Raw genomic sequence first — 68073 nt, forward strand, 5'->3', positions numbered from 1 at the left:
TACTTCTTCACCAAAATAGAAATAGAGAAGGGTTGAAGTGAAGGGGTGGTTGCTTCGGTCACGCGAGGTTGGTCACGTGTAAAGTAAAGCTGCCAGTTCCTCCCTCCTTCCCCTTCGATTCCCCGCTTATCTCGTATCGTAGTTTTTTGGACTGCCTGTATTTTCCTCCTCTGCATGGCGGGAAAAAAAGGTGGCTATTCCCGGCGTCGATTGAGATCTTCTCTCGTCACGCGAGAGAGAGGTGTCTACACAGTGGAAATCATGGAACCGAGCAACAAGCATGTTGATTTCGTAGTAAGAAAGTCCACGTGTGTTTTGTTCCTATTTGAAGTGAACCGATGAACCGAATACTGTGCCTAGAGCAAATATTAATTATAAAACTAATTTCTTACCAACTCTTGCACAGAGTTCCTTTGTACTGCCCTCCGCCAAGTTTCTAGAAATGCACGACTTTGTTTTGTTTTGTGGCGTATTTGAGACTGACCCACAAGGGCCGTTACTCTTGTAATGTTACCCCCATAACTCTTTTATCTTCAGTATTCGTCACACGGGATTTTTATCATTCCCTTTAGAATCCCTTAAAGAACTCAATCAATCGCTAATAGACGTATCATTAGCCGACATTTAGTTATACATCTTAGGTTAGACCCCTATGGCTGCCAAGAAATTTCCTGAAAATTATTCTGCATCATTGCATCAGCTGACCGGCCGCTTCTTCTCTAAGACCAAACGGTTTAGGTCAGGTTATACGTATTCTCCATGATAGCGCCAGTCCCGGCGCACTGATACAAAAGTGGTGCATGTTCTGTTACTTTGTAGACGTCAACGTATCAGAAACGGCGAAACCACTCTGCTGAATTCTGATGTGTGTGCATTCAAAAGTTTGATGGCCTCTTCATGAGTGACAAGTTCTTTTCCCACATCAAAACCCTACATAGTATATGCAACAATCTTCCTTCTTATAACTGGCTTGTTTGAACAACAAAAGACTTCCTGCGCTCCACCAAACCGTATGGCCACACATGTGTTAAAGTGCGCAGTTACATTAAAATAGTCTACAAACATACTATGAACAGTAATAGGGAAAACGTTACATTGAGTACACCCAGACTATATGAGGCTAATAGAAATCAATATCTTCTTACTGAAGTGGAGTGTCTATACTGTACACATGGTCTACCAGGCGCTAAACTGACTGATCATATTTTGCATACCGCGGATAAACAAAGCCTGTCTCCGCGGCTGTTTGCCTAGCAACGTCTTTGTAACGCGTCTTGATAGAGATAGATGCACAGTAAACGCGACAGCCGTGAGGCGACGGCCACGCGAGGAGTTGAGAATGAAGGGTGAGCGAGGCTGTATAGCCTGATGCAGGGGACGTCGAAAGAGAGTAGCAGGCAAGGAGTATCGGAAACCGCGTGCAAATATGCTGGGGGCCGTCGCGTCGGCGCCGGCATGTGCAACCATCGCGAGAACGGGCCCGGAGTTTCAGCTGTATACGCCACTGCCGCAAACTCGTCCTTCTTCGTGCCACATTTTACGGAGTATAGACCGCAGACTAAGGATCGCCTTCGAAAGCCAGGGTTTCAGGATGCCAGAAGCCTTCGAAGACAAAGGTCAGGAAAGAACTGCGGAAATATTCAGCTAGTTTGTAGAGATTCATTTTGGAGGGAGGTAAGACTGTACCAACTAGGTACGCTCTTTCTCTCCCTGTATGTACCGAATGGCCCGCCAACAATCTGTGTTGCAGAGACTTAGAAGAATAGAACCAGAAAAAAAAATGCTGTTTTTAATATCGCTTAGTCGTAGGTGTTTGATCAAGCTGGCTTTCAGGCCTTCGCTCCCAGTCTTCTGCTACAAGGTATTTCATTTCTTCTTCTTTATCTATTTCTCTACTCTTCTTAAAATATCCCTAGCACATTTCCCCAGGGCAGTGTAGCGTACCGGTTATACCAAGCTGGTTAGCATGCCTGGCTTTTCTTTCTCAGAAGTTTTTCTTATTTCACATAAAGCTTTATCCCCTTTTTGTACGCTCCTATCTATCTATCTATCTATCTATCTATCTATCTATCTATCTATCTATCTATCTATCTATCTATCTATCTATCTATCTATCTATCTATCTTCATGTACATCTTTTTAACGAAGGAAACATTTCACAATACATGCATTTGAACGAAGCAAGTGTTAGCGTTCAGCGTCTTATAAGAGACGTTCGTGACAAATAGTTGTTTCTTTTTATAAGTTACTAGCCACTCGAAATGTTATAACCACCATGTAGTTCTCCAGAGTCCTTAATTCCTACGGCCTATTTTACACACTCGATTTTTTGAAACAAAACGGTTCCTTCAACACAATACTTTCACGTGGCAGAGCAGTCCACTGGTATTGGTTATCCTCTTCACCTTCCTTATAGTATTCTTCTATTCCCTCCATTCTGAGCAGAAATGTAAGGCAATCTCGTCGAAGCAAATTTAGCTCAATAACCAGGCGGCCTAAACAGCAGGGAGCGGAGGGGCGGCTATAGAATGGAAACTGCGGTACATTAACCACCGCAGAAGCGTGGGAAGACCCGCATCTGTCGGGGCTCGAAAAACGCGTGCCCCGTGACGCAACCGATGCCACTTTTCCCTCCCCACACTTTTTCATATGCGCCAGTGCCCTCCACTTCTTTTTTCAACTCCCCCCTCCCCCTTTCTGCCTTGTTCATTCGAGACTCGCGCCGTGATACGCAGGGGGAGGCGTTTGAAAGAAGGAACGTAACTTTGTACCAAGCATACAGACAAAGCGCCCCTACACTTAGAAAAAACGAGAACCAAAAAAAATTGTTCGGAAGATTAATGAAGAACACGCGGGAGTGTTCTTAACCATGCTAGGAACATTTAACAGCGGCTGTACACAGTACAGCGGCTGTACACAAAACGAAGCAAGGCCAAGGCACTTCAGCACCCTTGAGCAACTTAAAGCTGCACTAAACCAGGACAATTAACGCGCTACAAACATGCCATCACAAGTGGAGATGCTAGAGGAAGTGCGTTTCCAAAAAACGTATCATTTAAGGTTGAACAATCGAACCAAAATGCCATAAAACTTCAATAATCTGCGCACGTCGGAAGGTTCTCAAGAGATCCTGTTGGTCTGGGTATTGGCGAAAGATTTAGTGGTTCTTTAATTTACATAGAACTTAAGTATAGATCAATTTACTTTTCAAGGAATTTCGGTGCACAATAAAATGCACATAAAAAAGCTTTTACTCGAATAGTAAAAACATATAAGCGTCATTTAAAACACCGATTTATCTATCCATTTGTTCGTTGATCAACTTATATGTTTATTTATATTACTAAATTTTATTTTATTTTTTAAAAACATCTCGCAAGCTCCAAGTTGTAGTATACTATGTGAGGTAGATAAAACCCCATCTTTAACAAGGACGCCAAAGCAATTAAAAAATGATGTAATATAGAATGTTGAAATATAGAGGATGTGGCATGACCTTGTTAAAAACATTTCAATAACAATGTAGATATTTATATACCCAGAAAGAAGTTACGGGTTCAGCTAGTTAGCCGACTGGTTTCACTTACATAATGACACACACAGCCAAGAAAACATTTGCATCGGAGAACCCAGAAATGGGGACGGCAAAAAACAAAATGGCTGGCATCAATGAATCCATCATCGAATATTCTCGTCTTCTTTCAAGAGCTCAGTGTATACCGCTTCTTTTCTCACAGCAGAGAGCGTCTTGCTATACTTTCGAAAACCGGTCAGTAAGAGCATTTCACTCTTACTCAATTCAAGCTCAACGTGACGCAATGTAGGTCTGAAAAGGCTGCGACACATGGTGACCACAGCCACGTCAAGGGGCTACCAGACCAGCGTATTTCGAAATGCAGCGCTGACCTAAGCATGACTAAGAAAAGACTTGTAAAGGTCCGGCGATCAAGTTATCAGCCTCCTCCCCTATATCTCTGTTCTTACCGGTCTAGGGAGCTCAAGAACTCTAAATAACGAGACGCTTTTGCGCAAACCAGTTCATATGCATTAACGTGAACGTGAGTCTACGCTGGACTCCTTCCATTCATATGTTCCTCATCCCGGATCAGCAGCTAGGAACATACGACCAGTACAGTACCACTGGTATATCCAGTCTCATACCCACCTCTTTCGTCATTGTAATATTTTCTCTTAAATAAAGGAATAAAAAATACATTTCCCAATGTTTTTCTGGCATTCCCACAAGAGCCCGAAAATGAAACACTTGGCTCCGTACTCAGTTCTATCCCGCTGTCATGCTTCCTCATTTCTTCTCCTGAGCGATGCTGTTTCTTTATGTTTTTTTTTTCGTGCATATGCGGCCCTACGTTTTCTTCGCACCGCGGCCCGTGGTAATGAACGGGCGGCAGTGGGATCCCTGTCCAACAAAGGGGTTTAGATGTCGTTTCTCTATACGGGGAACACGGGGAAAGGATGGGCCGCCCGCATTATATTGAGCCAAGATTGCTCCCGCCCATTCGAGCGCGGCTTCGGCTTATGGCAAGAGGGCTTCGAACAAAGCGTGCTGGCGCAAAATGGACGGGAGACCGGTTTTTCGCACCTCCGTTGTTCAATTTTTTTCTCTAGAAGCCAATTCGTCTCGACTGTCTCCCGACTGAGGTGCTGACGTATTGTCACTGTGTCTCACACTCCACTTCTCCTTTCTTTCTTTCTTTCTTTCTTTCTTTCTTTCTTTCTTTCTTTCTTAATTCCTTTCTTTCTTCATTCCTTCATTTCCTTCTTTCTTTTTTTCTTTTTCTTTCTTTCTTTTTTCTTTCCTTTCTTCGTGAAGACGCTGTTTTCGAGGTCATCATGTACTTACATCAACAACTATTCCTGACCAAATTCATCTGCTATAATTGCTCGCATACACCCAGTACTGGCACATTTTGGCTGTCGTTGCCTCGTGTTGGTTACACCATGGCTAATAGAGTCATCTAAAAAGTTACGGAACTATACGGTACGCAAATACGGTGCGGTAGTGTGGCACCACACCTCATTTCTCGCTTGTTGTGCATACTTCAGCCGCTTTCAGTTCCAGTGACACTGCGTCCCCCAAATACCAGGCTGCTCGTTAACGATGCAATATGCTGACAGGCTACAATGGGGCGTGACGACCCCACAGTATTTTTTGAAAAGGGCATTGCGCTGTTAAGGAGCCTTCGTTGGAATTCAATGTGGCAGAAGTACAACGAGCAAGAAAGGGGGAGTGTATCTAATACCGTAATGTATTTGAGTACCGTGTTCCCGTAACTTTCCAATATACTCTAACAGCTAGAGTATTCTACCGAGTTACATATATACAGCATGGTCGGTCAATGTCACGCATCCCTGTGCTATAACAGCAACGTCGTCGTCATCATCTTCATCATTGTCATTCGCGATCTAGCAAATGAACCCACAAAACCCGCACAGAACACACCAAACTCGCAACACACATGCATGGTTGAACCGATGAGACCTGTCTTGTAGATTTCTGCTCTTGTCTAGACTCTTTTGAATCGAGGCAACAGGGTTTTACCGACTTAGGCTTGGTGTCGCTCTCGTCAAATCTTTTAGCTTCCGAATCATTATGAAATACAAGGCTGCTTGCCACCCCTGCAGCAGGGAATGAATTATACAAGACGTTATTTCTCGGTGTTCTTGTTACAGCGCGCACAGACTGCAGCTAGCGGCCGTGTTGGCCCGCCTTGATGGCGGGCCCCTGCCTCATAGACTGTACCCGAGTGCCAACTCGAACTCTCGCCTCACCGGTGAGCTATAAGGGCCATATTGAACTTCTCGTGTGACATTGGCACTCGAACCGGCTATAATATTGTCATGCGGCGAGAGCAACCGAGAGAAAGAAAGACACACATTTAGAAAATGTGCGCGGAGTACGCAGAATCATTCAGACAGGACGGCATGCAGAGCAGCAATAACAACGTGAGTGCTATTTTCAGCCGTCATCTTCATCGCCTTGATAGATCGTTCCTTGTTGTTCACCTTGGCATGTGGTATGTACTCCCTGCTCCTCATCTTTGTTTTATTTTTCTTTATCTCCGTCCGGGCAATGCGTGACCACTAATTCAGAGGTGGCTGCTGCGGTAGTTGTATCAAGGAAGCACCTGTCTTGAAACAACTTGAAGGCATCTGTAATACTCTCTGAAAGCATGATCACCCGTTATAGATTCAACGCCTGTAAACCATTAGACGTGTCACGGTCATTATTTTATGCCAGATATATATTTTACGTTTCGACATTTCACGTGATTTTAGCACCTCCTTGGAGCCGTACTATACATCCCGACGATCTCATCACGAAAAGCATTCGCCAACGCTAACACCACATATAACACATGGCGATCTTTGGCCAACCCTGGCCCTTGCGTCACAAAAAAACCCACTAATGATTATCATCATTTTCTTTATTTCTTTGCTTGTTTATGCATATTTTGTCTTCTCTCCGCTTCTTTTCCATCTCTCCTTCTATTCTCCCTAATAAATGGTAGCAAATCACATGTGTCATGAAGCGTGGAAGTTTGGGCACTGTAGGACATAACTGAATATACGAAGAGCGCAATCTAAACGTAGTTACAGCGTAACTACGGAAGCAATAAACAAGAACAGAAAATAACGCTTTTTATGTCCTTGTTTATTGCTTCCGTAGTTACGCTGTAACTAACTTTTGGTTGCGCTGTTCGTATATTCACATATAGCATGCATGCGCAGTTCGCAAACCGTAATTAGCGCCGACGGCGTACGGCAAAGACGCTGATGGGTGTTGAAATTGCACGTGCTTGCAAGTACCGAAGAGTTCCGCGTTACGCTGTCTCACATGCCGCGATTGCAGCGAAAAAAAAAATCTTTCCGTTCGCTCCAATCGCTGTGTTCGCCACCATCGCTAATGGTGGTTTCGTTTCACATAGACCGCGAGTGGCCCGCGATTGTCGCTCTGGGACTGGAGCGGTGAGTTCTTACCACCGCTCATTGTGACAGACACGAATGTAATGTAACATGTGCATTATGATATCATGAAGTTACCGTGAACGGTAACGAAGGGCCCGCTTGTTTCGTCATTTAGGAACACTTTCCCGTCTGCATTCATTTTAATATACACAACGTCAGCCATTACCAAAACGAACACGTCGAATCTATTTCGACGGCTTGGCCGGACCAGCCCTATTACGACGGGTCCCGACCAAAAATCGCTCGCGCCGCTGCGATGAGAGCGAAAATTTCCAACTTGTTGGAAGCTCGCCGCAGACCGCTGCTGCGGGAGCGAACTGCCCTTTTTTTCGCTGCGAGCGAATTCGCAGCCTGATAATCGTTACTTTTTGTGTCACGTGAAACGGCCTTTACTCCATAGGCAAAGCATTACTTATGATGACGTCACCTAGTTAGTACGTGTGGACGTCGGTGGTCTTGCATTGTCGTTTTAGAGCAAGCGTTTCACGACCCCTTTAACGTTCACCTTTAGAACGCAACATAAGGATGTCTAGCGAAACTAAATGCAAAAATGAAGGAACATAGCTCGTCTGGAAGAAACATAGCGAAAAAAAAAAAAGAGATATAACCTACTCGTGAGACCGAAAGAAAAAAAAACTGAACAAGAAAAGTAAAACTATTCCGGGAAAGGCATATGTTCTGCTCGCATAGACCTCAGGCGTGGATGCGTCTCCCTGGAAGAAATCCAGGCGCTCCCGAAACACTAGCATTTCCTAGGGAAGAAATGAAAGACGCGCTATGGGAAAAGATTGCGCAAGCAACCGGAACGCAGGATAGAGGTAAAGGAATAAACGCACCGAACAAAAAAAAAGAAGAAAAAGAAAAGAATGGGAACAAGAAGTAGATGTATCAAGAAGCAGAGTTACGGGCGGCTGTCCTCTTGGAATGTTAACCCGACAAAATACATATTGTCGTGATGTCGCCTCACCTTGTGCGTAGGATGATGTGCGAAAGCACGGAATAGCGCGCGCGGGCTTCAGTGCCATAGCAAGGCGCGTTCAATGTCGTGAAAGGGCGCATACAAAATCAACTGCTTTTTATAATGCAGTAGCGCTGTTTGCCGTTCACTGCTATGGTGTACGCAAGTGTGATATCTATGACGCGCTCGGAAAGAGTACAGTGAACAAAAAAAAGCGTGCAAAGAATAATGAAGAGACCAGAAACACCCTTATAGAACAGCAGCTCGGCAAGACGGAGATGTCGTAAAAGAATTTGAAAAAAAATATTGTTAAGAAAACCCAACGCTCCACTCCGTCCGCGTTGAGTATGACACGAACAATATTCGAGAACAAGCCTCGGATTCCGATTCTCCTGGTTTTATCCTTTTCTTTTATCTGTTTCATTCCGCCTTTTTTTTCTCTTTTTCTTTTCTTTTTCTTTCTATATGAACATCTTGTTGCAGCATTGAAGGCTATTTCGTTTCGCCCCCCCCCCCTCTCTCTAAGGGTAGAAGAGCAAACTCGTTTGCACCCCTGAAAGGCGTAACACGAGGTTTGTTTTTACTTTTTCTTTTCTCTTTCTTTCTTTCTTTCTTTCTTTCTTTTTTTCTTTCTTTCTTTCTGTTCCAACACTCTTCACGAAGACAAGCCGTCTCTCCACTCACACTAAGCAAAGAGGAAACCTTTCCATCCTCTCGAAACCATTCTGCGCATGCTGTTCTTTCCCATCCCAGAGTTTTCCCGGACCCGGTTTCTTTCTTTTGCTTTATCGCTCTCAGAAGCAAGGTAACTTATCAAACTAAATCTGTAGCCATTCTCTCTCTCTCTCGACCAATCCTGGCGCTCCTGTGCAATCCGACGAGAGCCCCGAATGCGCTACACACCATCGCGACTCGCTCTTTTGTTCACCCTCCGTGCCGCGAAAAGCGCCACGGATTCTGTTCCGAATTTGCTTCGACGAAGCCTCCGTCGACGTGAGTGAGTGTGTGAGAATCCCGAGGACGGCGAATGACGACGTAGCGAGCGCCACCTTCGAACGTGTTTATCTGGCGTAGCAACCTGGGGACAGAGACGAACACGTCAGAAATTTCTATGCGTACCTGCCACGTTGCCACCTTTTTCTTTTCCTTTTTCTCTCTCTCTCTCTCTCACGCATCATCAAATGGCTCAAAAGAAGGGGAACAGAAAAGGACTAGTTTGTGGTCTACGAGGCAAAATCGACGTCAGCTTTCTTTTTTTTTTTTTCTCGCCTCAGCCTTTCTTTCGTGTTCGCTCAGTGTGCTTTTATCTCATATGCTATGTTGGCTGTAAAAGAGGGGAAATAACTAAAAAAAAAGACGCCAATCGGGCACGGATGAAGCTTGGTAAAATCGTACGCTGTAAACGCTTCAAGCTTGAATCAGTGAAGCAAGGAGGATGTACGGACGTAGCTGGACTTTTTAGCATAATTAGTATATTGCAACTATACTCAATATCTATCACAGTGCAATCATTGCGTCCTATAATAGTCGATTTGTTCCGGATGCAATTTCGACTGGGCGCTGAAGTTACTATCACATCATCATCATTGTAATCAATCATCAATCCGTCAATCAATCATTTATCTAATTAACGTGTCCTGGAACAACCATGGGGTCTTAGAGGAGGCGCACTCAAAATAAAATACAATACAGATGCTCAGAAAAAATAAAATAAGATAAGCAAAAACGCATATAAAGAAAAAGAAATCAGCGTAAAATGGGAAGAATAAAATACTAGACAAGAATCGTGGAGTGCGAGTGAAAAACAAAGGGTAATATACTCAACTATGAAGCGACCTCCCTGAAAGACGAAAAAGGGAAGAATATGTACATTGTGGACGACTATGTTAAAACAGTGCATACCTGAGACAAAAACAATGAAAGTGAACTGTCAAAAACATCGAGATTGTGAAAGTTAACAATATAGAAAATATGTTTTCTGTGAATGGTATACTGTCGAAAGAAGTAGGCAGGTACATAAATTGTCGATTCTTTCTGGTTAACTTACGCGGAATTTACACAACTGGGAAGCAAAGGGCAGGATATCATACCATGTTCATACCATGTGGGTTATCATACCATGTGGATATCATACCAGTTTGTAAAGAAAGAACAGGTCAGAGCGATTTCGTCGGCAGTCAAGTGATGGAAATGATAGTAATCTCGCAGTATTAGAGCGACATCTAGAGTCATTTTTATCAAAACGATGATTGTAAATGCTTATGATTTTTTTCTGAAATCACTCAATAGCGTCACTGTCAGATTTAGCGATGTCATTTCAGATCACAGATGCATATGCAATTTTAGGAAGACATATTGCGGTGTACAATGTGTGAAAGGCTGCAGGAGAACTGAATTATCGATAGATTCTACGATTACAGCGATAAGAACGAATACCACGCATGGCAGCACGTTTAGTGTGAGCAGAAAACTTTAGCATGCTATCTTAAAGAACGCTAAGATAACTGAATTCATATACCTTACATAAAGACATGTTATCGACAGAGTATGTAAATGGCACGATTGATGTTTTGTGAGATATACTCATGAATTTGGTCTTTGAGGTATTCAGACTAAGGTTGTTGTTATCACACCATTCGGAGAAAGAACACAAGTCTGACTGCAACAAGCGACAGTTGTTAGCTGAATGATATTCTCTAAATATTTTAACGTAATCAGCATACAAGAAAAATGAAGAATAACGATTAGCAAAAGAAACGTCGTTAACGTACATTAAAGGTAAGAGTGAATAATAATAATAATAATGATAATAATAATAATAATAATAATAATAATAATAATAATAACTTGGTGAATGATTCCGGAAAATGTAACGTGTGTGAATACCTAACAGTTCAGAGCAAATACGGATAACAGCAGTAGGGTAGAGAGGCGCACTTCACGTTAAAAAAAAAAAAAGACCAAGTGTGAATCTTTCGCTGACGTACAGTCTGGCTCAGTACACCACAAGCTCTCCGAGTTCTTTTTTCCCTTCTTTCTTTTTTTCTTTATCTCTCTTTCCACGTGCAGATCAATTTCATTGCGCTAACATACCAAGCGGAATGCGGCTCGCGGCAGTCGACGGTGGTTCTCATAATTTACGCGACACTCCTCCGCTTTTTCCGTCGTATATTTACGCCTGACGCGAGGTTGACGAAAGCGCCACGCTGTCTCGTTCACAGCAGTGCCAGTACGCATACTATGCCGTGGCCAGTGAAGCCAACTGAGCCGTGTACAAAAAAGGGCGGACGTAGTTACGAGCACTTAGCTGACGAAAGGGTTCGGAGGAGGAGGGGAGAGGGGTGGGAGCGTAGCGCCATGCAGTGGCGCCAGAGATTATGCGGAGCAGGCATCATTAGCGGCAGATTCCGGTCGGATGTTGCATGCCCACGCTTTCGGTATCCTTGCTTATTTAGCTTCGTTTCTTTTGCGTCCGACTCCGTGCCTTCTCTCTGTCGAAAGCCTTTACTTTCTTCGTTTATTATTTTTTTGCCATCTAAGAATCTCTGGTTCATTCTGCATGCACACACGTTCTCTCTCAGTCCCGCATTCTGACAGCGGCTGTAATTAAGCATTTATTCACTTTTTGCGTCGCGTTTTCATATCTTATTGTTCTTTTTATATTTCGCCGTCGTAACGTGATATCCGCGTCGCTCCACACGAAAGCGTGTTCAGCATTCCTCTCGCTTCCCCTCCACCTTACGGATCGATGACGTAATTTGCTCGCGCCCGCAGATACTCGAAGCTGAACTTGAAGCCAATAAAAACCTCCGCGGCTTGCTGCCCTTCTGCTCTGATCGAAATGTTCGCTGCTCCGTGCGAATTCGTCCCATATTTTAGGAGTAAGTGGGCGTTCAGACATGACGAACACTTTGTTAAGGTGAAATCTTTGATTGCCTCATCAATCAAGAGATCTCGCAATGTTTGGCGGGACGTGACGGTACTTCGCGATACAGGTGAAGGGCACCGCGTCACCACCAACGGTACAAATATCATTATTAAACTTCTCAGCGCAAAAACTTCTGACAACTAACACAAGAGACGATGACAAGTGTTAGTTGTCGGAAGTTTTTGCGCTGAGAAGTTTGATAATGAATTACCAACTAGCCCAATCCCACACTTTACTTCGGTACAAGTATCGCGTGATGAAGACAAATTTACCTGCTGTTTTTCTTTTTTTTTTTGAGACATGAACTGTCTTAAACATGAACCCATTCACCTAAGCAGCAGTTTTAGCTGAGATTATCGTGTGATCACAGCCCCGCCGCGGTGGTTTAGTGGCTAGGGTACTCGGCTGCTGACCCGCAGGTCGCGGGTTCGAATCCCGGCTGCGGCGGCTGCATTTCCGATGGAGGCGGAAATGTTGTAGGCCCGTGTGCTCAGATTTGGGTGCACGTTAAAACACCCCAGGTGGTCTAAATTTCCGGAGCCCGCCACTAGGGCGTCTTTCATAATCACAGCGTGGTTTTGGGACGTTAAACCCCACAAATCAATCAATCAAATCAATCGTGTGATCAGAGACTGCGTGATGATGACGTCATCCGCAATTCTCACGTGTAATTATGTCCCAGTCCACCAGAAGTTGTTACGTCGTATTACGACGTCATCATTTGATTGATTGATATGTGGGGTTTAACGTCCCAAAACCACCATTTGATTATGAGAGACGCCGTAGTGGAGGGCTCCGGAAATTTCGACCACCTGGGGTTCTTTAACGTGCACCCAAATCTGAGCACACGGGCCTACAACATCTCCGCCTCCATCGGAAATGCAGCCGCCGCAGCCGGGATTTGAACCCGCGACCTGCCGGTCAGCAGCCGAGTACCTTAGCCACTAGACCACCGCGGCGGGGCAACGTCATCATTTGACATCGTGGTTTTATCACACGTGGGCTGATTTCACAGGTGCTGCGACAACAGATAAAGTGTTGTATGCCTTTGGGTAAAGGAATAACTGAATGAGCGGTTCATGAGAGCTTTATCTTTCGCATCTTCTCGCCTCCGTGTTATAACTGAACCAACTGCCACCTTTTATTTTCTTTCATGCTAGTCATAGTGTAGTTACCTTGTACAGTCGTTGGCTTGATGATTAACGAAACTATACCAACAAAAGACGTGTGTGTTTACTCGCATGTGTATACACCACTTCAGAAATCCGTGCCATATAGCTGGAGCCAGCGGAACCACTGCGCACCGAGAAGTCGAGACAAGACGCACATAAATAACTGATTGAATGCTGATTGGATATATCGCACTCCTGTAACTGAGCAGTACATTACTAGATGCCGTATCAAGTTATTTTCCGTAAAACTAAAGCCACTGAGGATTACAACAACACCTAAGTCGCGGAAGTATTGCATACGTAAACCGACACATATTAAATGGTTCAAGTTGTTGCATTCAACAGAGGCCAGTGAGAAAATGAAGACCACGAGAGGCTATTCTTTAATGGTCAGAAAACATTGTGCGATGTAAGAAACACAGAGAGGTCGACCACAAAAGTGTCCGGTTGGCTACGCAACGCTGGAGGATTCAGAGAAGGTAATAAACACAAAAAAACATCTAGACCATGAAAATAAAAGAAACGTTTTGAAGTTTGCTCTATATTCGACCAATATTATAGTATCTCTGTCTTATCTTATTTGTTTTTAATTAAACACCTAATAATTAAGTTTTGCCCGATTATATTCAGTTTAGCCCTGTTGTATTAAGATCAGCATGAGATTAAAAAGCAAAACACTCGCAATGATGACAATGAAATATCTCAAATAGACCAAGCCATGCTTCTTACATCCGGAATCTAAGATCTGATACAGCTACGTACGTGGGAACCACTGTTTAGAGATAAAAAATATATACGTGTCTTCGTTTTAGGCTCAAATCGAAAATACCGAAGCCTGTCCATTAGCAGTGAGGTAACCCACAAAAAAGATGCCGCACTCTTGCCAGGAGTGTCGCAACCTGTCCCCGCGAAAGAATAACGATATCGGCCATCACCGTGCAGCTCCGGCCCGCCTACTCCGCTTTGATGAATGAAAGCGCTGACGGCGAGAGCAATTTGGGCACACCACGTGAGCAACGCCCCCGCGACAGTACGCAGAGCGTCCATGTTTCCCTCTCTTCTATGTGCGTTAGTGTAGTTTCCCTCTCTTGTACGTGCGTTAGTGTAGTGTACATTGGGCGACACGCTTTGTGCCGTCTTCCTCAATGCGTAGCTGCAACGACTCCGCTTCATCATGTCATGTAGCGTTCAACATCCTGTCACCTTGATTTGGTTCATTTGTAGGTGTTTCTTGTCTTTCGTGTCATAAATATGTCGTCAGGTTCGTGTGCGTGAGTGTGTGCGTGAATGTTTAAACAGTGCATGTTAGTTAACTTTGACTTTACAGAGGAGCTAGGTGAGTATAGCTGCTCATTATACGAGCAAGAAACGAAAACAAGAACAAGGGGGGGGGGGGGGGGGGCGTATGAGCCCGCCTTATAAAATCGCTTGAACTGATCATTTATTACGCACTATCTTCGCCAAGCAGTGTCATTCCGGTAGTGTCCCACCCGGTTGGTTAAAAGCACACGCAAACATTAACACCGCACTAACATAAATGTTTCATCGTTCTATTCATGTTATAATTTAATGCTATTTCTTTATGTATTTAGTTATTTACATATTTATTTATTGAGTTCGATTCCTGCGCATCTTCGAACTCAACGATTCACAAAGTTTCTGGATGTATGTATAAGGCGCTGAAGCGCCTCATGGGTTTCTGCAATGTGTATTGTTAATTATAGCCGATAGAAATTCGCTCCTTCAGTTTTATTTTTTTCCCTTAAAGTTAGCTTTTAATATACGTTCTCGCACCACAACCTTGATTTGTGACTGCTTCTGAATATTCATGTACAAAATTCAGTTTCAAAAATTATAGTTTGCAAATAGCGCAACACCGCACTATGTAGGCTCACTCTCTAAATAATATCGACAGCAGGGACTCGTCCATGCTATTCATCTATCGGGAAGTGTGAGAAAAGTACCCAAAATAATTATTCAAAATATAAATCAGGTATGTAAAGCAGAGACAAATTGCAAACTGCTTGGTTCAATGGTTTCTTTTTTTTTTCCTTGCAGCAAATACTTTTTATGACATTTTTATTACTTGTCAGTAAATAAAAATGATAACTTTATTGCCCTCTCCGAAGTCATGAAATGCACGTAAACTCCTTCGTAGCATCGCAACTGTCATGCACTTCTTCGAGCAACGAATAAACCAAATAAAGACTTATTTGCCAACTTGGCTCAATGGCACAAATGCTGATAACTTTGTCAGAAACACCGCACATGCGATCTACGTGGATTTTTTTTTAATTGATACCGGCATACATGTGAGTTTAGTATGTCGTGATAGTCATTCATGTAGCGTGTCTGAAGGTAAGAGCTGTCCATTCGTCATTTACGCAGAATGTCATTATATTGATTACCGAGTCATGACAGACTCAGAAAAATTTCTGAAACGGAATAAATTATAACTAATGAAGACAGGAGGAAGAAAAGATTTTTGGGACCAGTCCGTCTTCACGAGTCTTCATTTACATTCTGCATCGCAATTAGGCCAAAAACAATACGAAGCTCTCGATCTAGTGCATAAATTTTGGCTTCATTGAAGCAGGCCTTGCAAAAATAATCAAAAGAAAACAGAGCAAATGTCAGCGTCAAATGAAATGAATGAAATGAAAATTGTTTCTATATATAGTGGCTCCGCGTACGGTCTTATTGACTTAGTAACAAAACAAAGGTTGAAAGACATTTCTCTTTTTTCTGTTTTCCTCGCACGACTACTTGAATATTCTGGCTGAATTCAGAAGTAGTTGTTCGATCGATTCAATGCAATCCCATCGCAATTTTAAATGAACAAGCCGGAGCTTGAGTTGAATTTCTCGGCAAAGCTGTCGAACTTGCTCCCGCACTCAAGGTTTCCAGTTAGTCTTCGTGATACGCGCTGGGCGTCCATTACAAATGGGTTCCAGTGGGCGGACTTTGACAGCCGTGCAGTGTTGCAAAAAACTTGAGCAAATAAAGCAAAACAAGGAAGAGTACCACTCACCCAAAAGTAAAATCGCGTGAAGAAATGACCTTAGTGAGAGAGGCAGTTTTGTTTAAGTTCCAGGATCGGGCGTTGTACGAATGACTAAACCTGGTCGTACGGATAGTTCGCTGGGAATGTCATAACTTGCAGCAATATACGGATTCAGTACCATCATATCTCACAGTGGCGGTTTGTAGATATCAGCAATGTGACGGCAGTGACCCAATTCTGTGCTATCGGCATGGTGACGTTAGACGAGGACAGAAAACATGTTGTCGAGCTTCCGCTGTACTTAAAAAGTGTATACCTGCCTCGGCGTGTCATTGTTTACGAAGGAGTAAATGCTTCCAAGCTGGGGAAAAAAATAAGAGTCAAAGAAGTTCAAGACACCGCGGAAAGCATATAGCATTGCATAAACATTGTGTGTCTAATAATAAAATATGACCTTTCATGCGGCCTCGGATGTACAGAGTAGAGTCAGAATGGGCGTGAACTTGTTTCCTTTTACTTTCTCTGTTCTCTTTTCTTGCTTCACTAACATAGCCTGTTTTCGGTACTTAAATGTTGCCCCGTCTGGTTTAATAGCACACAAAAGTTCTTTTGGGGCACGGTTGAATCAAAGCTCTTATTACCAAAGCAAAAATCCTTACAGGCAGCGAGCGAGTTCACAAGAATAAATGCTATGCAATTAGAAAATACCTAAATCTATGCATGTATTGGAAAAACTTATGTTTGGTTGTTCGTAAGGGCATCTTCTAGCCAATCCTTATTACGTACGTTTCATTAAACGTAGCCAGCCAGTATATAGCGCGTTCTAATGACATATTCAGGGTATTTGACCATTAAGACTTACGAACAGGCTAGAACAACAGTATGGTAATGGAAATCACTAACTTGGGGGCTTCTTATCACTACCGACCACTATTGGCCAACTGGGATGAAGGATACATTAGCAAACTTGCTTAGCCAATGAGTAACAGATCTTATGGAAGAAAAACTTCACGAATTATTTCGCGATTCAGTTAGGACAAACGAATTGTTCTGTTAGGCCCATCTTTTTTTTTTTTCATTTCGTACCAAACACAACATTCACTAGCATCAAAATCAGCTTTTCAAATCACCATCCAGTCGAACTCTACATAGACTTTCTGAACGGAGTCAGTGAGCACCACCTTTATTGATTGCAGCACGGGAGCCGAAATGCTGATTCGTGGTGACATCACTGCTTCGGCAGCACATTTTGGGTGGTTCACGCATCTTTAACACAGTCCAGAGAGGGAAACAAGAAAAAAGGAAGGCAGAGAGGTTAACTAGGTGCTAAGATTCGGCATACCACAGCCTAGAGGGTGATGTGGCGGTGCATAAAGTACTATTGAAACGGTGTGTAAAGAAAAGCCGACCTGGAGTCGGGCACAAAAAGAGCTTCGAGAATTCGTTTTCAGTTTGTTATATGCTGTACGTGACCTTATTCAACTCAACTGAAAATCAAAGAGTGCATCGGCAGGCGTCAGAATCCAAATTCGCATTACCCCATCGTATACTGTACACTATAGTAAACTAGAACCACCATCTATATATACACCAAGCCATGGACCACGTATCGTGAGACGGGCATCCGATCGACCATCGTCAGCTGCGGTCCCGCTCGGCGTCCGCATCGACGAAGGGCCACAATGGCAGAGTCCACTGCAGAGGCCCGCGGCTGCGTCACACCAGCCGTAATCGATGATTACTGCGGCATCGGTGATTAATTGTTCTCTTTTCTTCGACTCCACAGCCTCCCGCCTTCTCTATTGTGTCGGTTCCTGTGCTACAAGGCTCGTTCGTTCACCAATCTGTTTCGCTCCGCCGCACGTGCTCGTCCTCCTTCGGCCGATTGTCGATCCGCTGTTGTGCGTTGTTGTCGCCCATTGCGTTTCATTCCTGCACGTATTTCAACTCGTACGGATGATAGGCCGGTAGCACACGTCCACGTTGCGGTACCGAAAAAAGTTGCACTTGCAAGGCAGAAGCCGATAGATCTAGTAAATAGAGTGGAAGCCCATTGTAGTGTCTATAACTCATTTTCTCATTCGCTTTGTGCATAAACGCGTAATAAAGTAATCTGTGCGTAGAAATGATGTTTTTATTGGGTTTTATGCGCTGAAATCACGATATGACTCTGATAGATGCCGTATTACACGAATCCGCAAATTTCGACCATCCAGTGTTCTTCAGCGTGAACCTAAATCTAAGTACACGGTGTTCTAGCACTTCGCCTCCATAGAAAGGTGGCCACAGCATTCCGGATACGAACCCGCAACCTTTGGTTGAGCAGTCGAGCCCCATAACCACTAGACAACCGAGCCGTGAGTCCGCGTAGCTAACGGTCACAAATTACTTTCTGTTGAGCCCTATGCACGTTTTGAATAAAGATAACTTCCTTACAGAATCCTATCTATCTATCTATCTATCTATCTAACTAACTATCTATCTATCTATCTATCTATCTATCTATCTATCTGTCTATCTATCTATCTATCTATCCATCTATCTATCTATCTAAAACACATTCCCATCAATTCAATGTGTGCTATTCGTATTTCTGACCACGCCTTGAGAACTTTTTTTTTTGTAAGCCCGAGAGAACAGCTTACCAAACCATATCTCTGAATGAATGTCAGGTTGGTCAAGATCACATTGGCGGCTCAATATCCGAGAACTAGTACACAAAACCGGTCCGATAAATTGTCCTGCTGCTGCTATAACGGACCCTAAATGAAAGTATGCGTTCGCTGCACAGTCACGCGGCTCCAAACTTACGCACGAACTTCAACCATAACAGCGCCGTTTCTATTGATTGATTGATATGTGGGGTTTAACGTCCCAAAACCACTATATGATTATGAGAGACGCCGTAGTGGAGGGCTCCGGAAATTTTGACCACCTGGGGTTCTTTAACGTGCACCCAAATCTGAGCACACGGGCCTACAACATTTCCGCCTCCATCGGAAATGCAGCCGCCGCAGCCGGGATTCGAACCCGCGCCCTGCGGGTCAGCAGCCGAGTACCTTAGCCACTAGACCACCGCGGCGGGGCGCCGTTTCTATTAGTCTGCAGGAAATCCTGTGCAGTGATTCTTGTCCTTGTCCCAGCCTTCCATTATGTGGGCCTAGGCAACGAGAAACCAATTACCTTTGTCTTTGTTGAAGCATGTGCCAGCTGTTATACAGCGCGTCCAACCCCATTACGCTTTCGCGCCTTTTATTCGAATAGTTTCAAAGTCGATCACGCGGCTTTGCTGCTCTCCCCTCTCCTCACACAGCCAGCCTATTCTTCCTTTCCACGTTTAACAAAGTGAACGGGTGAGGGGAATGAGATGAGGGCGCAAAGAAAAGCACAGCTCGTATTTCGTTTTCGTTGCATTGAATGGGCAGCCCAAAGCAGCGAAATAAAACGAGACGCAGTCCACAGAGGAAGGGGGGGGGGGGGAGCAATAATGTAAAGCGCGTGCGACACATGTATGAGAGCGCGAGAGAGGACATAAAGCAGCAGACAAATAATAAATAACGAAGAAATAAATAATAAGTTAGGGGAGAGGTCTTATTTTTACTGTCACTGGTGCCACCTAGGGAGCACCAGAGGACATTCATTTCTCTACACAGCGCACACCCCCTCGCATTCCCGCCTCTCTCCTCTATCTTTTTGTCTCTCCCGATCGCTCTCTTCTCCACTGCCTCTACAACAACGCTCTCTCCTTTCCCCCGTCATCCTGTCTACGCTCCTCTCTATCGAGGGGGACTTGCATCAGAGTTAGAGCTCGCGTTACGAACATCGGCGCGTGTGCGTGCGTGGCCTGCGAGGGAACTTCCCGGGCTGCGTTTAGCGTACTACAGCATGCTCGTTTGTCTCGCCGCCAACGCGAAGACTCGAGAAAGAAGTGATGTTTCCTGCGCGGGTCTCCTCCCACCATCATCCCTTGTTTTCCCTGCTCTTTTTTTGCCTCTGTCATCAGCCCGCGACGCGGCTGCATCTCGCGGACGGATGGACGCTGAGCGATCCTGCGGGAATAACCTCGGAGGCGACCACGACTGACCGGGCGACGTTCGAGAGCCCTGAATGGACAACGAGGCGTCGTCTCATCTCCGTCGCCTTGGCCACGACGACGTCCGGCTAGACGCCACACTTGAGGTTCGTACGTCGTTGGGTTTCTACGTATTCACCCCTCGCGTAGGCACACCGCTATGGCTTCATACATAAACTTGCCAATGTTTCATTAGTTCAATCAGGGTCGGTAATCATTCATGTGCTTTTAGACGTTACAAAAATAGTTTTTTGGTCGTTTTTTTATTCCTCCCATTGGATTACCGCTGCAGGAGATCTATCGCTAGCGGTATGGCCATGATTATTCGTCCTCCCAGCGAAATAACGGCAATGTTTTAATGGGCACTTACTGACATGCCACCAAATGTTACCTACCACGTGCCTAAACTTTTTGCCAGTGGAGGAGTAATGCTAGTTGCCGCGGTCATTTGTGAGTGCCGCGGTCATTTGCACGACGAAGATGCCTCGTGAACGTGAGGTGATCATACAAAAGTGAATCTGTACACAACTTCAAGCTGGAAGTCAGTGAGCATTGCAACGCTGTCCACCTTACTTAGTTTCTCTTCTTTTTTTTTATCAGCTCATCTAACAATGGTCTGTGTAACCTTTCGAATTGGCAGGCACTTTAGTAATGCTTCCAAGGCAAGCACTGGATTTGGCCGTTCTCATTTTTCATTTGTTCATTGGAGAGTATGCAGTGAGCAAGAAATAATAATATACAGATTAGAGTATGCACGAAAGAACAAAAACAAACGCTGGTGTTATTTGTAATACTCATGTACTAAGTCATGTTGAAGAGTTTGAAATGTTGTGCTTGAAATGTTCACTTTCAAGGTACATGCGCAAAATGAAAACTGGTTGTATCGCGGAATTTTTAGAGCGTAGTAATGCTCCTACTAGCACGCTTTAGTCAAAACAGACTCCTTGTTCGCCTTGCCCGATGCATTATGTTTTACGCCTGGCTTCTTCTGTGACGGTGGTAATGCAGGCGCACACCAAGAGACATATTGACCTGTAAACTTACTTGCGGTGCTGAGCCAAGAACTTAAGAATATATAATTATTTACAGCTACTCCGATTGTGAACACTATCACAATTCGTTCTTGCCATGAAAAACAATGCGTTTTGTTTTACCAAAACTTTATTGTTTCACTCTGGAGCCACGCCTTTCTTTTGTTACCGCTAACAGTTATTAATCTAGAACACATCGAGGACAACGTAAAAAAAGCTATTCTATAAGACGACGTTGCAACTTTTCGCGAACGACAACTCCGCAGCACCTGGAAACTAAAACAGGTCAATTTGTCTCGCATCACTTCTCGCTGGAGAGTAAGCTGCAATTGCAACGTATTTCGAAACGAGCTTTCTGTGCAAACCGAGAATCAGTAATAATCGGTGTGTGTGTCTGTTTCCCTTTTACTCTGGCACCCTTCAAAATTTGCGAGCGCTGGCCCGTTACAACGTGATCTCTTTCACATCCTGTAGCCAATATCAGATGCCTCTATACCTACAGCTTTGTGCACATTTATGTTTCTTTAAGTTTTCTTAGGCTTTGTTTGATGTCTTATTTCAAGCTGTTAGTGTCAAATTAAAATCAGAAGCAACAAGTTGGTAATAGAGGAGGCGCTGGTCGCAGAATTGAATTCCGGCCGTGGCGGTCACATTTTTGATAGAAGCAGAAACGCTTGAGACACCCGTGTGGTTTGATTTAGGTGCGCATTAAAGAAACCAGGTGGTTGGAATTCCCGCAGCATTTACGATGTCTCTCATAATCGCATACCGGTTTCGGGACGTTAACACCCAACAATTATTATTATTAAATAAATGCTAATTGATTGATTGATTGATTGATTTGTGGGGTTTAACGTCCCAAAACCACCATATGATTATGAGAGACGCCGTAGTGGAGGGCTCCGGAAATTTTGACCACCTGGGGTTCTTTAACGTGCACCCAAATCTGAGCACACGGGCCTCGACATTTCCGCCTCCATCGGAAATGCAGCCGCCGCAGCCGGGATTTGAACCCGCGACCTGCGGGTCAGCAGCCGAGTACCTTAGCTACTAGACCACCGCGGCGGGGCTATTAAATAATAGCTATAAAACAGCACTGTCGTAAGGGCAACTTGCAAACAGCAAATGACCGACTAGTGATCAACAGTATTCAAGAGACAAATTCTCAAAACTTCTCATTCGTAAGTGTGTTTTTCTATTGGTCAGCCAGCTTCGCTGAATAAATGTTCCGCATCACGAATGGCCGAAATATACTCTTGCAAAAATGTTTAGCGTATCAGGTTTTTATGAATACGGGCCCAGGATAAGCTGTGACCCTGTTTCGCATCAACAGAACTAACACTCAGTAGATGGCAACAAATCTGGGACGACACCATAACGTGGCTTATCCCCGCGTGAAATCGGAGCCCCGGGCAGCTAAAGAGAAAATGCGAGAGCGAGTGGGTTGTACGGCGTAAAGCGCGGTACGCAAGGGGCACACATTGCGACCGGCGGATTTAGCCTCATTGCGTTCATTGAGAGCCGCTCGGCCTCCGGCCTTGGACTCGTTGCTGTCTGGCGAGCCAGCGCGTTCGCTGACTCGCCCCAGTCGCAGCAGCGCTGACACATGTGTGCGTGAGAGCGTGGGTGGGTCGTCTCATCTGCTGCTATCGCCGTACTTCCCACCACCCCGCCGCACTGGCTTGATTTCGACCCGACCAGTGCCTATAACAGTCGGGTTGCCGTTACTTTATCGCTCCATTTTCATTCGCCGTTTCCGATGTTGCTGTGACAGTGTTGTTCTCGAAAGAGTAATGCTCAGGGATCGGCGGTAAACCGCCATGCCGTTCGAGAATGCAGTGCAGAATGTCACGAGTGCCGTGGTCGATATTGGCATCCCCGTTTGATGAAAAGAAAATAAAAATTAAGAGGGAAGAACGCCGACAGTTCAAGCTGTTTACAGAATGAGTCGTGTTTACCTTCGTGTCAGCAGAAGCCAGGTGTCCTTAAGCTCAGTCGCCTGCAGACGATTCTCTCTGCATTGTGCGCTTCAATGTTTGGGCAGCATCAGATCAGCTATGCTGCTATGCGGCACATGGTACCATGCTACACTTTCAAAATAAATGCGCCCCGTAAGACCGCTTATGAGTTCGCTTGCAAAAGCGAGGTATTCAAAGGCACTATCGTAATTGAGGAAGGGGGGGGGGGGGGGGGTAGCAATAGAGATGCATACTGGACGTGCGTCCATAGGGAAAGCGATGATGTGTAGTGTGCTCAGAATAACAAGCCTTAACAGAACTAATTTATAGATACATTCTTTGGTTTAACATTAAAAAAGTAACCTGTGGGGTTCTCAGTCACGCCTTAAAAATAGTTCACTATTAGTTTTCAAACGCTGGTGTCGTTGTACTCGTGTCAAACCTCAGTGCACGTGCAGTTTTTTTTTTTTTTTTTTGCTCCAGCAGTATGTGGGAGCCACGACCAGGAATCGATAAATGCGAGGTTGTGGTCAGCAGGAGAATTCCTCAGCATCTAAGCCAGTGTGCCAAGTGATGACGATTATTGTGATGACTATGAGGGCAAATATTGTAATGGCTATGATTGTGATTTAAGGAAGTTCTATATTCTATGCAAGCAAACCAATCATCTAACCAATAGGAGACGATCGCACGCAGATGAGGCGTGATATGATGCTCTAAAGATTTGTAGATAGCTCAATCATTGAATCCAGACTGAATGAGGACAAGGTTACTCTTATATTTATGGATAGCCAGCATTATACCACACATTCCCACTATTGAGTCGGTGTTGGTTGCGTGCGAAGATATACGAAAGTTTAATTCAGTAGGAGACATTCATTATCAGTCACCATCATCATAGGCTTATACAGAAAGCTGGTGGAGAAGTCCCAGAAGGACTTCTTCCTCGATGAAATAATAGTTCAAAATAAGTCGGCCTCATACACCTGATTGTACGACGATGTGCTTGCGGACTGCGGTTATATTTTAGAATCTTTTTCACCTTGCACTCATCTCTGCTGCGCAAATCAACTTACCAGTTTGATAACCACGAATAAGCCATGCTGCGAGTTGGCGAGAGAAAGTGGTACCCCTCTCGACTTCGTGGTCGTCTCACCCAACGGGATTCCCAGAGAAGCCTCTTTGGGCGGCGCGCCTGCGGATGAGTGGCTGTCCGTTCTGGATCGCGTCTTTCCTCGCGAGTGTTATTAAGTACTCGCCTCCTTGATTCACTCTCGATCGAGTGCCTTCTTTCCACTGCGAGGCCTGTTTGCCCAACGGTGCTGATTCGCACCAGTCTTCTGACCCACAATGGCACAAGACTTCAGATTATCATTTCTCGCTTTCTTGGTACATGTGTTCTTGACCGCTTTCCTTACACCTCTCTCTCTCTCTCTCTCTTTGTTTTTTTTTTTATATTTGTCATCAGCTCTAAGCTGGGCATGTTCAGGCTTCTTGGTAATTCATGACACATTCTCTAACTCAAACGCTTCAGATTGAAGACCCAAAAGAATGCGACGCACACAATCGCAAATGTTCCGCTATCTTTTGGTCCTCGTTTCGGAAGTTTTTTTGCGTTATGGAAGAAATGCCTCAACGTTCACTGCTTTCAATGTTGCTTCGTTTTCTCTTTAATGAAAATAAGGGAAAAGAGAAAGTAACGAAATTACGAAGAGATTTCTTATCTGAGTTAATTCTTTTCTATCTATTCTTTCTCGCATTTTTTTTTACCCCTCCTGTATCGGACGCGCCGGCAGCGTTCATGCGTTGGCGCGGGACAGCGGCGAAGGCATTGCGCCAGCCAACCCAGCGCCGCCTAAAAGGGGTCGCGTTTCCTGAAGCCGCCCCCGGTCACAGGCGGCTCTGGGCGTAAAGTGATAGGCCATGGAGGCATCCTCCCCCCTCCCTCCCTGTTATCTTCTTGGAACACACTGCGCCCGTCCCGCCAATTCTCAGCTCCCTCCTCTCCACAGCATTCACATTCCCCCTTCTCTCTCTCTCTCGATTTCTTTACTTTCATTTCACGCTCTCATCCTCATCTTCGAACATTGGCTCTGTCTTTCTGTCCTCCTCTCAACATCCCTGCGCATTGGACCCATGGTGCCCTTTTGTTTCTTTTAATTAATTTTTTTATCTATAATGCCCGACGACATTAAATTTGTCTTTGTTTGTCACTTTCCGACTCTTTCTCAGACAAGCTCCCTTTCTTCAATGCCTTGTGCTCCTATGCTGTGTTTTTGTTTTTTCCCCTTTGATTTTATCCATACTTTAGCTTCATTAAAAATATTTTTTATTGAGTACGCGCCTTTTTTTGTGGTTTTCATTAGCGCTCTTTTGCACCGACTTTCGATACAACGCTCCGTCTCTCTTTCTCACACGTCTTCTTTCCTTCTCTCCCGTTTCGTTTATCACCCGAAGCAGCACGCACGGTAGTATCCGGCGGAAGCGGAAGTAGCCAAGAACCGCCGCAGACGAATGCCAATGCCTGCGTGCTAGCCGGAAGCGGACCTAAAGAGTTCATCGTACGGCTAACGAATAAGGATCATAGAAGTTCGCTTATAGGCTCTTTCACTTGTACATTTACGCTTTGTTAATTAGGCGCGTTATGTGCTATTCCTGGACGGGGTTCGCAGAGTTCAAGGACGAACGGGTGCGTTTGTCGCGTCGTATCGAAATTCTCGCTATTAGCTAATTTAGATCATTGCTCTGAGTGGCTGACATTTTTACATACACATGAACAAACGCAGTTCACATCAGACGACGATTCGAAGTGTCGCGAGATAGCTGATTTGAAAGCAGTGCTCAAAACGTTGTCTTATGAGGGATTGATACAAAAATTTCATTGACAATCACTACTACAGTAAGGGTGAGGGGTTCTGTGGAAACAGTATACAGTAAATCGACACTTTATATAGGCACGAAATGCAAATACACACGGTGTATCCCATATATATATATATATATATATATATATATATATATATATATATATATATATATATGTTCCTGATGAAGGCCAGACTCTAGGCCGAAACGTCGAAATAAACCACGTTGTGACCGCTCACGGAGGATCTACTAGACTATATATATATATAAGGGAAACAAGTGTTTACCTAAGGGCTCGTTTTTCGTGTTTTTTACACAATATTAATGATATCTAACAGACCATAATGCCAAGGAAGGTATAAGGGAAGTTATTAAGTCAATTGTAATGTAAATGGGAAGAAAGAAAAGTGGGTGAAAAGAAAACTTGCCGTGGGTGGCTGGGGGGATAGCTGTCATGGTAACTCAGCGGTAGAGCATCGAACGCGTTATTCGAAGGTCGCAGGTTCGGATCCTGCCCACGGCAAGTTATAATTTCACCCACTTTTCTTTCTTCTCATTTACATTACAATTGGCTTAATAACTTCACGTATACCTTTCTTGGCATTATTGTCTGTTAGATCTCATATATATTATATATATATGTATATATATATATATATATATATATATATATATATATATATATATATATATATATATATATATATATATATATATATATATATTGACACACCTCGATGGGCGCATGAAGAGGAAGAGGTAGAAGCGGTCTGGCTCACGAGCAGCTCGGTCGCCGGTTTCTGGCTCTGAGCTGTACCGATCTCAACCATTTTCCTGTAAATAAACGCGTTCCTTCGTCACAGTTGTGGTGGAGGTGCCGGGGTAAGCCAGCTACTGTCAAGCGAGACCGGAGAGCAGCCGTCTACTAACGACGGAACCGCAAGAGCACGAGCTTCGCCGCAGCCGTCGACTAGCGGGCTTGCCACCACTACCTCAAGATATGAACTTGGACGGAGACATCCAGCAGCCGGTCGCGAGGGCGCCGTCTTTCCACTACCGAGAGCCACGCACATTTACAGGAAAACCTGGCGATGACGTTGAAGAATGGCTCAGCCACTATCAACGGGTGAGCCGAGCCAATGGCTGGAATGCGGCCAGCCAGTTGTCCCACGTGGGTCTATTTCTCGATGGCAGTGCTTTAGTGTGGTTCGAGAATCACGAAGACACCTTGACAACATGGGACCAGTTTATGGAGGAGATCAAGAAGTGCTTTGGCGACCCTGCGACGAAGAAGAAACGTGCAGAGCAAATGTTGTCGCAGAGAGCTCAAGCTTGTGGTGAGACATGCAGAACCTACATTGAGGAGGTACTGAAACTGTGCAAATGTGTGGACACCAACATGACGGAAGAGGACAAGGTGGGCCACATTCTCAAAGGAATTGCGGAAGACGTCTACCACTTCCTTATCGGCAAGGAGAGTCTTGAGTCTGTGGCCGATGTGATTGGGCACTGCCGAACGTTTGAGGCCCTGAAGACTCGCCGCATCACTACGAAGTTCGGACGCCTTGCCAATGTTACGACCGTCGCCACTGTCGATGTGTGCCAAGACTCCGTGCCTACCGACCTTTCGTCAACGATTCGCCTCATTGTACGTGAGGAACTTCGTCGTCACCTTTACGCGCCCTTGAACGCCCGAGAACCACCGTGCGATACACCGTCCACAAGTATCAATGCTACGAGTTTCGAGGAGCGCAGCTATTCCAACCGCGGCCCTCAGCTAAGGGCTCCACCACCGGCGTCTTCTTATGTAGAGTCGCCTCATGCTCCCCACAGTCGTTACGGCTACAACAGCCATCCACCTCCTTTTGCGTCTCAGTGGGAACAGAGCGCCGCGTACCCTCAACATCCAGCGACGTTCCCTATGCCCCGTGAACGGCCCGTCTGCTACCAGTGCGGTGTTCGTGGACATATCGCCCGATTTTGCCCAATGCGACGTAATCCACGTTCGACATTCCCTCAGAGATCCGCGACGTTTGCACAACGAAGCCAACGGCCTGACTACACCTACTGGCCCCCCAACCCAACTGACGAGCGGCACGCCTACCAGCCGATCAACCGGAGTGATTCGCCCGGATCTGTGCGCAGCTTAACGCCGCCCACCACCCGTCCACCTCGGTCACCATCTCCACGGCGCCGGTCACGAATGTCGTCTCCGCCACCGGGAAACTAGCCAGCGCGGCCGACGGAGGTGAGGTCGCTGGACGTACCGATTTTCATCAAAGAATGCCTCCACCAGTTTCTATGCTTCAGAATAAGGTTCAGGTACTTGTTGACGACGTTCCCACGATGGCATTGATAGACACTGGCGCAAGTGTTTCCGTGATGAGTTTAGTTTTTAAGCAACGACTGGGCCGTAAGGTTATGTTTCACTGGGACAAACCTGCCACATTTCGGGCAGTGAGCGGCGCATTCTTGCGTCCTGTCGGCGTCTGCACTGCGTCCGTTAGTGTTGCCGGTAAAACGTTCAAGGCGGAATTCACAGTACTGGCTCAATCAACGCATGACGTTATACTTGGCATAGACTTTTTGCGAGAGTGTCGTGCGACCGTGGATTGTGGAGCAGGTGAGGTTCTGTTGTCTACTCTCGCCCAGCAGCCTGATTGTGAGAAAGGTAACCTCACTGTAGCTAAAGATGTACTTCTGCCAGCGTGGTCCACGGCCAGCGTACAAGTGACCACTTCGGAAACCAACTCGAGTTTGAATTCACGTGACATAGTGATTGAGCCATTGCCTGTAGCTTGTCTCAAGAAAAACATCTTTGTACCACGGTGCATTGTATCTCTCGCAGACGGGACGGCTCAATTATGGGTGATAAACAGCTCACCCGAGTCGGTTGTACTACCGGCTGGTATGCGCCTTGCCCTGTTCGAAAAGCAGAGCAGCACCTGCATTGGAGCTTTAAGCGATCTTGAAAGGGCGGGTCCGGAAACTTCTGGTATGGAAGCTGAATTTTCAAAAATGGTTAGCAAGTCCATTTCCTCACAGAAGCGCAAAGACCTGGTTGCACTGCTGGCGAGACATGCTAAAGTATTTGATTTTGCACGGACGGTGCCTAGGGCTCAGATACCGACCACGCGCGCTCGTCACAAGATCGATACTGGCTCTGCTCATCCTCTCCGACAAAAGCCCTATCGCGTGTCCGTGTCCGAACGCAAAGTTATTGCTGAACAAGTTGGCGAGATGCTAGCCACTGGTGTAATTCAAGAATCGTCAAGTCCGTGGGCTGCACCTGTTATTTTGGTAAAGAAAAAAGACGGGTCCTGGAGGTTCTGTGTTGATTATCGGCGTCTCAATTCTATAACCAAGAAGGACGTGTACCCCCTCCCCCGCATTGATGACGTAATTGACTGCCTTCATTCAGCTTCCTACTTTTCTTCGGTAGACTTGCGATCCGGGTATTGGCAGATTCCCATGGATCCAGTTGATAAAGAGAAGACGGCTTTTGTAACGCCAGACGGTCTATTTGAATTTAATGTTATGCCGTTCGGCTTGTGTAATGCTCCGGCAACATTTGAACGCTATATGGATACCGTCTTGAGAGGCCTTAAATGGGAAATTTGTTTATGTTACCTGGACGATGTGGTTATTTTTGGACGAACTTTTGAAGAACATAATCATCGCCTTGACGTTGTTCTAACATGTTTGGAGAAAGCCGCCTTGACACTGAACTCACAAAAATGTCGTTTCGGTGAACGGCAAACACTGGTTTTAGGACACCTTGTGAACAAAGCTGGTGTTAGGCCGGACCCGCAGAAAGTGGACGCCGTCAGCAAGTTTAAGCAGCCACAGTCTATCCGCGAGCTACGAAGCTTTCTGGGCCTATGCTCTTATTTTCGCCGCTTTGTACCTAATTTTGCTGCAAAGGCCCAGCCACTGACTGACTTGCTGCGCAAGGACGTCCCTTTCCACTGGACACCAAATTGTGAGTCAGCGTTTAAGCAACTAAAGTTCGCTCTCACTTCCGGGCCAATACTATGCCACTTCGATCCCTCTGCTTCCACGGAAATCCACACCGATGCCAGTGGAGTTGGTCTCGGCGCGGTGCTTATTCAACGACACAACAATGCTGAACACGTCGTCGCCTATGCAAGCCGGTCCCTGAGCAAGGCAGAGCGTAATTATACGGTTACCGAATTGGAGTGCCTCGCCGTCGTTTTCGCCGTACACAAGTTTCGCCCCTACATCTACGGTCGTCGTTTCTCAGTCATCACCGATCATCACTCTCTTTGCTGGTTGGTGAGCCTACGTGATCCATCTGGTCGACTTGCGCGATGGGCCATACGGTTACAAGAATTTGACTTCACGGTCCGCTACAAGAGCGGTAATCGCCACGCAGACGCTGACTGCCTGTCACGGCTTCCTCTACCAACGACCGAGTGTGAAGCTGATAATTTTGACGATTTTATCACAGCTATTGACTCTCATTTTCCTGACATCGCGGCTTTCCGGACAGCACAGCACGAGGATCATTGCTTAGATCACCTGTTTGCCTCCGCGAATGACCCGGCCAGTTCAAGCTTTTTTGTAGTCCATGACGCCGTCCTTTACAAGAAGAATTATTCTGGCCAAGGCGCCCGTCTGCTTCTGGTAGTTCCACGCGCTCTACGTCCCCAAATTTTTCGGTTCTGCCATGACAACGCAACCAGTGGGCACATGGGCTTCGCCAGAACGTTTCATCGCATCCAGCAAAGGTTTTACTGGCCCAAGATGCGACGCGACACAGAAAAATACGTAGCGGGTTGCGAACAATGTCAACGTCACAAGCGTCCCACGACTACATCACCCGGACCTCTCCATCCCGTACCACCTCCTAGCTCTCCCTTCGAGATTGTTGGTGTCGACCTTCTAGGTCCGTTTCCGCGGTCAGCCAGTGCCAATCGATGGGTCATCGTGTGCGTCGACCACCTGACGCGCTACGCAGAAACTGCGGCTATACCTACTGCAACAGCCTTTCACGTGTCGCAGTTTATGCTTCGGCATATCATTCTCCGTCATGGCCCTCCACGAGTCGTCATTAGCGACCGGGGACGTCAGTTCGTCGCTGACGTCGTTGAAGAGATCCTACGCCTGTCTGCCAGCCAATTCCGCCACGCAACCCCGTATCACCCCCAGACGAATGGCCTCGTAGAGCGGACCAACAGGACGCTAACGAACATGTTGTCAATTTATGTTGATGCCAAGCACAAAAACTGGGACGAAGTACTGCCCTATATCACATACGCCTACAACACCGCGAAACACGAGACAACAGGGTACGCGCCCTTTTTCCTGCTCTACGCCCGCTCCCCTCGCAGTTGCCTCGACACCATTCTGCCTTTTACGTTAGATGTGGAAACATCGGTTGCCGAGTCACTATGCCGCGCTGAAGAAGCCCGTCGCGTCGCACGCCTTCGAACCATTGCATCTCAACAGCGCTCCAAGACCCGGTACGACGCCCACCATCACTCCGTTGCCTACACAAAGGGTGACCTGGTGTGGTTGTGGACACCTGTCCGCAAACGTGGTTTATGCCAAAAGTTTCTGGCCCACTACTCCGGACCATTTGTAGTCATTGACCGTCTCAGTGACGTCACATACGTCATCTCCGGCGTCACAAGCAATGGTCGGCGCTCTAGCAAGACACAGCTGACACACGTCGCGCGCCTCAAGCCATATCACCACCAACCTTCCTATTGACTCGCCCAGTGGGCATCGTCTGCGAACGGGGGAAATGACACACCTCGATGGGCGCATGAAGAGGAAGAGGTAGAAGCGGTCTGGCTCACGAGCAGCTCGGTCGCCGGTTTCTGGCTCTGAGCTGTACCGATCTCAACCATTTTCCTGTAAATAAACGCGTTCCTTCGTCACAATATATATATATATTTCATAACATCACTCTCACTGGAAAGACTATATTAAGACGATAGGTGATATCCAATAATAAGTGTGTCTGTTGTAAGAAGTATATATTTTAAAGCATCCGAAAGCTCAACCACAATTAGGTTCTTGAAACGTCATGCCGTCTAATTAAGCATAGCTACCAGTGAGGTTCATCAAGAAACTTCCAGTTATTATCACGTACGTGAAAAACTCTTCCATGTAAGTTCCATGTAACGGCGTGTATTCACTAAAACATCGTCCCATTTGTTGCAATGTGAAATTTAAAGCGTCAGAATGTTCGAGAGGCCGCTCGTTACATTGTGTGATTTTACTGGGAGAACACCATTTCCAATAGAAGGAAAAAAATATCGGCAATAGATTTCCGCAGAACGCCAGAACTTAAATGGGCCGAGAAGTGCAGCCCCACATGCCTGACGCAATTGACAGCACAGTCATTAGTCACCCGTGAAATTGCAGCAGCTGTTATTTTGCGACAGCGGTGGTACGTGCCCGACAGACGTGCACGACTGCAGTGCAGCGTCCTATGCAGCGATGCTGCCGCCCGTTACGTTCAAGCCGAACCGACTACCCAGAATCACACTAACGTGAGAATCACGCGTCTACACAATTGGCTGAGAGGAACACTAAAGAGTTTTTCGTGTATCGTAAAGTACAATTTTCCAGACTGGAAAGCACCATGCTTACCGTTATACGGTGCATGGTAAGTGCGAAAAGAAAACGTGGGTCGAGACGCCACCTCGAGATTTCCGCACTAAACGCCGTGAAGTCGTAGATTTTGAAGCCATCTACTTGGTCCTACGTTGCTTCTAATGGATAAAAACAAAGCACATTGACATATATGGGTGCCATAAATATATATATATATATATATATATATATATATATATATATATATATATATATATATATATATATATATATATATATATATATATATATATATATATATATATAATAGTAAACGCATAAGCTCTATAGACACACGTTCCGGGAGAAACACTTTTGCCGACTCTCAGAGACATCGCAGCTTTTACAATGCTCCTGCGCTAACAACCGTATAGTACATATAATTTTCTACGATGCGTACGGACGGCAATCTATGCAGGTGCCCCGACTTTCGTGTGTAGAAACATGCTGTGGTAGCAGTGCTTGACCACGCTGACACAGACTACGTCAATATACTCGTTGTATACAGGTGGTCGACGTAAGAATACACGAGGAAAATGACAAAGACGTCAATGGGCCCAGGTACACGTACACATCGTTGAGTAGCACAAGTCGTAATACTTTTTTCTTGACTGTAACGAGGAAGTGCAGAGCACGTGAACGATATATATAGCCTGGTCGTATCACTTTGATAGACGTATGAGGCGGGCGATAAAATGACAAGCAGTGAAGTTATATCAGCGGTAAAAAGATGGCGGTCATTGCATACTTTAGCGCATCCACAACTGAACCATGTAGTTCTTATAGACTGCAGCTACCCCTGCAAGCGAACAGTCAGTGAGGTTGGGCTGCTTCATAAGACCTTTAATTTGCTGCTGCAATAGTATAAATTTTCAAATGCCAATTGGCACAATTGTGGTTTTGACAGAATTCGTTGTATCACGACTGGTCTTTATTTCGCTTTTCTTTTCCCATCTCCTACACGCGAAGTGTATAGAAAAGAAGAATGAAGATGGTGACACAGATACAGATGCAGGCTTCTTGGCATAAGAAAGGGTAGTCCTATACGGACCTTCCTTTAAGATCATGGCTAACACTACAGCAGATAAACTGTTGACACAGAGCGTGACGTCACGATTGAGCGTCAAGTGTAAGTCGTAGCTACGTAAATTGTGGGGGAAAATTGTTCGAGTATGCGTATATAGCGCACTGTGAGAAACACTGGTCTGACCTCTCCTCGTAATGACGTACACCAATGTTGCAACAGGGAATCTCTGACATGCAGAGAACCGATGTCAGAGTGACGTGAACCACGTTGTTGGCAGGTGGCGCGGCGAATCAACGTGTGACGTCGCCTTATCCCGACGTTCCCTCTATCCTCGCCACCATCACAGAGAAAATGTTACTGTGTCGCCTTTTTACATGCGGGCTCATTAAATGGCTCAATGTTAGCCCCGAAAACATCGCGGTTACAAAGTGCTTTGTGTCACGTAGTTGGACGATTCCAATCGCAAGGCTTTTAATTGTTGCCTCTTTTGCGGTAGCCGACATACAATCTTGCGCAATCTCGTAGTGCAATAGCTCGTATAAGGGGCTCCCATCAGGAGCGTGTCGACCGGAGGTTCTCCTCCTCTTCCTCTGTGTAACAAACGACAACACATCTGCCAAGTTTCGTAACGAGCCTGCTAAATGGCGCGTCTAACTCGCCGGCCGCCGCCACTGCTCCCTGTCGACGAGCGAACGATGCAAACGGCTCGCACACGAGAGCCCGGAGCGATCCCTACCGGAATCAGGAGAAAAGAAAAGAGAAAGAGAAAAAAACCACGGTGCCCTATTCGGCCGCACTCATTCAAGCCTCGTTACCAATGTGCCGATAGTCGTAGCGCTGGCCGCGAGAGGCCACGCGGGAGGTGCCAGCGACGCCATTAGGCCTAAGCAGCGGCGGGCCCTCGTTCGCCAGCCATTGGCCCCCCTACCGAGCAGGGCCTAATTCGATCATGGCCGTCTGTCTTGATAGCGGCCACTCGTAAACTGTTGGCGGCGCTGGCTTCCGAGGCAGGCCGAGTGAGTCGTTCACCTACGGGCTGTGCACCGCTGCTACTTCGACGGCGGCCCTTGGGCCTAACGTCGCCGGACGTCTGCTGCTGCCTCCTAAAGCAGCATTGTACTGAGCCGCCCTCGTTCGCCTTAAGGCGGTGTTGCCCTATCGGCCCGCTCGTCGTGGATAAGTGGCCCCCTCTCATTCGCTTTTCCTTCTATACATGTTTATTTTTTCTTCTTCCTTATTCTGGTCGACTGGGTATCGCCTTGAGATCGCACGTGCATCTGTCTGTTTCGGAGGGTTCTGGAGCGTTCCTGCGGTTAGAAAAAGAAAAGACATTCGTGTACGTGTTAGCAGATATGTGAAAGTTAACGGGCTACCAATGAGAATCCGGGACCGAATAGTCCTGCTGAACTCGAAAAGGGGGAAAAAAAGATTACTTGTATCTCATATTGGCGAGTGCTGACTTGCTACATGTATAACTCTTATTAAAAATACCTGTCGTCGTTTGGAAGAGTCGTGAGGGGCGCGATGAATGCTGAACCCCGCGACAACTTATCACCCCCCCACACACACACACACACACACACACACACACAAACACACACACGAAAAAGCTATCTCAACTTAATGTAATGGTTTTTTTTTTCGTTCCTTTATTTTTTTAATTCTCATAGACACTTTTAATTTTCCATAACTCGGGAGGTCCTCCTATGGGACCGAGCCTCGACTTCCACTAACCCCAGTACCAAATTTTGCCATTGCAGACGCCACTTTAAAACAACCGCATGCGTTGCATAATGTCTCTGTCACCGCTCCTCGCAACAAATCTGTGAAGGGACCCACGCGTATCGCCTCTAGCCCGACCATGGTACGTAAAGCTGCACTGTAGCTTTTCGGTTTTGTTTCTGCAGTACTATACTTGGAAAATACACGTCCTTCCTGGCAAAGATGGAAACCGAATTGAAGAGGAATTGTGGGTACGCCGTACTCGGGATAATGGCGTCCACGCTGGAAAAGGCAACGACAACGACGCTAGCAACCCGCCGTTCGCGCTGGCGGGCGTGGAATAAATTAATCGACGCTTTTCTCCCCAACGGCCACGCGCATGGGGAAGTTCGGGAAGCAACCGGAACAGAGGTTGACGCCGTGAAACGGCCGATTTCTGCTTAGTACTCTCATTAGAACTCGACCGCGGGGCACAGAAACGTCGTTTAGGTCACGTACAAGCCTCGTGGAGAGTTTTATTTCTGCTTCGTATGGATGAACGATTCGGGGAGAATTTTTTTTTTCCTTCGACTTGGCGATTGACCTCGCGGCTCGGACCGGACCCAGCGGTGAGCGCAGTTAGTGTACGTAGGCACTCGTGAGTGGCAGAGGTGGCGAGTGCCCGTCCGAGTGTGCGGCAAGGCAAGCAGGAAGGCAGGCCCTGCACGAAAATCCGCGAGCTCGAAGCGAAATAAAACATAGAGAATGTGATGACCCCGGCAACCCTGTTGGCGCGTAGTGATGGATGAGAGGAAATTGCAGACCATCCTGAAAGGGCGAAGAGGGTAAAAAAAGTAGGGAAGGACTAAAGAGATGAATAAAAGACGTACACACACACACACACACACACACACACACACACACACACACACACACACACACACACACACACACACACACACATATATATATATATATATATATATATATATATATATATATATATATATATATATATATATATATATATATAGAGAGAGAGAGAGAGAGAGAGAGAGAGAGAGATTGACTTTGGGCTGAACGTCGGTCGCCCCCCCCCCAACTCCCCCCTCTATTTTTTCAACAAGCCCGCAAGTAGGAGTGTTTCAGAGAGCACCCCCTCCTTTTTAACCCCTCCTTCCCCGCTGTCTTCCTCTCCCACCCATCAGGGCCTCGTGCCACTCCTGTCGTCACTTCCGCCACTTCTAACTTCCGGTGTGTCGGTACGCCGCCGGCTCGAGAGGGGCTTCTTTCGAAGGCCCGGGCAAGGATGTGTGCCTCGTGTCTGCCTTGAAAGGCGCTGTTTACTTTGCGTCCACGCCAGTGATGGTCAGAGAGTTTTCCTGCACCGTGCTTCCCTTAGCGCACTTTCCATCTTTACTTGCTTTAGGTTTTTTTTTTCTTTTTCTTGCTTGCCAACGCTTCACCGTTTTTGCTTGTTTGTTTGTTCGCTCATTCTCGGGCTCTTATTTTCATTTTGCCCGCTCTGACTCCAAGTGCATCTTCTTTATTAAAGGGCGGGAAGTATGCTGCGGAAGCTACAGCACAGTGTGCATGTGAGAAAGGCGACGAAACAGATGCAAGATGGGCACGAGGCGAAAAACTTGCGTTCACTATAAACCTCCACTTGTATTATTATGTAAATTTGTTTCTTTCGTCATCATCTACTAAGGGAAACTCTTTTTGTCGGGCCAATAGCGTCTTCCGTTTTCGTTTTTGCTTTTCATACCCTCTTTGCAACTTTTTTTTCGCTACTTTTGCTTTCTTATTGAAGTATTCAACGCCTGTACTTTGGTTTATGAACGAACTACTAAGCATACAAATGCTTTCGGAAGTTAGTCGAGAGCGTTCGCTCATAAGTAGAATAGCCGTGGGCGTTAACGTAACTATGATGCCTTCGATATGCTACGTGAATGATAGTATTTCACGACAATGTAAGACCAATGCCCGTGTGTTGCTCCGAGCTACATCGTTGTCAAGTTTGCCTGCCAACTGCTGACAAGTGCCTCTAGTCCTCACGAGGTCTTAAGCTTTGGATTTAACTGTGGTCGTAAAAACTGTTTGCGCTACAGAGCAGAAATAATCTCGTTCATTGAAGCAAATACCTTCAAGCGAGAGCTAGTGCAACGCAAAGAATAAAAAGGGAAAAAAATGTTTTGACAGCGTGGAGTCGGAGTTCTGATAAATGCAAAAAAAACACCGTGATAGAAAGAGTGATAGAGTGTTCAGGGAACTTATCTGTAAAGCGAAGGTTTGTGCTGGCTGGTGTTTCGTTCCTCAAGCCCCCTCGCTTCCGGCAACCCTTTTTGGTTTTGCGCTCTATTAATGTATTAACTTAGGTAGCTAATTGTTCAGTTTCGCGTCTCAAAAACCCGCAATATGAGTATCAGCTCATGGAAAGTTGCCTAGCAGACATTTAACGATGTACCAAAACGTACACGTAAGCTATGAACATATGATTGCGATCTCAAGTCGCAACCATATGCGCAACCGAGCCATACCTGTTTCTCAGAACGGGATTCGGGCGATGGAACGCCGCAGATTCAATTGACAAATAAGCTGGCAACCAGCACACTTTCCTTCTGCTCAAGCCGCACAGCTGTCCTCGCAGTGGATTTCAGCTCTGCTGGCGCTGAGTTCAGTTAATTTGATTGATGATTGATATGTGGGGTTTAACTTCCCGAAACCACGATATGATTAGGAGAGACGCCGTAGTGGTGGGCTCCGGAAATTTCGACCAACTGAGGTTCTTTAGCGTGCACCCAAATCTGAGCACACAGGCCTACAACATTCCCGCCTCCATCAGAAATGCAGCCGCCGCAGCCGGGTTTTGATCTCGCTACCTACAGGTCAGCAACTGAGCACCTTAGCCCCTAGACCACCGCGGCGGGGTTGCTTAGTTAATTTGGGGCGTCGTATTCAAAGACGATTACCTTTGAGATATCTATCACTTGTAATGCGCGCTGATTGGAAGGTTGGAGAGTAGAGAGTAAGTTGCCGCATTAGTCATTGCACTAGCAGAATTTAGTGGCAGGAAAAGTGGCACTGCCGCTGAAAGCGGTAGCCCCGGAAGACCGTCCCTGTTTGAAAACTGAGTTTAAGGTCAATATTTTAAAATAAAAAAACACAAAAAACCAACTGATATCACTGCATCAGCTATACCCTTTCCTTACAATAGAAACCCATATATATATTTATTCACTATTCACATACAGTTATTTGAAAGCATTGCAATTCCTAAAAATGCTCGAAAAATCTCGGCGAGCTTCACCGCGTTCTGTCGGCCTCCGTATTTATTTATTTATTATTTACAATACCGCTAGCCCTTGCGGGCTGTATTTTTCAATGCTCTCAAACCGGTGGGCTCACAGCAAGCCCAGGCGAGCGTAGAGGCTGCGGTCGACAGTTATCCGGCTCTTCTCTCCTGGGTATAGTAAACTAGAAGAATCTGTCTTATTTCACTATACTCCCAGGACAACGTTCGTCTTGTGATTACAGTGTAGCAGCGACTGCACGTGGGTAGTCCGCGGATTAGTTGTCTGCGCCCAAGACAAATCTGGATTTGTCCGTCGTCTAAGCAGCGAATGGCTTAATGTGGTTGAATTTAGTGACACGCCATGCAATGTGACCGCATCCAGGCAACCGAAGAGCGCATTGGAAACGGTCGCGCTCAAAGATTTCTTTTTTTTTTCGTCTTATAATGTGGAATTACGATTATACCCACCTTATCATTCATTCATACAACCACTCGCTTTTTCACTTATCTCATTCATTTAGGCAGCTCGCCAATTATACTGCTCCCTTGATGACATCGCTCGCTAGTCATTTCGATATATCTTGACCACACTCAATCTAAATATGCGGTCATACGGATCCAATATACATCCTTCTGTTAGGGTTTGTCGATGTTTCTATACAGCGTTAGGCATGATACTTTTCGTGACCTCATACTGGTGATCCAACTCATACGCTGACTCACCCATATTTTGATTCAACTCACTCAGTGACTCGCTATGCTCACATCTAAGCACAGCTGCCCAACACACTCAATCACTTTATCGCGCCCTCGCTCACTCAGAATGGCCGCAAATTTAACGATTACAAAAAAAAAAGGCGGTATCGCGTCATCCATTACTAGTTTCCATCGTCATCTCTGCAATGCTTCTCTCGGGTGCGCAAAGCTCTCGGAGCGATTTTCCGCACCGAGTGAAATCGCTTTTCAGCGGCGGCGCAGAAACCTGGCTTTGGAGGCGAGCTAACAGCTGCAGCGTGGCCGCGTGCTGCTGCGTTGCGGCGGAACGAGTGAGCATGGCTGCCGCCGCCAGTGGGAGGCCGCCCGCACTCGCTCGCAGCCGAAACCAGCGGGTCATTTTACTACGCCAAGCTCCCGGCCGGCCATAAAGGGGTGCACTGTTCAACCAACCCTGCAGGCTCCCTTTTAGCCGCCTACGGGGAGTCGCCGCGGCTCCTCATTTGCATAAAGTTCGCTCGCTTCGGCATGGTTCTGCTCCGAGCCTCCTCATTTCTCCCGTTCTCCTTTGCTGAGAACGCTCGACTATTTTTCTGTACGCACTTTCTCATAACTTCCAGCCCCCGAAAATGCCTCCCTTTGCCGAAGGCCCCGCAGTCGTGTCGAGAAGATGAAAAAAAGAGCCTCGGTTTCAAGGGAAGGTTGTGAACGATGCATGAGTGGCAATTCCTAAATTGTAGAATTCACCATCCGGACACACAAATGCGTGCGCGAGAAGGAAGAAAGGAAAATGGGAGCAAAAGAACGGCAGGGAGGTTAACCAGCCTATAGGAAGCCGGTTTGCTACCCTGCGCATGGGAAGGGGATGGGGGAGACGAAAGATAGAGAGCAGAGAGAGAAGAGAGTTAAACACAGCACATTCGGCAGCCCACGCGCGCACACTCAGTCGTAGTCCAGTCTTGCCTTTCGCGGTGTGTGACATTGCTGTTACAGCCCCGCCGTGGTGGTCTAGGGGCTAAGGTATTCGGCTGCTGACCCGTAGGTCGCGGGTTCAAATCCCGGCTGCGGCGGCTGCATTTCCGATGGAGGCGGAAATTTTGTAGGCCCGTGTGCTCAGATTTTGGTGCACGTTAAAGCACCCCAGGTGGTCGAAATTTCCGGAGCCCTCCACTACGGCGTCTCTCATAATCATATGGCGGTTTTGGGACGTTAAACTGCACAAATCAATCAATCATTGCTGTTACAGCCGCTTGTTCAAGTCCGTGTCGCGTGTGCGAAAAGATGGGTTTTACACGCACACCTTTCGGCAATGTGTAGGGGGCTACGCGAACCTAACGTAAACTTACATTTAACATCACAAGTACCATATCGGCTATCGTGAACGAACCTTAGAGCGTTCGTGAATGATGTGCGTTTGTCGTTTTTGACTCCTGAAAACGTTTCACTGGAAGTAGTTACAAGGCACACATTTCCACGAAATAGCCTCCTATTGTTGAGGTCGACCAGATTTAAAGCTTGACACTAATCCGTTTCATCTGGTAACTACAGTACTGACCGATTTAAATGCGACATAAAGAGAAAGAAACAAAGAAACAAAAGCGGAAGGCGGGTGTTTAACCCGACGCTATGGGGTGGCGGCAATAACAAGTTGAGTGACAAGTGTATACATATATATATATATATATATATATATATATATATATATATATATATATATATATATATATATATATATATATATATATATAAGGGAAAGAATTTTATATTTAAGGGCTCGTTTTTCCGTGTTTTAACACAATGTTAATGTATTCTAACAGACAATAATGCCAAAGAAAGTATAGGGGAGGTGATTAGACCGAATCGTAAGGTCAATGTGAAGAAAAAAAAGTGGGTGAAGAGATAACTTGCCGTGGGCTGGAACCTGGAACTGAACCTGTGACCTTCGAATAACGCAGGTTTGGTTCCTGGCCACGGCAAGTTATCTCTTCACCCACTTTTTTTTCTTCACATTGACCTTACGATTCGGTCTAATCACCTCCCCTATACTTTCTTCGGCATTATTGTCTGTTAAGTTTCATTATATATATATATATATTGACACACCTCGATGGGCGCATGAAGAGGAAGAGGTAGAAGCGGTCTGGCTCACGAGCAGCTCGGTCGCCGGTTTCTGGCTCTGAGCTGTACCGATCTCAACCATTTTCCTGTAAATAAACGCGTTCCTTCGTCACAGTTGTGGTGGAAGGTGCTGGGTAAGCCAGCTACTGTCAAGCGAGACCGGAGAGCAGCCGTCTACTAACGACGGAACCGCAAGAGCACGAGCTTCGCCGCAGCCGTCGACTAGCGGGCTTGCCACCACTACCTCAAGATATGAACTTGGACGGAGACATCCAGCAGCCGGTCGCGAGGGCGCCGTCTTTCCACTACCGAGAGCCACGCACATTTACAGGGAAACCTGGCGATGACGTTGAAGAATGGCTCAGCCACTATCAACGGGTGAGCCGAGCCAATGGCTGGAATGCGGCCAGCCAGTTGTCCCACGTGGGTCTATTTCTCGATGGCAGTGCTTTAGTGTGGTTCGAGAATCACGAAGACACCTTGACAACATGGGACCAGTTTATGGAGGAGATCAAGAAGTGCTTTGGCGACCCTGCGACGAAGAAGAAACGTGCAGAGCAAATGTTGTCGCAGAGAGCTCAAGCTTGTGGTGAGACATGCAGAACCTACATTGAGGAGGTACTGAAACTGTGCAAATGTGTGGACACCAACATGACGGAAGAGGACAAGGTGGGCCACATTCTCAAAGGAATTGCGGAAGACGTCTACCACTTCCTTATCGGCAAGGAGAGTCTTGAGTCTGTGGCCGATGTGATTGGGCACTGCCGAACGTTTGAGGCCCTGAAGACTCGCCGCATCACTACGAAGTTCGGACGCCTTGCCAATGTTACGACCGTCGCCACTGTCGATGTGTGCCAAGACTCCGTGCCTACCGACCTTTCGTCAACGATTCGCCTCATTGTACGTGAGGAACTTCGTCGTCACCTTTACGCGCCCTTGAACGCCCGAGAACCACCGTGCGATACACCGTCCACAAGTATCAATGCTACGAGTTTCGAGGAGCGCAGCTATTCCAACCGCGGCCCTCAGCTAAGGGCTCCACCACCGGCGTCTTCTTATGTAGAGCCGCCTCATGCTCCCCACAGTCGTTACGGCTACAACAGCCATCCACCTCCTTTTGCGTCTCAGTGGGAACAGAGCGCCGCGTACCCTCAACATCCAGCGACGTTCCCTATGCCCCGTGAACGGCCCGTCTGCTACCAGTGCGGTGTTCGTGGACATATCGCCCGATTTTGCCCAATGCGACGTAATCCACGTTCGACATTCCCTCAGAGATCCGCGACGTTTGCACAACGAAGCCAACGGCCTGACTACACCTACTGGCCCCCCAACCCAACTGACGAGCGGCACGCCTACCAGCCGATCAACCGGAGTGATTCGCCCGGATCTGTGCGCAGCTTAACGCCGCCCACCACCCGTCCACCTCGGTCACCATCTCCACGGCGCCGGTCACGAATGTCGTCTCCGCCACCGGGAAACTAGCCAGCGCGGCCGACGGAGGTGAGGTCGCTGGACGTACCGATTTTCATCAAAGAATGCCTCCACCAGTTTCTATGCTTCAGAATAAGGTTCAGGTACTTGTTGACGACGTTCCCACGATGGCATTGATAGACACTGGCGCAAGTGTTTCCGTGATGAGTTTAGTTTTTAAGCAACGACTGGGCCGTAAGGTTATGTTTCACTGGGACAAACCTGCCACATTTCGGGCAGTGAGCGGCGCATTCTTGCGTCCTGTCGGCGTCTGCACTGCGTCTGTTAGTGTTGCCGGTAAAACGTTCAAGGCGGAATTCACAGTACTGGCTCAATCAACGCATGACGTTATACTTGGCATAGACTTTTTGCGAGAGTGTCGTGCGACCGTGGATTGTGGAGCAGGTGAGGTTCTGTTGTCTACCCTCGCCCAGCAGCCTGATTGTGAGAAAGGTAACCTCACTGTAGCTAAGGATGTACTTCTGCCAGCGTGGTCCACGGCCAGCGTACAAGTGACCACTTCGGAAACCAACTCGAGTTTGAATTCACGTGACATAGTGATTGAGCCATTGCCTGTAGCTTGTCTCAAGAAAAACATCTTTGTACCACGGTGCATTGTATCTCTCGCAAACGAGACGGCTCAATTATGGGTGATAAACAGCTCACCCGAGTCGGTTGTACTACCGGCTGGTATGCGCCTTGCCCTGTTCGAAAAGCAGAGCAGCACCTGCATTGGAGCTTTAAGCGATCTTGAAAGGGCGGGTCCGGAAACTTCTGGTATGGAAGCTGAATTTTCAAAAATGGTTAGCAAGTCCATTTCCTCACAGAAGCGCAAAGACCTGGTTGCACTGCTGGCGAGACATGCTAAAGTATTTGATTTTGCACGGACGGTGCCTAGGGCTCAGATACCGACCACGCGCGCTCGTCACAAGATCGATACTGGCTCTGCTCATCCTCTCCGACAAAAGCCCTATCGCGTGTCCGTGTCCGAACGCAAAGTTATTGCTGAACAAGTTGGCGAGATGCTAGCCACTGGTGTAATTCAAGAATCGTCAAGTCCGTGGGCTGCACCTGTTATTTTGGTAAAGAAAAAAGACGGGTCCTGGAGGTTCTGTGTTGATTATCGGCGTCTCAATTCTATAACCAAGAAGGACGTGTACCCCCTCCCCCGCATTGATGACGTAATTGACTGCCTTCATTCAGCTTCCTACTTTTCTTCGGTAGACTTGCGATCCGGGTATTGGCAGATTCCCATGGATCCAGTTGATAAAGAGAAGACGGCTTTTGTAACGCCAGACGGTCTATTTGAATTTAATGTTATGCCGTTCGGCTTGTGTAATGCTCCGGCAACATTTGAACGCTATATGGATACCGTCTTGAGAGGCCTTAAATGGGAAATTTGTTTATGTTACCTGGACGATGTGGTTATTTTTGGACGAACTTTTGAAGAACATAATCATCGCCTTGACGTTGTTCTAACATGTTTGGAGAAAGCCGCCTTGACACTGAACTCAAAAAAATGTCGTTTCGGTGAACGGCAAACACTGGTTTTAGGACACCTTGTGGACAAAGCTGGTGTTAGGCCGGACCCGCAGAAAGTGGACGCCGTCAGCAAGTTTAAGCAGCCACAGTCTATCCGCGAGCTACGAAGCTTTCTGGGCCTATGCTCTTATTTTCGCCGCTTTGTACCTAATTTTGCTGAAAAGGCCCAGCCACTGACTGACTTGCTGCGCAAGGACGTCCCTTTCCACTGGACACCAAATTGTGAGTCAGCGTTTAAGCAACTAAAGTTCGCTCTCACTTCCGGGCCAATACTATGCCACTTCGATCCCTCTGCTTCCACGGAAATCCACACCGATGCCAGTGGAGTTGGTCTCGGCGCGGTGCTTATTCAACGACACAACAATGCTGAACACGTCGTCGCCTATGCAAGCCGGTCCCTGAGCAAGGCAGAGCGTAATTATACGGTTACCGAATTGGAGTGCCTCGCCGTCGTTTTCGCCGTACACAAGTTTCGCCCCTACATCTACGGTCGTCGTTTCTCAGTCATCACCGATCATCACTCTCTTTGCTGGTTGGTGAGCCTACGTGATCCATCTGGTCGACTTGCGCGATGGGCCATACGGTTACAAGAATTTGACTTCACGGTCCGCTACAAGAGCGGTAATCGCCACGCAGACGCTGACTGCCTGTCACGGCTTCCTCTACCAACGACCGAGTGTGAAGCTGATAATTTTGACGATTTTATCACAGCTATTGACTCTCATTTTCCTGACATCGCGGCTTTCCGGACAGCACAGCACGAGGATCATTGCTTAGATCACCTGTTTGCCTCCGCGAATGACCCGGCCAGTTCAAGCTCTTTTGTAGTCCATGACGCCGTCCTTTACAAGAAGAATTATTCTGGCCAAGGCGCCCGTCTGCTTCTGGTAGTTCCACGCGCTCTACGTCCCCAAATTTTTCGGTTCTGCCATGACAACGCAACCAGTGGGCACATGGGCTTCGCCAGAACGTTTCATCGCATCCAGCAAAGGTTTTACTGGCCCAAGATGCGACGCGACACAGAAAAATACGTAGCGGGTTGCGAACAATGTCAACGTCACAAGCGTCCCACGACTACATCACCCGGACCTCTCCATCCCGTACCACCTCCTAGCTCTCCCTTCGAGATTGTTGGTGTCGACCTTCTAGGTCCGTTTCCGCGGTCAGCCAGTGCCAATCGATGGGTCATCGTGTGCGTCGACCACCTGACGCGCTACGCAGAAACTGCGGCTATACCTACTGCAACAGCCTTTCACGTGTCGCAGTTTATGCTTCGGCATATCATTCTCCGTCATGGCCCTCCACGAGTCGTCATTAGCGACCGGGGACGTCAGTTCGTCGCTGACGTCGTTGAAGAGATCCTACGCCTGTCTGCCAGCCAATTCCGCCACGCAACCCCGTATCACCCCCAGACGAATGGCCTCGTAGAGCGGACCAACAGGACGCTAACGAACATGTTGTCAATTTATGTTGATGCCAAGCACAAAAACTGGGACGAAGTACTGCCCTATATCACATACGCCTACAACACCGCGAAACACGAGACAACAGGGTACGCGCCCTTTTTCCTGCTCTACGCCCGCTCCCCTCGCAGTTGCCTCGACACCATTCTGCCTTTTACGTTAGATGTGGAAACATCGGTTGCCGAGTCACTATGCCGCGCTGAAGAAGCCCGTCGCGTCGCACGCCTTCGAACCATTGCATCTCAACAGCGCTCCAAGACCCGGTACGACGCCCACCATCACTCCGTTGCCTACACAAAGGGTGACCTGGTGTGGTTGTGGACACCTGTCCGCAAACGTGGTTTATGCCAAAAGTTTCTGGCCCACTACTCTGGACCATTTGTCGTCATTGACCGTCTCAGTGACGTCACATACGTCATCTCCGGCGTCACCAGCAATGGTCGGCGCTCTAGCAAGACACAGCTGACACACGTCGCGCGCCTCAAGCCATATCACCACCAACCTTCCTATTGACTCGCCCAGTGGGCATCGTCTGCGAACGGGGGAAATGACACACCTCGATGGGCGCATGAAGAGGAAGAGGTAGAAGCGGTCTGGCTCACGAGCAGCTCGGTCGCCGGTTTCTGGCTCTGAGCTGTACCGATCTCAACCATTTTCCTGTAAATAAACGCGTTCCTTCGTCACAATATATATATATATATATATATATATATATATATATATATATATATATATATATATATATATGTGTGTGTGTGTGTGTGTGTGTGTGTGTGTGTGTGTGTGTGTGTGTGTGTGTGTGTGTGTGTGTGTGTGTGTGTGTGTGTGTGTGTGTGTGTGTGTGTGTGTGTGTGTGTGTGTGTGTGTGTTAGTAAAGACAAGACAAACACGCACGCACGAAAACATTCAAGTCTGAGTCGGGAATGGTATATTAAACGGATGCGATATTGCTACATCATGTATCGACGAATCTAGTCTCTGAAGCTAATTTTGGTTCAGATCTACGCCTTCGAGTCAAAATTACGCAGATATGTCTCGAAACGAAAGTATGTGCTTTTTTTCGTGTTTCGATTTCTCAGTACTGCCCAAGCTGAAAAAAAACAATAAAGAGAAGCAAGATGAGAGGCCGGCCCAAGAAAATTTGTTTTGAATTATTGTCTGGGTGGTTGCTTCCCACCAGGTGGTTTGACGACTACACAGACACGAATAGTTAGGCGGGTATTTCAGAGCACCACGCACGGACGAGACATCCAGTAAAACCATCGGAGCAGAGAATGCCCGTCGTTTGAATAGTGTTTGCACCGGTCAGTGACCTGTAACATGTATTGTCGTTATAACAGCTCAATGTTGATGTATGCCTCATTTGTTTCCTTAAGTGATGCGCTTCTCCTGACAACGTGTAGCCACATCGTAACAACGTTGACTTCTTTATACAAAGAAAAATGTAATCTCATTCTAAGACTTCGACGAAGGAAAAATGAAAAAAAAAAGCACAAAGCATCACCACCTTCTCGCATTATGTCAAACCTGAAAAAAAAATATGGGGAATAAATGAACGCCGAAACGCTAGTGGCTGCGGCGCAGCTATGCCGCAAGTTTACGTCCTTCTTCAGCACGCAACAGATGTTTACTACCACGTTTTCCGAGGAGGCGACGACACTCTATGTATTTGCAATTTTCGTTCCCGAATAAAAACGAAGGGAAGAAAACCGCGATTGACTGGAGAGGACATGCAACGGCTTGGAACTGTGGCCCGCACTCTCTGCCATTTAGCTTATGCTCCCTTTTTTTCCAAAGCCCCGCTTTCCTCGAGATCGCAACCACAGCTTTATTTTATTTTATTTTATAATTTTTTATGTTTTGCGCACGTTCTCATGCTCGCTTCCTTCTTCTTTTTCTTTTTTTTCCTTCCTGTTTCATTTCTCACCATCAGTTTCGTCAAAAGTTTCGATCATACCTCCCCCCTTCACTCACACACATACACGGGCCGTTTGTTTCTTGTTTCGCGAAAATTTCGGTAACGCATTTTGCACTGGCCAGCGACTTGCGAGAACTGCTTGTCCTGTTTTTGTACGGTTTTTTTTTTTTACTGCTCGCTCGTTTCTCTTAAATTTTCTTGCCATTTTTTATGCGTTTGTCGCGATCCCCTTCCCGCTTCCTGTCCGTTAGTAGTGCCGAAGCCAATTCGCATGCCGTCATTGGCGAAGTGGAAAGCAGTTGTAAAAGGCGCGAATAAAAAAATAAATAAATTAGATATACAACTACAAATGGCACGATTTAGGGAAGAAAGAAGTGTGAAGAGAGGGAAGGTAAAGGGCTACGCGCTTTGGGTTATCCTAATAAAATAAATGGCAAAAAATAACATCACAAAAAAGACAGCATAAAAAGAAATCATTCGAGTCTTCTTCCTTCCATCATGCAGGCCCTCTATCTCCAACCTCTGCCGTTTCTTCACTTTGAAGAACCATTTTTATCGCCCGCTTCTCGACGAAACAAGGAGGCGTGAAAAGGAAGCTGCCTAAAAAGAGTACCCCCAAAAAAGAGTGATACGGGGAGAAGAAAGCGTCAAAAACAAGAGGATATAGGGAAGTACGGGAAACAAAAGGAAAGCGAAACACAAATGCGCATCGGCAAGGCGACTGAGTGAAGCCGTAGTATGGAGGGGAGGGTGTGGATGGTTGGGAGAGTGGAGCGAGCACGGCACGGCGGGGGTGTCGGAGTGATTGCGAGGTGGGGAGACTTTTACCCCATAAAATGAGGCGCGAGCACTCGGCCACGATAACGAAGGAGGCGGGGAAGAAACAGCAGCAACGGCTGCGGGGCTATGACTTCGTCTCGGCCGCGAAGAGAGCGGCCGGACAAGGCTTGCCGCTGGTGCTGCTGCTGAGAGGAATACGAAAATAAGCGCACAGCGGCTCCCGCCGTCGTCCTTTTAGTGCCTTTAAGGACGGGGGTGGGAACGCCGGGCTTCGGCGCGCTAATCAAATAATTTGTACGGGTATATATAGAACGCGAGGAAGCCAGCATCTCACTCCTTTTTCTCCTGTTTCTTTTCCCTCCCTTACGCTTTTCCGAAGGTTCTGTTGTTTGAGCTTGGGTTGCTGCACCGGAGCACAGCGGGTGAGAAGAGTGTTGAGGGGGAAAAGGGGAAAAAATGAGGGTTAACGGGGAAAGAAAGGGTTAACGGCATGCCCGCAGCTTCACGATAGATCAAATGTTTTTTTTTTACTCTTTTTTTGTATAGCGATGAAGTTTTGGCCCATTCGGATGCGCTTCCACGTGCTGGGAAGGGGTTCGACTGAAATTGAGGGAGTGCGACGGAAAGAAAGGGCCGGCGATTTAACGAGACTAATCTGCTAGAAATATAGGAAGCGTCATTGAGCAAAGGATGTGGACAGGCCTGCCCGAAATAAAGCCACCGAACGGGCTGGCGAACGATCAATACGGCAGGCGCCATCTCCCGGTCGTTTATCGTACTGCGTGCGGCGTAAATATTAGATCGACTCCCGCAAACGGCAGCCCCTCGCCGCGGCGCAATCGAGCATGAGCCGTCGGGGACGGGCACTCACTCGTCGGCTCGGGCACCACTGTATATCGGGTTGCGTAGGCGTTCGCTGGGGAAGCGCAAAAAGGCCGTACGCTTCATAGTTTCGGTTTTCCGAGTGCGCGAGCTCTTGTGTTTTCTTTGTTTACGCTATCACTCCTATAGTGAATGCTACCGGGTGCAGCATGACGCCACGAAAATGGGGGCGTGTCTGTGCCGGCGGAATGAAGGAGCCACTTCCCGTTTCTACTGCGTGACTCGGCCGAGTGAGAGCGTTTGTATAGGTTGACTTAAACAAGTGTGCTATTCTAGACACTGTCTGATTCCGCCATACTGTCAAATTTCGTAATGGCGACATTTTAAGCCAATCAGAGAGGTCGTAGCAGCTGACTTGGCCAATTAGCATCGATCAATGGCGAAAACTGACAACATTGTCTGGAGTTCGACAGTGTTCAGAATAGCACCCCAAGTTACGAGTCACAGAATAAGCCGCTCGCAGGAGTTCTATACCCTAGTCTGGCGTGTTCCCTTTGAGTACAGTGCAAAGCACGCGTGCATTCATACATCGCACAGTACACGCGTGCTTCCAGCATTTCGCTTCTGTCAAAACGCGACCGCCGCGAACGGGATCGAACCCGTGACCTTCGGGTCAGCAGATGTTTCAGAGCTCGTTATACATGCAAACGTTGAGTGGTGTTGCTGTCGGTCATCGCTACTTGCGAAAATGAGGTGACAAAACGAGAGAGAGAGAGAACATAGGGAGAAAGGCAGAGAGGTTAACTAGGGCTGAGCCCCGGTAGGCTACCCTGCACTGGGGAAGGGGAGAGGGGAAAGAAACGTTATAAAGAAGGAGAGAAAAGGTCACTAAGTAGGCCGACGCGTAACAGTTTCAAGGCAGAACTGCTCTATGGGGATTGCGCAATTTTAAGGAGAGCCAAATATCCGTTCACACTGCCACACGTGCGATGTTCGACGTTCTTTTTTTTTCCTGAGAAATTTGGGGCTAATGGGGGGAAAAGTCGCATCACTACAGCTTGACAAGACTTCATACCCTACAAAGTTCAGCAGCGTAATTAGCCTGCTTACAAAAAATGATTGGGTTAAAAAACATACTTTAAGTGAATGCATTTTGACTTAAAAGAATGAAAAATGTTGCAGAAACTTCAAAAAACGCGAAAGCTTTTTTTTTTCATTTCGTGCATCAATATACATATTGCGATATACTTCCACGCACTTTTCTTATTCTCACTTTTGTTTGATTCGCTTTCCCCCCACAAAGCCTTGGTCAGAAATGCTCAGTGCAAACTGCAACTCATTGTGTGAGAAGGTTCACGATCATTGTAGATCCTTCTGTGTAGATTACCCGCAAGACGCGAACCCTCTAGATTATTCCAGAGCTTGCGCAAAGACCAATGGTAAGGCTGGAATATTCAACGACACGTGTATAAATGCCGCGGCACTTCGCCGCTATCAGTGTCAGTGTCTTATTGACTTTATTTTTATGTGCCCATCTGTCCGGCCCAATAAACAAATTCACCTGAACACCCGGTCTGCTACCTTCGTCAGTGTCACGACCCCGTGACAATACAATGATATATAAATAAAAAACACTTCGCAATTAAAAGTCGTCACCCAAACGACAGAAGAGATGCAATAAGACCAATAAAAACTGTAAATGCAAGAAATATGTGCTCAAAGAAACCCACACTCAAAACGACAAAACTAAATATTGTTGTTGATTGATCGGTTGTTTAGGTTTAACGTCCCAAAACCACCATATGATTATGAGAGACGCATATGATTATGAGAGACCACATGGGGCTCTTTAACGTGCACACAAATATGAGCACATGACACTACAACATTTTCGGTTTTATCGGAAATGCAGCCGCCGCAGCCGGGATTCGATCCCACGACTTGCGGGTCAACAGCCGAGTTCCTTAGCTGCTAGACCACGTCGGCGGTGCAATGAGTAACATTGCACAATTATTGGTAAACGATACTATAATTAAATTCCTTTGACTGAAAACTAAACAAAATTTACTTATCAGAGCAGCAAACAAATTTTAGCATACAAAATATTATAGTGTTTTGAATCCACTTGAATGACAACAGCCTATTGAACGCGACTGGACTGATCGTCCATATCGCTTCGCCACTTTTTCAGCAAAGCACGCTGCACGTGGTTTAATCATCCACGTGAGTTCCACGCATCCGCTTTATCAAGTTTGCGTGATAAACATAGCGGTGTTCATTCGCCCGATAGCGTAGTCGCACATGTTCGGTACGCCCCTTTCAACCCGTTCACATGATTTCCGAAGACAGGGCTCTCGCTCTCCGTGCAGCGATGCATGATCTGGATATGTAGAAACAGTAATGTTCTTGGCTGTGCGTTATGAAACCCAATATTGTGAGAATTAATCCTCAACCATCCGCTGCGATATATGCCACTGACATATTTAAATTTATTCCTACCAACCGAAAGAACACTTCTTAGTCCACTTTAATTCTTTTTAAATTTTTTGATTATGGCTATTACACCAGTCTTAAAAAAACTAAGTATGTCCCCTACGCTTTCTTGTCATTAATTGTCTGTTGGTATCATTCGTTACTGCTATCTTGTATAACGTGCCATATGACATTTATCCTTTCTTGCGTGTATAGAAGTCAGTCTTGCTGCTTTTTACTTGCATAGTTTCTACTAACTCATTTCTCGATCCCCCATTAGGACCGGTTAGATACGTTCAATTAATCGTTTAATTATTAATTAGTATTTCTCTCAGAACACATTGCTCATTTATGAACGCTGATAAGTGCGTTTCAATGCATTCTGCCGGTGATTCATTGCAGTTGGGTTTAATGTATTTTATAGTTATGGCATCGTACACACAGCGATGATTTCATATATTATTCATCTCGTTGCTCACTTCCGCAGGATGAACAAGGGAAGTGCGTCACAGGCAGGGCTCCTCATCTTCGAGTGGACACAATTTCCTGCAGGCAAGGACTAGCACTGAGAGTGGGCTGCGCGAACATATATAGCCGAAACCACCGGAGTTTTCTTTCAGGTATGTTCACAATTCCTGCAATATTAAATGTTGGGTTTCACGGCCCTAGACTATACGATGTGATTACGAGGGATGCCATATTGTAAAGGACTCTAGAAAGTTGCACCATCTGAGGCCCTTTAGCTTGTATCTAAATTCAAGTACACGTGAATCGAGCATATTGCTTGCTCTGAAATGCAGCCGCCGTGGCAGGGAGCCCGTCCCGCGACCTTCGGGTTAACGATCGAGTGCCAAAATTACTAGAACAGGGGCAAATGCAGAATTTTCTTGTGGGAGTTTAAGGGGGTAGGGGGCCTCTTTGATTTGAAGACGCGGCCGGTCAGACGCATGTTCATTCATGACAAAAAAAATTCTGGGGGGCGGGGGGGGGGGGGGCACGGGCTGGCGACGCCGTAGCACTAGAACATCGTGGTGGTGTTAAGTCGGTAGCTTTAAAGAACCCAGTTTGCGGAAATTTTGACGTCGGCGTCGTTGGTTCTGAGCGAAAAAGTGTGCGTTGTCCGAGGGCGAAAATTCAAAACGAATTCAAGTAAAATGAATTATAAAAAGTTATTTGACTCGAGTCGGAATCGAAGCCACAAATTCTGCGTGGAAAGCAGGTTATCTACCAGAAAGTCATGCCCTTGCTCAAAATTGCTGCGAAAAAGAAAAGAAAAAGACTGTCGTCAGTGTTATGTAACACCATGGTATGTAATGCCAAAGAGTGTAATTAACGCGTGTAATATGGCGCAGCATCAACGTAAAATCACACCAGGTGTCAGAGCGTAAGAACTGAGCAACGAGAAGTTTGTTTGAAGGACCATAAATTGCAGGACACATAGAGATAATTAGTTATTACTATCAATGATAGCACGAACAACTTGTGCAGCTGCACAGGTATATACGCTAAGCCTTACGAACGCGTAGTATGTATATCACCGACCGACTCGCGATAAAAAAAAATAATGTCGTAGTGGGCATGCATTTCGCAAACATACTTTCAGTAGGCATTATAAGATACCTTTTTGTTTAGCTTGCATACACAGAAAATACAAACTCACAGAGAATATCGGGAGGTCACAGGCTGACTACTGCCACCTGGAGGAACACAAAGTCTGCCTGCTTTTTCGGGAAGGGTAGGAAAGGAAGGCAGCGCGGGAAAAAAAAAACGAGAGAGAAGAAGAAAAAAACAAAAAAAAACACGTAAACACGATTGAACAGTCGCATGAAAAAAAAAAATGTCCATAAACGCGAGGCCAAATCGGTTTCCTTTAAGAAAGATAGCAAAGCTCTGTGGGCCTGGCTACGCCTATAGACGCACATCCTCCCAGAAACGTGCAATCGTCAAGGGTCACGCATCCAAGTCCAGTAAGCCCATATTCCTACGTGAGAAGTGCTCGCTGCGCAATGAATGTAGGACATGTGTTTTCTATAGTGTCTCACAGCATTCCCACGACGAACGTAATGGAGTGTCCACACGTTCATGACGATATAATCGTTCGCGTCCTAATATATAGAACCAAGTCTTGAAAGAGTCAATTTACAGGCACACATACGTACGTTTTCTTGTATCACTATTTAAGCGTCCACGGAAAAAGGAAGCCAGGTTTGCGAATAAGAAGGCGATGCAAACATAGTCCCATTACGCTTTCGCGTTCCACACTTGGAGGCTAAGCTGAGGTGTCTTCCAAGTTTTTTTTTTTTTTTTAATTTTCACGCAACCAGTTGCAGTCTTTGTAAGGCATTTCGTACGCAAGAACTATTCGTGAGAGCAGGCACTCGCCACTGAATGTTTCATTCGCTTCATTACTTTCTGTCTTAGCACCTTAAGCATTTACAATTGGAGGTATAGAGCAGTCTGCATCGCCAGCCGAAAATAGATAGCTCAGTATACGTGCAGCGCTCACATCAACGAGAACAAAGGAAACATTTGAGAAGTACACGCGCTTTCTCTCAACCTCCTTTTTTTCTTTAATAACGTGCCTACATATGCGTGCACAGCGAGATCAGTGAATGGTCAGGAAGACGCCACAATAGATACATTGTTCTGGCGACTGCGCGATTAGCTATTACTTTTTTTGCTTACTGTATATCAATGCGAGGCTATCATTTGCCGGTTATCACACTTTACACACGTGCTATTAAGGCACCTAAACTCAACGTCACTCGGGTCGGTAGACGACATATTAACGCACCAATCACCATGAATCCGTAACAACTAGCTCAGCTTACTATTTCAATGAAGACAACTGGTCAAATTTAACATTTTGCCTTTCGAATTTTTCTCTTTTATGTTCAGGTATAAAAAGTAGTAGTCCATTGACGTTTCTACGCAGTGTTGTGAGTATTCTGCCTTACATAGATAACACAAGAAGAGGCAGAGAGAGAGAGAGAGAGCAGTGAATAACTTATGGCAGCCATCGAAGTAATCTGGCAGTGCTTCTGAAAAACTCAACTTCAGTGAACCGATCCCTGTTGGCCGCTGTCTCACGCTGCCATCCCTTGGTCGAGAAAACATCCCCGAACGACGATTAAGCGAGAAGCCCGCCGAGCATTCGAGCAAAGCTGCAACGTATTAAATAAAAAGGAGCGCCGGGCATGGTCAGTGTTGGAGTACGTTGAAAAATCCGGTCTTTCTTCGACAGAGACCCAGCCAACCACAAGTAAACCGCCGGCTGGCTCGCTTCAAAATCTACGGTCCTGCTCTTCTTCGCTTACCGCGACGTTAAGCTTATTGGTTCGGCGGGCACAGCGTAGAAGATAATCCTGTCCAGACTTCCTTCCTGGCTCGGCGTAGATTAAATAAGGGATTTACAGAACGGCCGCAGTGGAGAGCCAGACTCAAACACACGTGTACAACGAAAAAGTAACGATTCGTCTATATCTTCGTCGCTCTTTTTTTTTTAATGCCAACGTCTCGAAACATTTGATAGGCGTGCGCGCTGCGAGATAACGGGAAAATGACAATAAGCTTCGTTTTTTTTTTTTTCATCGCGCGCTTCCGCTACGACACTAACAAATCCTTTTGCGTTTCTTGCCGCTTGTCCCGACTCATTCGGTTTTCAAGTGCAGCGGAAGACATTCGAGTGGACTGCTTTTCGTTACAATTTTAACGCGAAAGGGATCGCTTTTCGATCGGGAGTCAGCGAGCTCAGTCGGCATCATACCCTCACCCTCCCACGCCCCACATACTCTCTTTCTCTGCTTTGTTGGAATAAGCTGTGGCGATCATATGACGCTTTAACGACTACACGACTCGCCATCGTTCGTTCCGGCTTCGGCTGGCTCGCATCGGCTTCGCGGCTTGCTTTTCACAAAGGAGAGGAGGCAAGAAGACTGGCACGAACACATAGACCCGTTCTTGTACTACCTAATATAAACGAAAAATAGAAAAATGGGAGCAACGAACTACATGGTGCTGTGGTCTCGTGGAAGCAGCGGTATATAACAAAGCTACGGTGAACATCTCACGCTTAGAATGAAGGTCCCGCTGCAGGCTCTCGCTAGCCAGCAGCCGGGCCCCGGGCACAAGCGCGGCCACGCCGGCGTGATTTCTACGAAAACCTCTCTCTTCGATCGATTTGACTCCGTACACACAGCAGAAGCAGCAGCAACAGCGGGCTGTTTTCTGACCGTTCATCCGACGCAGTTCTCTTTCAATCGGCCCGTCTGCTGCTTGGGAGTATGTGAGTATGTGTGTGTGTGTTTCCACTTTCGCCTCTCACGCTTGGATTCGCGTTCAGTGCCTTTACCGCCTGTTGTGTATGTCCGCGTGTATTTGTCAAGTCACGTTTGATTTTCATTGCTTTCTTTTTTTCCCGCCCACTTCCGCCTTCCTCGATTGGCTGGTCCTCTCTTCGCGTATACCCTTCGGTGTCCTAGCCAACTGAAATTTCCCCGCTCTTTCTGCCCGATCTTTTGGTTTGTCTCTATGGTAAAGGCTTTTTTTTTTTCTTTAATATTTACTGCAAGGTACAACCAAAGCGCTGGCGGTGAAGAGGATGGCGTGGTAGGAGGCACGGGAGACCGCCATGCGTTCCCGGTTCGCTAAAGGCCGAACATTCTATAGGCGGAGAAAAAGGAAGAAAGCTGGGGAGGCCCTGTCGATGTTTCCGAAGAGGGAAGCTCGAGGTAGAGACGGGAAGATGCGACGAATTGGACCTCCAATTTATTGGCATGCTGCCCGGCTGCCTCGGCGCTTGCCTCCTAGAGTACTTGTCTTCCTCGGCTCCCTATTTCTTTCGTTACATCTTTACCTCATTTGCTTTCCTTTCGAGTACCCCCAGTTGTTCCTTTGTGTGCCTTCCTGCAGCGCCACGCTTTCCGTACGCAACCTTTCTATGCGTGCTGCCTTAACTATGCCCGTATTCAGCGAGTGTTCTCTTCGTTTTCTTTTTTTTTCTCTTTTTATCGTTATCTGGCCTGGTATTCCCGCGCTTATCTTTTTTCCCTCTCCGGAGTCTCGAGCCGACGTGACCTCTCGTCTGAACTCCTTAAATATACGCTGTTAAAGCTGTATAAACTTTTACGCTTGCAAAACGCTTGTCTCGTTATCGTTCTAACTAAACGTTTTGTTGCTGCTCCAAACTATTTTTTGTCTACCGTTTCCGACGTGTTCATTTGTAGCTACTCTGAAAAAACCGGGTACGGTTCGTGCCCGCACCAGCTCGAAGAGTATCTGGTATTTTGTACTCATCTTACATCCCCGAGTGTGCTCGTGATTGTGTGTACCTTCTCATCTTTCTGCAACCTCTTTTCTCCCCTTTATCCCTTCCCCAGTGCAGGGTAGCAAACCGGATGTGCGTCTGGTTAACCGCCCTGCCTTTCCTTGCATCTTTATCTCTCTCTCTCTCTGTACTCATCTTAGAGTAAAGTTAATGATTCTATGCAATAGCCAAAAAAATTTATCAACAATTGTTCTCAGTAATAATACCTCGGTGTTTTACGTGCCAAAAGCACGTTTACGCACGATAACATTGCACAAGTCACGGCGTCTGTTTAGCGTTTCACCTCCGTCGAAATGCGATCGCCGCGTGAGGAATCGAACACACGACCTTCGAGTCTGCAGCCGAGCACCGTAACCATTTTAAGGGCAGACAAAAAAATCGTTGTCGTTTCGGCAGATCTATCTCAAAGCAATAGGCTTTAGAAAGCGCAGTAGGATTTTTTTTTTTGAACATTGAGAAGACTATAGGTTGCAGAAAATTTAGAGAAAGTTGAAAAATTCCTAATGACAGCAGAACATATAGCTCGCTCACTGCGGAAGCTAGGTGGCTGTGGCGACAGGCTGCAAACTTCGGGAACACCAGCTTAATCACGCAATGGTGGCCGCTTGTTTAAAACGTGCGGATTTTTTCAAACCCTTAGTTACAATGTTCACTAAACGCCTTTTGATTATGAGCCGCAACTCTTGTCTCTTCGCTATTTTCACTTATCACATTTACACGCAACTTTCCCCATATGATATAGCTTATGTTGTTGAATTTGACACAGCAGCGTTGCGTCGTAACGTGAAATATATCACTCTGATTTCGTAAGTAATGTTGCATATTCAAAAACTTTCAAATGTTAACAAACAGAAACGATTTCTTTCGCATGTGTTAATTACTCTCTTGCGATATCAAAAACACCATGTGCACGCTTGCTGCGAAAGACACTTGGTAAGCATCAAATGCGAAAAAAAAAATGTGAGGCGTGACGTCACCTCAATGTTTCCCCACCAGTCGTCGTGACGTCCTACATGCGTCTGCTAACGCCTACTTCCTAATTGGTAAAAATTGAGTACAGCCGCGTCCACGCTTGTGTGGCGCGCGATCAGGTAGTTTTCGCTTTGCCGGGCGACACCTTTGCCGGGCGACGCGGGGTGTGTCAGGAGCATGATCAGCCTAGCAGTTATGATGACCCCTTCAGAGCCCGCAATTGCCGAAAGGCGTTTCCCCGCAGATCAAAAGCCACCATGCTCGCGCACTCTACAGAGACGTGGACGCGGTTGTGCATTGTCTTCCGATGAAACTATTGATTTCTGATGGATCGAGCAAGCTTCAGAAAATTTCGTTCAGTACGTGGGGACAAAGGACGAAATAAAGCACTTCGAAATCCACGACGCTCCGATTGGAGATATATCACCAGACAACTTTAAAGTGAAACATTTAACATATACTTTCTCAGCGGCTATTACACTTATGGTGGCGAAATTAACAAAACTAGAGTTTTTAGAGTGCAATTTACCAGTCTAAATGAATTTATTGCTTCACATTGGTGCTTCTTTGAGCAGAGTGATTCGTGTTAACACTGTTTCTCTCTTGCGCAGGACATGGCGCACCAACCACCACTGTGCGTGAGGAAAGCGACTATACGGGCGCCTCCGACGAGACGTCGTCACTGGCGAGCAACTCTTTGGGGAGACCAGCGAGGCCACACCTCCGCGCCACGTCCGCATCTCTATTGCTGCCGGATGCGACTCGATAACGTCCTGACCCGACGCCTCATCGTGCTATCCGGGCTAGACTCAGGAAACGGGCGCGGGACGGAGTGCGGCCTCCGACGAAGCGGCGGCTTCTCGCCTTTCGCGAAGGCGTCATGACGACAGCCCTTTCTTCCCTCCCTCTCTCTCTCTCTTGTCTGTCGGTAATTAACACGGCACTACCGGCCACATTGCCAACCGGACAAGAGAATAGGAGAGAACGAGAAGGAGAGAAGCGCGATCCTCCAATCTGCCATGTTCTCTCTCTCTCTCTCTGTACGTTAACTTTTGTTTTCCCGCGCAACAATCCATGCACCCCCCCCCTTTTTTTTTCTTTGTTCCAGGCGAATTGTACAGGCGAGCGACCAATGACGAGGCCTCAGGCCCGCTCCAGCGGTCGGCCCACGCGTTGCTTTCCGGAAACGGAAGCGTCTGTCTCAACACGGCATCGACCGGATTCAACTTCCGTTTCCACGTTTCCTTATCATTCGACTGTCCAGACTGCTGTTTTCCGAGGCCTGGACGGAGAACTGATAAGGGCTTGTGGTGACATTACTCAACGGTTTTGAAGAGGAGACAGCCACGGACCGGCGAAGCGCAAGCTCCGACGTAACTGCGCGTTCCCGCGCTTTCCTGCGTGCCTCTCCCCACCAGTCCCACTCATTCCGTCACCCCCGAACCTCCTCGCCATCCTTTTTGGCTCTGTCTGCTCCATCCTTGTTCTCAGAGGGCGACACATTCTCTCTTTTTTTTGTGTGTGTGTGGAGTCATTTTAAAGCCCGCTCTCATTGTTGGCAAAACACCCGTTGATTACATAGCGCTCCCCTCCCCTTACCCTTTACCCTCCACTCCTTTTGTCTCTTATCAACACCTCGTGCGGTGCCGCCAGCTGCGTAACGTCCCGCGGCTCCGGCTAGATTTTTCGACCAAGAAGCGAATCAATGAGACCGTGGCGGTTTAGAAAAGCTTGAGTATATACGCCGATTGAACATTGAATGGTCGGACGCTATCTATCGCTCAGGCACAGAAAAAAAATATGACCGTAGTGACAGCAACACACACACACACACACACACACACACACACACACACACATGTATATATATATATATATATATATATATATATATATATATATATATATATATATATATATATATATATATATATATATATATATTGTGAAGTATCTTGACGCCATTACCTCAAAATCGAACGTCAAGTGCATGCTTTGAAGTCGCGGTAGTCATTCCCCGCCGAAGGACCATGGTGGTAAAGCATTATACGAGCTGTCGAGTTGCGGCAGTAGCACACTGCATAATATCATCGATGAACAACCTTAATATCTCAGCGTAAAAGGCATATACCGGTTTCTCGTGCTTTCACGCATAAAGCACATATATACGCCATATAGTGAATGGGGTGGATGACCGCGGTGGTAGATCAGTTCGTAGCGCATCGGATGCGTTATCCGAAGGGCGCAGGTTCGCTCCCTGCCCTCAACAAGTTATCTTTTGGTCCACTGTTGTCTCTTCACATTACAATAACTACTCATAACGTCTCTTACACTTTCCTTGGCACGGTTGTCTATTAGATCTCATTAATGTTGTGTCTAACAAGGAAAAGCGAGCCTTTTAATGTACACTGTCGTCCTTTATGAAAGGGAACACGCGAGCGCGTGGCCTGCGCTGAGCGTCAGCTGCCGACAGCACCATCAACCGACACCAAAAGAAAATGCGTTTGCTTTCAGCGTCATCTGTTGCCAAAAAAAGTAATAACGGGTTATTCCGGTAGACAAGCGCTGCTAGATTGCACTCCCTCTTTGCTCAGGCCTGCAGTGCGTAGTCCACTGCCAACATATCAAACGTTGTGGGCAACCACGGCACAAGCTGCAGTGATCGCCTGATATCGCTCGCCGCGCGAGCGGTGAGGGAACGTAATCTAGCAGCGCTTATCTACTGGCCATGACTCGTTATCTTGCTTGGCCATAGATGGCACCAAAAGCGAACGTGTTTCCTTTTGCTGTCAGTTGATGGTGCTGTAAGCAGCCGCCGCCGAGCGCAGGCCATGCGTTCGCGTGTTCCCTTTCATAGACGACAGTGTACACTTCTTTCTTTCACGGGAGTGAAGAAGAAAAAAAAGCGGGTTTAAATAGAGCAATAGTATTGCCTCCCTTGCAGACTTAGGTCAAAGCTTTTTTATCGAGTTAGCTTCAACCTCTTTTCTCCCCTTCATCCCTTCCCCAGTGCAGGGTAGCAAACCGGATGTGCGTCTGGTTAACCTCCCTGCCTTTCCTTGCATCTTTATCTCTCTCCCTCTCGTTTCATCGTTGCCACGAAGGCATGTAGGCCAAGGCGCTGCGTCCCCACTTGAATCACTGTGTTATTCAGTGGAGCAGAATTAATTGCGTGGTCATACGAGCCCATCACTCTCGCCTCTCCTCGCTAAATGCGTGCAATTAAAACATCCCTCGTTGCAATCCGGTACAGCGGTAACGTGCATCCCTCGCTGCAGAAAAGCGAACTTTATGCCTGTGTCTGCGCTGTTACCCATTACACCATTGCTTGCTGCAGTCTATAGCGCTGCCATGTGTGCTGCGCTCACTGGTGCGTTGCTCGTCGCGTCAGTTCGGGCATTCTGGTCAGTCATATTTTTGTACTTTCCCGCAACGCCATGATTATTTTTTTAATGCAAAACACATTCCCTTGATTAGCACAGCGAATTGAAGGTGAACGCATGCTCGCGCGAGTGAAGTCAAGGCGTAGCCATACGTATGTACAACACCGGACAAAGATGAAGAAGTACAATTGTTGAAACATTCCAGTGCCAAAATCTGGCCAAGAACTCGATGCGCTAACCAAGACAGCGGAGGCCCATGCCTGTTCAGGTGGAACAGAACACCTGTGAACATGATGATGAAGCAGAATAATTCAGCCTCGTTGACAAGCCACAAGAGGGTTCTTCATTTCGACATTCGATACCAGGTGCCGCTCGGACGCAGAGGGAAAATGCTGCACGGAACGCATACGGCGCAGTCTTGACTAAGCGCTTTTTGCTGACGCGTCGAAGCTTGTCAGTGTGTTTAATCTTGTGCTGCGGGCACACACGCTTGGATATGTGCGCGAATCGCTAATCGGTGCGACGTTATGCCAAAGAAGGCGAGAACTGCCCAGGCGGATGCAACATGCGGCACTGCACGGTGATAATCGACGGTTCGTGAACGTGTGGTGTGTGCTCGTTTAACAAGTTTTCATCAGCGCACGAAGCTTGTAAGGAGGGTGTGAGCGTATAACAAGAACGACTTCGAAGCCAGCAAGCGGGCTCGGGTAAGTTACGTTGCGATTCTAGCCTCTAAAACGCGGGCGTTTTCTCCTGCACTCCCGCTTTTATCTTTCTTTTTTTTCGAGCTGTCTCGCGCTTTGTATTTCTCTAAACTGCTACAGGTGGCGCGCGGATGAGACGTACTGCATCAGAAACCGCTGCTCATACTCGATTTGAATCGGAAGGGATCGCCAAAATGACTACGTGTTGCATATATGTATCTGCGACTGCGCGCGTACAAAAAACACAGAAAGTGAATGTATTGCGCAGCCTCCGATTAAGCTGAACGCCAAGAAATAACAAAAAGCGGGATGAAAGCAGAGCGCGAAGCTCGCCGGCAGTGCACTGCGAGCATGTTATCTTTTATTAACATACAGCATTCCGCATGCCCCTGTCCACCATGAACTCTTTTCAATACCTCTTTTTTAATAAGGAGATGCGGCAGCGAAAGGGTCTCAAACGGCGTGATGTTGTGAGTGGAATGAAGCAAACGGCTTCAGGGTGCTGTCGGTAAAGTTTTTCGCGCTCTCAATTCTTTCTCACTATGGCACTCACAGCCATATTTAGCAGTTTATGTCATCACCTAGAGATCTATTCTGCTGACATGGTCCTTGCATAAACAGCTTTCCAAATGTTGACTGCATGTCATCGACAGTGAAAGATTTGAGTATACAGTGGCGGAAATGTCGTAGGCCCGTGTGCTCAGATTTGGGCGCACGTTAAAGAACCCCAGGTGGTCGAAATTTCCGGAGCCCTCCACTACGGCGTCTCTCATAATCATATGGTGGTTTTGGGAGGTTAAACCCCACAAATCAATCAATCAGATTTGAGTATACACGGGCAAATAGCTAACGTACACTTACGTGCGGCTGTTTGCAATTGCCATAAGGCATATCGCGAAAGCCGCCGGCGCATGTCTGATTTGATGCCAGCGTGAATTGAAGACAGCGATAAATTATGTCGAGATGTATACGCACCCAGCAAGCACTTTTACGAGAGCAAAGTCCTTTGACTTATTGTCACGAGACTGCCGCCTCGATTTCATATGGTGAGTGGCCGCTGCCGGAGGCGCAGCTGTGCGTGATAGGGCATGCGAATGCTGTGGTCGTGTAGGGCGAGTTCACGTTAGTGGCAAGCATGCATCGCCGTTTGACCTTCTCAGGCAGCCGTGCGCGGCTGTTTCTTTCACCTCCCAGCATTACACGCAGCGCAGATTTTTTTTTTTTTTTTTTGGGGGGGGGGGGGGGGGGGCAACGATAAACTTGATGTTGCCTCCGGTCTTGCATCGCATTGCACGTGGCGGCCGCTTTCTGTCGAAGTTTATCGTCTTCGTTTCTTTCTTTCGCCCCCCCCCCCTTTTTTTTTTAATAGTACCACCCAACCATCGCTTAATGTCCATCGTAGTCACCGAGAGCCTGTTGAAGCGACCTTCGTGCGTGAGAAGCCTTCGCTAGTTATTTTTTGTTCAACTTACATTTGAGGGCACTCAAAGCGCCGAGCGTTCGGCGGCAATCACGTGGTATTTTTTTGAATTTTTTGCAGTTTAAACAAACCCAGGAAAAAATTAACCAGCGTTGTTATTATACCATAACTTGAAAATTTTATTTCTAGATAAGAGCCACAAGTCTTGTATTAATTTTTTTTCGTTATAGACAGCTTTTAATAGGCTTATTAAGCAATCTTTGTTAATCACTGTGGTTATCGGATAAAAATACTCTGACGTGCTACATACAGCTAAGAACAATACTGAGCTAGTTGGAGACGCGCAACACTGTTTTTTAATTTTTTATTGCTTAGTGCTTTTTTAGCTGAAACACCCTGCATACAGGTTGTTAAGAATGCCTGTGCGTTCAATGTAAACTTATCTAAAATTTTTAGTTCATGCGGTGTCCAGTTCACTAGCCTAATGGACTTACCATTGTGTCACTTCCCTTTCATAGCATCGCTCATCGTCGCTGACATCGAAATACTACGTTATCAATAACTGTCTGCTTGTCTAGGTATTCGCGTGGACAGCTGGCGAAACTTAACGTGATCGCGTAATTCTACCCATTTTTGATCAGCGATCACGGTACACTATGAATTCATTTCCTTAGAAATGAGCCTCTGAAAAATGGAAACAGCTAGTTGTACTAGTGTCAATACACCAGAATTTGGTCGCGTATGACGAAGAAATATTTTCGCGCATTTTCTAGTGATACCTAAGATGATGCATCATCACATAGTTTAGAGTCGCTGTTATTGCAGAACCAGTTTCAAGTATCTGCATGCTTGACTGTGTGATTCCACGATGAACGTAAGTTTAATAAAGATTAACATCGCAAGATGCCGCTTTGCTGCACGGCAAACAAACAAAAAAGGGGATAACTGCTAGACAGAAATATCGCGCAGTCAACCACAAAACCAAATGCACTGAACACGTGTGCGCAAAGTTGTGTACTGAACACCTCGTGTATGAAAGTTGCACAGGCGCCTGTTATGAGCGAATTTTATTTATTTATTTTCTTATTTATTCCTTTACAATACTGCTAATCTCCTTCGAGGGCGTGGCAGCTGGGCAGTACAATTTTTCAGAAAAATTGTAACGAAAATTGACAGAGTTGAAAGCAAACATGTGCATGGTTTGTGATCTGGCAGTTGCCGTTGTGGGCTGGCACAATAAGAACTTCTCGAGCAAAAAGTGGCTCATTTATCTCGAGCTGATGCGTCACGAAATGTCCGCACGACCCTTTTAGATCAGTTAGCAGCCAAAAACGACGTATTTGTTTTACGTGCTTCATTGTTTTTGCATCCTGGCTTCATTTACGCGATAACCGAACAATCGCATTAACTGGTAACGAGCGTCAAACGCAGTCTTCGTGGCTCGAAGCTGACTCATTAGTCCGCGCCATCCTGAAACGGCACTTCTATGAAAGTGCTACCAAACAAGTTGGCAGTTGGGACTCGTCGGACCGTAAAAGAGACCACGCAACAGAGAGACCATCCTTCAACGAAGGGTTCATTGCAGGCTGACTTATGGCGGGAAACATTCCATTAGGTGTCGCGAGGCGAACGCACACACAAGCAAGAGAAGACCTCCACCGTGTAAGCCATGCACGCAACCTGCGTAGCATAGTGCCCGGGCTCAAAGCGAACGTTATTCCACCCTCGGGAGTCAGCGCGGGAACACATGAAGGGAGAAAAGGAGAGCGCCGTTCATCGTTTGTAAACGAACGCACGCAGCGTAGCAGCACCTCGGCTGGACTGAGTGACTTTACGTCCTGACAACCAACCAGCCCGGTAGAGGCCGCCTGTGGTGCGCCCCCTAATGGACAGTGACCAAGGACGCACGCTCGTAGCGACGCTTGGTGGGGGACAAATCAAGACGAACGCGCCCCGCAAGGATTTCCCCCCTCGCGGGAAACGTGGGCCGCAAGACAACGAGGCATGGTAAAGACGTGATGCCCCGTGCGCTGCAGCTCTGTACACGTGCGAGGAAAGGAATAAAAGGGGAGTAAACGAAGAGCGAGATGGGTCTATCAGCGCTGTTATATACAGCTAAGATGGACACCTATAAGTCTATGCTTTGTGCATACCGCAGAAATTTTTCACCGAAGGCCTCCGGCTGCAAGCAGGCTACTGTGTCATCGTCAGGAACGTACTTAAATGATACGCTTTTAATGGATACACAGTCTGCCACAGCCATCGCTATTACTTGAGCTTATACTTTCTCTCGCTTGATTATGCGCGCCACCTTCGTGCCCTAAAATAGTAATTGTGCCCGCCAGCTCACTATATAGGAGTACGATAAAACCATAAATAGTCGACCAAGCTACACACCGTGCCACTATATTAAATATACACAAGCAGCATGTCTGCGTATAGTTCCGACCGGCATAACAATTTATTAATTGATAATCATAAAACCACCAGGTCATAAGGGGGTGGACGACAAATAAATTCTAACAACTCGGGACTGGAAGAACCTGTCTGTGCTAGAACTAAAATAAAAATATTAGGAGCTCTTCCTTACTGTGAAAACGGCGGCAAGCGAAGCTTGGCGTGTGAGTACCCGGCGTACTATTTCTTCCTTCCTTCCTTCCTTCCTTCCTTCCTTTCTTTCTTTCTTTCTTTCTTTCTTTCTTTCTTTCTTTCTTTTTTCTCATTGTGTAATGCTGTCATATGACTGTCTCCCTCCTTCATGCAGAGAATTCAACCTTCCTTCACGTTTAGCAGCGCTACACTTTAGTTGTTATGAGCGACGACGACGGTCATGCCTTCATATCCAGGCAACAGTGAAGAGTGACAACGTGAAGTGACAAGTGGCATCAATAAACGATGGGAGAACCGCATCATAATCGGCTGATTTCTGACAAGCCCGTGATCGAGAGAGTTGTTGCAAGACAACCCACACTAGTACGCTTGAGACTAGCGCACTCTCGAGGGCCGTATCTCTGCTCACTCACTGACACTGGGTTTTGCGCGAATGATGCCACCACCATAAAAATGGGTAATTAATGACGAGCTTCACTTGAGAACTACTTTAATTCCACCCAAAGGGGGATAGCAAGGTTGGACTTCTCCGGTTGCGTTATTACAATAGGTGAATGGTAACTGGGCGTGATGGAGCCGTTAAGGTTAACCTCGCACTTCCGAGTAAAGGAAGCTTTGGCCGCTGCCGGGCACCGCCCCTCGGTGGGTGCACAAGACGATATAGACGAAAAATTCAGTAACTAACGACAACACTGCTCAGCCTTACCAATCAGTCTTATACTGAGCATCCAAGAGCGCCAAAATGGCAAGACTGACAGCTTGCATACTCTTAGAGCGTCCGTGTATACCATCGCTGGTGAGTTCTTCTGCAGCGAAAACTAATTCGTACAGGGTTAGTTCTCATGAGTCGGGATAAACGCCTAAGGCTACTATTATTTCACGCTATCGGCATGGCTGGATGGAGGAGGCTAATATAAAGCTTTGATTGAGAACTACTGTAATTCCACTCAAAGGGCGATGTCAATATACTGGAAAGGTGGCGGGACGACATGCCGGGTGTCATAACCGGGTGACCGGACCACACACACACACGCATACACCCCTCACGAAGTTCTAGAATGGCACTAGCGTACGGCGACTAATTCATGAAATTCTTTTTTTTTATTAAATGTATATAAGTAGAGGTTGGTGTCAATGCGTGGCGCCGGCTACTTCTCTTCTCTTGCACAAAAGTCGACATCGCATATTTTGTAGCAAACACAAGGCTATACATATGTACATAGCACAAGGTTAACGCAATCAGTCCGCTCGCGCGCGCTTTTCAATATTGAGTGTCCACACCTCACAGAAATGGGTCCACACCACAGAGAGTTTTTGTTACGCGTGGGAGTCCACACCGAACGTCGATGCCTCTGCAAAGGCAATCTGTGCCAAGGCCAGCGATCGAGCCCGCCTGACGCGATCAACTCAACGACGTCATCAAGCGGCGGCGCCGGTCTGTCTTACGCAACGCACAGCGAGTTCCCTCAGCCCACGAGTTCGATGAAGCAATCGGCGCCTTCCAGTCTGCCGAGTCTTACGCAATGCGTGGTAACATCCCTCGTCCTTGGGTGAAACCACGCGCAGTGGCGGGTCCCCGTTGGAGGATTCTGACATCACGGCCAGCGGCGCTTCTGGTTGGGCGTTGGTGACGCAAATATCCACCCGGTGCCTATAAAAAAAAGCCAAGCGGCGCGTCGCCAGCAGTTGACCTATGCGTCAGAGAGAAGTTGACCTATGCGTGCGAGAGAAAAC

General features: G+C 46.7%; 1 protein-coding gene across 1 annotated transcript; it reads left to right on the forward strand.

The window, feature by feature from the left end:
* The first annotated feature begins 19824 nt into the window (after nt 1-19824).
* Nucleotides 19825-60084, forward strand: LOC142814281 (uncharacterized). Its single transcript, XM_075892801.1, has 3 exons — nt 19825-20228; nt 52412-52544; nt 58834-60084. The coding sequence occupies exons 1-3, from the start codon at nt 20157-20159 to the stop codon at nt 58989-58991; spliced, it is 363 nt and encodes a 120-aa protein (XP_075748916.1). The 5' UTR covers nt 19825-20156; the 3' UTR covers nt 58992-60084.
* The last annotated feature ends 7989 nt before the right edge of the window (nt 60085-68073 follow it).

Source organism: Rhipicephalus microplus, chromosome 4 (assembly GCF_043290135.1).
Source record: "Rhipicephalus microplus isolate Deutch F79 chromosome 4, USDA_Rmic, whole genome shotgun sequence".
NCBI lineage: Eukaryota > Metazoa > Arthropoda > Arachnida > Ixodida > Ixodidae > Rhipicephalus > Rhipicephalus microplus.

What these genes read in the sequence shown, in the direction of transcription:
- LOC142814281 (XM_075892801.1), top strand. Translation starts at nt 20,157, where the DNA reads ATGGACAACGAGGCGTCGTCTCATCTCCGTCGCCTTGGCCACGACGAC. An exon ending in GGCTAGACGCCACACTTGAG is followed by an intron (nt 20,229 to 52,411) that starts GTTCGTACGTCG and finishes TCACTTCCGCAG; the next exon opens with GATGAACAAGGGAAGTGCGT. An exon ending in CCACCGGAGTTTTCTTTCAG is followed by an intron (nt 52,545 to 58,833) that starts GTATGTTCACAA and finishes TCTCTTGCGCAG; the next exon opens with GACATGGCGCACCAACCACC.